The sequence below is a fragment of the Lytechinus pictus genome, chromosome 17, assembly GCF_037042905.1.
Source record: "Lytechinus pictus isolate F3 Inbred chromosome 17, Lp3.0, whole genome shotgun sequence".
Lineage (NCBI taxonomy): Eukaryota > Metazoa > Echinodermata > Echinoidea > Temnopleuroida > Toxopneustidae > Lytechinus > Lytechinus pictus.
Window position 1 is genome coordinate 7,755,357 of NC_087261.1, and position 51,929 is coordinate 7,807,285.

General features: G+C 37.4%; 2 protein-coding genes across 2 annotated transcripts; one reads left to right on the plus strand and one right to left on the minus strand.

Moving 5' to 3' along the window:
- Positions 1–2,108: 2,108 nt before the first annotated feature.
- LOC129280390 (N-acetyltransferase ESCO1-like) lies at positions 2,109–25,950 on the plus strand. Its single transcript, XM_064112689.1, has 11 exons — positions 2,109–2,433; positions 9,806–9,971; positions 11,091–11,239; positions 11,583–12,067; positions 12,748–12,932; positions 13,158–13,354; positions 15,425–15,556; positions 16,297–16,467; positions 19,278–19,343; positions 21,756–21,922; positions 23,118–25,950. The coding sequence occupies exons 3-11, from the start codon at positions 11,114–11,116 to the stop codon at positions 23,245–23,247; spliced, it is 1,659 nt and encodes a 552-aa protein (XP_063968759.1). The 5' UTR covers positions 2,109–2,433; positions 9,806–9,971; positions 11,091–11,113; the 3' UTR covers positions 23,248–25,950.
- A 7,042-nt stretch (positions 25,951–32,992) lies between these two features.
- Positions 32,993–39,397, minus strand: LOC129280388 (adenosine receptor A3-like). Its single transcript, XM_064112483.1, has 2 exons — positions 39,041–39,397; positions 32,993–36,179 (listed from the first exon to the last, which is right to left on the minus strand). Exon 2 carries the CDS (start codon positions 35,595–35,597, stop codon positions 34,653–34,655), a length of 945 nt encoding a protein of 314 aa, XP_063968553.1. The 5' UTR covers positions 35,598–36,179; positions 39,041–39,397; the 3' UTR covers positions 32,993–34,652.
- Between the last annotated feature and the right edge of the window lie 12,532 nt (positions 39,398–51,929).

The window sequence follows — 51,929 nt, forward strand, 5'->3', positions numbered from 1 at the left end:
TATTCAAATTCGCCTTTTACAGTTTTACACTGAATGTTAAAAAACCAATATAGAACTACAAAAAAATACAATTCGGACAAAATCGCATCTAATATGAGTTGCTCCCAATAATATAGGGCAAACCAAAGGTGCTTAGTTTTGAAAATATTAATACGAATTACCTGTACGAATAATGAGAGAAACCTTGATCCCAAAATTCATTTTCAGCATCAGTATTATTCAAATCAAATTGAAAATGTGCTTTTTATACATTTCTTTCTGCAATTCGTTACAGTCACAATCCCTGCTCATGGCCCTGGGAAGCGGGGGTGCGGGGTGCTGCGTGCATTATTCTCCATATAGCACCTCCTGGATTTCTGGTAGGTGTGACAAAACGGAGAAATGTAACCAAACTTACTTATAGGCCTACATTATTTTGTAAAGAAACTTTGTTTGTTTGTTTTTGCTTGTCAAATTTCTCAGGACCGAAATGATCTTCATTTTTTTGTAGTGAAACTTTTTTTTTTGCTTCTCAAATTTACATCAGCACCCTCTTCGTTTCCAGGGCCCTAGCTGACCCAGCTGGGGGGGGGGGGGGGGGCTGTCACACAGTGCAAATATCCACGCTGTATTTTGTGTGTAGTGCAGGGGCCGCGGAACCGGGGGGCTGGGGGGGGGGGGGGGCTTCAGCCCCCCCCCCACTTTTTTCCAAAACCGTGTACAAAAACGTAAAAATGCTCATATGATCATTGTGATTTATAGCATGGTCAGCCCGTTCCGCGGCCCCTGTAGTGGACTGTGTGCCTATATACAGTTTACAAAAAAATTATGATAATGCCAAAATTTGGCAACAAACTGAAATATGTTTAAACTGACCTAAACGAGTATTGTTTAAAGGAATTAAGACTTTCAATGCATACCACACAAAACTAATAATGTGAGCGCGAAGCGCGATCTGGTTTTCAATAGACTATAAAAATATATAGATAAAGGAATATTTTTTAGGACGAGGACTACTTGCAGACATTGAACATGATACTTACCACACTGATCATAATTTTTTGGACAATAATTGAACATCAATATTACAAGGAAATGAAATCTTACTGAAGAAATGCTATCATCAAGGCAATGCATAATAATGAAATAAATAAAACAGTTTATATATATATTTTTTCATATACGGTATAAAATAAATCTTATTTATGTATTGTTGAAAACCCAATAAGTAGGGGGCGCTATACGGTACAGATTTCCAGAACCATTTAATAGAGAGTTCGGCCAATTAAATGTTTTACCAATGTGGCGCTGTTTCTTTTTAATTGGGCTGGGTCTTGCCTAACAAAGCAATATGTGCAATATTCATGGTAACCCATTGAAATCGGGTTGGTTAAACTCTCTTTATTGATGGCTCTGCTCAGTGGCGTACCTAGGATTTTCCAGGGGGGGGGGGGCAAATTCGTCCGCCAAAAAATTTGACAAGCAAAAAAAAAAAAGGTCTTCAAGTTCATGAGTTGTGACTCAAATGTGATTTTACATAAAATCATAAATGTTTCATTATTTCATACTTGTGTGAATTATATGTCTCCCTTATAATGAAATAAGTTGCACTAAATCAGTTGTCAATCCAATTTTTCTAGTTCTTGGAGGAAAACATTTGAATAAACCTAATTTCATATAATAAAATACAAAAGAACAAGTGGAGATGTGACATCATCAGCCCACCTAATGAATATTCATGACGACTATTTTCACAAAATATTGCTAAACTTTAAAATTCAATAACTTTGTTATTTGTTATCCGATTTGATGAAATTTTTGGCATTTTGCTCAGTGAATTCTACTCTATTTATTGAGCTATAAATATTTTCAGCCCGGACCATCCCTTTAATACGCAGGGGCCACGGAAACCGTGGGGGGGGGGCGGCTGGGGCACTTTGGCCCCCCACTTTTGTCCAAGACCGTGTACAAAAATATATTAATGACCATTTGATTGTAAGTTTTTTTGCATGGATACCCCCCCCCCCCCCCACTTTAAAAACCATTAATTCTGCGGCCCCTGTTATTCCGTAGTCGTAGACCAAGAGTGGGGTCGTAACCCGAAAGATTCCACTGAGTCTTGAATCAACACTAACCTATTGAGTTCGCGCGCTATCGATGTTCGCGCCACGAATTTGTTTTGAAAAAGTAGCACGATTGCGAGCTACACGTCAGCTACAGCAATCCGCCGCCAGAGATACGGGCGGCCGGGCTGACTGGTCTACGCATGCAAGGTCTGTTATGCCAAAGCGTAGTCACCGGCTGGAGCATGGAGTTGGATATGGAAGTGACAACTCTCTTCATTTTTATCTAGGCCCTAACATTAACCGTTCAAAGCATTAATTTGTTATTAATCGCACTCAGCACTACAGCGGGGAAGTCTGCAGTTGACAAGAAAAGAGTGAATGCATGCTGGTGAGTTGAAATAAGAATGCATGTGGATAGCCAAGATTTGTGGTGGAATTTTGAATTTGAGCTGAGACTGAGACCTGAGGCTGAGTCGAGAGTTGAAAATTATTTGAATGAATTTTTACGTTAATTATGAATTTATGTTGACCACTGTGTTTGAATCACTCAGTCTCTGAGTCTGAGTGTGACTACCGTACTACTACTAGCATGACTAGGTAGGCATTAGACAGGAATAACCGTCGTTTCTGGGGATTTCCTTAACAATTTCTGACATTTCACTATTAAAATAATAAAATCCCCATTCACCGACGGTAGTTCGTTAGTGTGAGCTCGCATGTGTTATCACTTCCGCCAATTCGCCGATTAACTGTCCAGACTTTAACCCTTTGTGTGCGACGGGCTTCCACAGAAGCCCAGCGAGTCGTTCACTTAGCTACGACGGGCTTCTACCACTACCAGTGCAGTACCACTTTTTTGTACCAGCAGTACTCAGTACTCAGTAGTGTACTACTAGGCCTACAGTAGAGGCGCACGGCCAATATGGGAGACTCTCCGATAGGGGAGACAATCTCCCACATTGGAGATGTGCTTTGCAAAAGGACAAAAGAAACAACACCAACAAAAGCATGATTTTTTCCACCCAAAATTTTGTCTCACTAAGGTCAGAAGCCCATTTGTTTTGTGTGTTATTGACAACAAAAATCCTTATCAAAACAAAAGTAGACGGTGAATTAATAAAGTAGACGGAGAAAAGGGGTAATTTTTCATGAGGAATCTGCTTATCACATTTTCATTTGCCGCCAAGGTAATCCTTTTGCAGCAAATGTAAACAAAGGAAATTGGTCTCCAAAACTGGAGACTGTCTCTGAAATTGGATACCCAAATTCTTTACAAAAGTCTCTGATATTGGAGATAATCTCCCACATTGGAGACAGTCTCCAATATTGGCCGTGCGCCTCTACTGTCTACAGAAGCCGAGATTTGTTTGGTTTAATTCGATGAAGTTTTCCAGCTTTTTCGTAATTGTTATGTAATAAAACCTCTGCCACTATTTCCTTTATAAACCTATTTCGATAACCAAATGAAAAAAATATACAGCTACGTGGGGAAAAATCCCCCAAATAGGAAATCATTTCAACTTTACCCGAATTTTTCGTTGGAGTCAGACGGGGAGAATAAATTTTGTGACGTGCACGTACGCGTGCGCACTAGGCCTGATCACGTGATTTGATTCATATCGTTGTTCTGAAAGATAAGCTAAAAATCTTATCTGCAAGATCGTCACGTAATAAGCTACGCGTTTATTCACCATTTTCGTCTTATTTGTTTCATCAAGGAGATATCACTCTAGATAGAATGATATCTCCTTGGTTTCATTGATCGATTGTATTTTCAGAAAAACAAAAAGCTTGTAATGTCTTAGTACTTTGAGCTGATCTCGGTGCACTTTTGAACTTTTTCCCTCCCCATCATCCCTCTTTTCATTATTTTTGTCTACTATTCTGAAAAAAAGAGAAAAGAAAGCAGTTTAGCACACCATTCATCTTATGCTCTTTTCAATAGGGAAACGTCCATGTAGTTCATGATATCGGCACTACCCAAACAAAAGAATGTCTGGGCGGCCACTCAAACAAATTTCTTCCGAAAAGAGCAGGATACAGATGGTCAATTAACGCCCCGAACAAAAGGAAGAATAGTGTTTATCGGTAGGATTACCTATTGAATGCTTTTCGTACTTAGCAATACAAAAAGTTTTTATGAATACTTTTTTTTTCAACCAACATACCGTATCTAAAGAAAAAAAAATTGTCTCAATTACCGACAACACAGGTGCTTATGACATCAGTCAGTGATTCATATTGCATAAAAGCGCTTCCCCTGGGTGATGATGCATATAAGGATGAAAGAAGAATCATTTAGGGAAATGATAGAAAAAAAATGTTCAGATGTCACGGAGAACGAGAGACAATGAGAGACAGAGATAAAAGGGGAAATAGACAAGTGCACTTTTGCTAAAATTCTGTGAATATCTACTTAAACGAATAACAACATGACTTTATTTTTTTGTTAGATTAATAAAAAAAAAAATCTTTGTCGCAACTTGGTCCTCAGACCCTTGTCAAACTGATGACTTGTTATTATTATTCTTGTTTGACCCAGCCCCCCCCCCATGGAAATGTTCTGACCTACACTCTAATATTGCTTGTTTGTCTCCTCTCTCCTATTTTCTGTTTTTAATTGCGAGTAACGCGGTAGAAAAGATAAGAATAAAGACCGTCCTGGCCAGTTTTTTCCCCCGTTACGACAAAAAAAAAAAAAAAAAATCGCATTTGGGGCGCCTACCATGGTTAGCATCCAAACCAAATATTTGGAAAAAGATTTATGGTAAACCGGGACAGCAATGTTTTTTTTTTATGGTGCAGGGTTTGAGCTGTGGGACGGGGGTGAATCAGCTAAAAACATCTAAATTTTTTAATTCATGTCATTTTACAGAATAAATTTATAATAGAAGCTCTTTATCTTATTCTCCTTTTTTCTCCCAGATGAGAATTTTTGCATTGGAAAGTTGACGGAAACATAATCACTTCAAATTATAAAAGCAATAATGAACTAAAAGTTTCCTCGCCTGAAATGGAGGAAATACATATATATGATGAGAAATTACGTTAAGGCACCCACTATAAAGAAAACACGTTGTCTGGCGTGTCACCCGACATAACCCTCTCAATCCTACAAACTTTTATTCATGTTTGACCTACACCCCCCCCCCAAAAAAAAGGGTTGATACCGACCCAAATTTTATTGATTTTCCTACTTTTTCGCGAATTTCTTCTTTATTTTACCGGCGAATAGCGTGGTAGAAAAGATTCATATAGAAAACAAAATTGTTTCCGTTACTGCAAACATTTGGGGCGCTTACCCTGGTTAGCATAAAAACCAAAATATCTGATTTTATAAATAAAAACAGGGGCCGCTGAGCATTTCGATAATGGAGAAGTTGAGCTGAATGTGGGAGGGAGTGGACTGGCCAAAAAAAAATCACAAATTTATATAGACTTCAGATTTTTTTTACATGTTTGCTGAAAGGGGTGAGGACTGAAACTTCCTACCAACTCCGCAGCCTCTGTACTATTAGATAGAACAATTAAAACGAAAGAGACAAAAATGAATTCTAACTATTAGGAATGTTTTTTATAATTTATTTATTACTTTGTTTTCGGTTGTGAAATCAAGGAAACAAATTAAAAATAGAACAAAACGAAAGAACAAATAAAAAAAAACACTTTTGATTGCGGATGCTATAATTTATTCTAGAAAAAAATACTTTCTCTTACTTTCAGTAATTGCTAGCATGGCTCTTTTTTTAGGGAAAAGTAAGATAAAGAAAGAAATGTAGAAAGTGACAAGAAGAGAGTTTGGAGGTATGATTTCAGACTTACAATTTTAGTCACTTTTACTCGTTTATCTCTTTGAAATAATTTCAGGATATTACAAATTCAATAATGGTGCGCAAACTTCAGGAACAAAATTATTTTATTATCATAGCTGCGTGGAAAATCAAATTAAATGAGACATAATTTATGAAAAAATCTCAAAAATGCATGTCTTTTAGTGAAAGATTGAGGCCTCTGTTTTGCCATAACCTTAAGCCCCAAGTTCACAAAAAATAGTTTAGTCGTGCATTTTTATACGATGATCCTCATCATCATTTTGTCTTTTGCGAAAGAAATCTACCTACGTTATCAATATAGAAAATGGAAGATGATATAAAATTTATTGTGAAGTGACAGTTACAATAGTGATTTTAAAAGGTTTTTCGGGATATTCACTTGAGAAACGGGGGGGGGGGGGGGGGGACCCCTAAATTTTTGACATGATGACCACGATGCAATTGGACGAGAGGCCCACAAATGCAACCATCTCCGATCAATACAAGTTGGCAAAATCGAGGCATACTCTCGGAACCGTTTCCGATGAAGAGAGAGAGGAGGAGACGTAAGATGTAATGTAAATGACAGGTACTGAGGAGAAAAAAATAGAGAGAAAGGATTGAGGGGGATGGGGGCGGTATATACCTCGTAATCCAAATCGGGGAGAAAGAAGACGATACAGATATAATTTAAATGAGAAGAACTCAGAGAAAAAGGGTGTAGAAGGGAGGGGATATAGAAAGACGATAGATATAAGAAAGGGAATGAAAGCGGTAGAAAATACATTTAGTTACAGGTTAGAAACCAGAGAAAGGGAAAACGAGGAAATCCCTAATTGGTACCGTTTTATAATTCCATGTACATTTTATATTGACAAACGCGCAATAATTTAAACAAATTTACCATCCGCCAGTCAAATAGAAGGATTTCAGTAGCTTTTTAAAATGGGCCCCTGGTACACGTTTAAACCCCCCCCCCCCGCTTTCTCTCGATCTCTCATCTTATTGCTCTCATTGTTTTCTTCTATTTCAAAGGAAATAAACAGAATATAAAGCAATTTAGAACACCGTTTATCCTCTGCTCTTTTGAAAGTGAAAACGTCATGGCGGACGCTCAAACAAATTCCTTATAAAAAGAGCAGGAGACAAATAGCCAACGCCCTGAATAAATGGAAGATTAGTGTATTTCGTCAGGATGACCTGAATGCTTTTTGTATTTAGCAGTATAAAAATCTCTTAGGAATACTGCTTGTCATATTACGACAGTAAAATTAAAAAAAGTAAATGTTTATTCACTTATTGACAAAACATGCAGGCGCTTAAGACATGGCAAGAACATTTTCTTCTTGAGTATGACAGTGATTTCTTCTTAAAAAATACAATTTCCCCTGGGTGATGATACACATAGGGATGGAAGAAGATGCAAGTGAGATTAAAAAAAAGAATAGAAAATGCAAATCGAGATACATGTATAGGAGAATGATGAAACGACAGAAGGATGAGAGGGGGAAAAGAGGAAATAGACCAAACAGGTATAATGTAAACCATAATGTGCGCTGTTGCTATTGCATGAATATTTACTTATAAAGAATTATAGATTAGAGCTCTGGACTTTGCGTTTTTGTATACTTTTGCTGAATGGAGAGGGGGGATGGACTGACGCCTCCTACAGACTCCAACGCCTCTGTACTAATTAATTGAACAATTAAAAAGATAGAGACAAAACGAGATATAAATCTTTTATGATTTATTTATTACTTTTGTTTTTGGTTGTGAAAAAACCCAGAACGGTTAAAAAATGAATAAAATGAAAGAAGAAAATAAAACACTTTTAATTTAGATGCTACAATTTCAATAGATAAAAATAATTCACTTTCTCTCATTGTGACGAACAGTAATCGGTAGCATGGTTATTTTGGAGGGAAAATGGAGATAGAAAAATGAAACGTAGAACGAGACGAGGAGAGCGTTGGGAGGTATGTTTTCAGATCCACTATTCGAGTCACATTAATTTTATCCCCTTCACTCTTTGAAATTGCAACAGGAAAACAGATCGAATACTGGTATGCAATCTTCAGGAACAAAAGTATTTTTATTACAAACAATAATTCATGAAAAGAAGAAACCAAAGGTGATTTTTAGTGAAACATAGAGGCCACCGTCTTGAAGCCCAGAAGCCTAAAATCACAAATTAGTCTCGGACTTTCGTTGCGCAGCATCATCATCATTGTACTTGCAAGGGAATATTTACCCTTTTTTATTCATTCTGGAAAATAAAGGTATTTGGTACGCTGTGATTTCACCCAAAAAGGATTATCGTCGTAATTATACACTTTGCAAATGATCTCTATACAAGGGGCAAAAGAAACCATTTATGAGTAGCGTGACAATAGGCAAGAAAAAAGCACTAGAGCAGACAACAAAGCGGTATCGATCGAACCCGACCCGTCCGTGCGTGCTGAATGCCCTTACGCATTTTTGTACACAGTGCCTATTGACTTGGGAAAAAGCGAAGATTTGACAAAATAACACGACTATTTCCTAGTAAATTTCTTAACTATTCTGTTGATTTGAGAAGCAAAACCTTCATTTCTAGAAAGAAAAATGTCTGATCTTTCATCTTTACATTTACTAAAAATCCTGAAAATACTTCAGTTTGGCGCAATTAGCAATTGTTTAGGAAAACACCACCACAGATCCAAATACCAGCAATGTACTAAAACGGCTCCGCCGCAGGGAGAGGTATCCGGTTTCGCGGGCCTGCACGCAAAGGGTTAATATTCTTTTTTTAAACGAATTTACACTAAGGATTTAGAAACTACCTTAACTACTATCTTGAATATATAACATATAACGACATAGGCCTATTCAAAAATCAATCAAAAGGTAAGAAAATGGTACTTTACCGATGTTTACTTGTCTTGGTCCGGTCTTGGTCACCCCCAAAATGGCAGCCAAAATATGAAATATTTACCAACGAACAGAGAGGGCGTCAACAATTTATGAATGTGATATCGATATTGCTTTCGATATACGATCTGCTCCATATGCGAGCTAAACTGCAACAATCACAGTAGCAGACGACATTCGATATATTGAGACACTGAAAAGTTAATAAGGATAATGACGTCATTCAAGATGGCAACTTACAAGAAAAACCGTCAGCTCAGGTGAAAATGTCTTAGATGAAAGATTTCTCAATCATCCAGAGGATTTTTTTTTAATAACTCCGGTCCAAGGTACGCAATTACTTAAGTTATTTATATTTCCCTGATAATGGAAACCATGAACTGTAAATTTCGCTTAAAAACAGTTTTAAATCGCGACCTACAAAACGTTAGTTCTTAAAACGTTGTCTGTAGCCACGGGCCAACAACTCTTCAGTCTATGTATTGGTGAGTGGAGCCAACGTAGTTCAGCGGAACAACCAAAATACAGAGACTGAAGCTTTTGGTCTAGGTGTGCATGTGATTATGGTGATCATGACTGCGCCACTGTCTTGGATGGTAAAGAATAGATCAAAGACAAAAGTAGCATTCTTCATTCGTTTATCCTTGGCCAGGTGTTGGCCTTCTTAAATTATTACACTTTACAGACCATGCAGACTCATTCTACAACCGTACGTATCTGTCAAGCATTTTTTTTTGCTGAATCAGTCTAAGGCACCGTTTTTAATGTGTACTTGTAATTCCTGAGGCAGGGTTTGCATATTAACCCAAGGCCAGAGCCTTAGATACCCTTTTGACATGCCTTTATGCCCCTCTTATTGACTTTGGATGGTTCTTGTGCCCTTTTTCATTTTTCCCATTTGTGTTTGAATTTTAAAAAGTGTCATATAGAAAAGTGACCTTGCAATTAAAATGATGCAAGGTAAGGCCTACTGGGTACAATATACATTTACATGAATATTTTGAAAACTGTTTTAAAATGTTTTGCTTAACTTTCTAGATACCTATCACCTCTAAAGAGCAATGATCGGGATGGCCAAGTCTACTCCCAAAACAGCCAGCAAAGTCTCTTCGAGCAAAACCAAGGACCTGTCACCATCCAAAGTTTTAGCCATTGTTGCTAATTGGAATAACGCAGAATCACCAGAAAAATCCCCTTTAAAACGGTAAGTTGATGCATGGTTTCTATCAAAGTGGTCTTAATAATGATTCTCAAATTGGAAATTTTGTTTCTCAATTGCTTCAAACTGCCCAGCAGGCAAAAATCCTTTTTTTTTTTCTTCTTTTAGGGGCTACATTTCATAACCCACTGCCTAAATCTGCAACTTTGGAAGCTTTAACATTGCAAAGAGTAGGGATTTTCCAGGGCTCTTTCGAGCATATTTTGCCCCGAGCCTTGGTGTAATTTTTTCTTGCTGCCCAGAATGTCTTGATAAGGAATTTCCAGAAACTCCCACTTTTTATTGGTCCAAGATGACCTTTTTTCTCTCCTACATACATGTACAGTATGTGGGAAATAATGTGTCTTCATAGTGAATGCACAGATAAAACCCAAAACATTTAATATGGAAATTCAGAAAAAGTGGCATTTAGAGGAATTTATATCACACAGCACACACAACCTTTATTGAATTGTGGAAATGAATGAAATTGAATCAAAATGAAAGATTGAATGTACTGGATGATAAGGTCAAAATATCATATTGCATAATTTATGGATCGCGATTTCATGTGAGACCCGTGGTTCATGAACCACCTTGTATTGAAATCAACTTTACGTTAGGCCTAGGGTGTGCATCCCCTTTAAAGTAGATATGAGAGTAAGATGAATAGAAAGAGCCCCCTTACCAAATGTCCAAACTTAGTAAGATTCTATTCTTCAGGGTTCCCACAGTCATGGAAAATCTTGGAAAAATTTGTGGTCAGTGAAAAGTCAGGGAACATGGAAAATTTGTGAAAAGTCATGGAATTGCATTTACCTCTTGGCTATGGCAGCTTTCCAGTTTGTCTTGTCTCGCAACTCTCATACCGTACTCTGTGATCATACTCTGCTAGTATAATTGATGTTCATGATTTCCATTTTTCTCAGTTTTGTGACATCCCAAATTCTACATAACTCCCAGGACGTCACGGGAAGTCTGGAAAGCAGCAATTTGGTCATGAAAAGTCATGGAAAAGTCAGGGAAATCTCTTTTCAAATATCTGTGGGAACCTAATTCTTAGAAAACCCCTCTTGCCAAAAACAAGCAGATAATTAGGCAGACATAATTGTCATATTCTTACAGGTCTGGTCGGAAACGTCCCCGAGATGAACAGCTCTCGGCGTCTGTTCCTCGCAGCCGGCGTCAACGGAAGACTTTTCGCAAAGACTACCTATCCCAGTCTTCGGAAGATGATGAACTACCAAGCTTCAAGGCAACATCGTTTTACCACGGTAACCATCCATCAAAGTATCTCTCCCCTTTCGATCGCAAGGAAGAAAGAGATCGGCTCATTGATGCAGGAGTGGACCCAGCGGTCCTTAATAAGTCCTTCGAGGAGCTACAGTCAAAGAACATCAGGAAGCCTTCTCTTTCTGAGAAAAAGCTTCCAGCCGGAAAAAACAGTTTAGAGAAGAAGGGTGGTGTTAAAAGTTCAAAGACTATCTTGTCCATATCAAAGAAACCCACGAGTTGGATATTAAAAGGACAAAGAAAATATGTCCCAATTGCTTTTGACTGATTGCATCAGCGATAATTAAATTGAGTTCTGGCTTGTTTTGTTTCTATCTCATCTAGTCCAAAGAGCCGTCAATGAAAACCAAAAAGACTGCACCGCCTACCAAATCATCAGCCACCAAGCCCCATCAAAATCAAAAGGCGACGACCATCAAGGAGAAGCTTGATCCGTCTGCTAATGAGAAAACTGCCCGTGGGTTGGACTTTGGGACTGGCGTGGTCAATAGGCAGGATGTAGCTCCATTGCGTAAAGACCCTGATGAGCGAAAGGAAGCTGATGGGTGCAACAAGAAGAGCCACCTTAAGGATAACCTAATGGACTTCCTGGTATTTAACGATGAGGATTTTAAAGATGACAATAGGGACACAGAGGACTTTGTCCAAAACCTTCTATTGGAAATTGACAATGACCTTGATGAAGCTGAGAACATCTTGAAAAGGTCGCCCCGGAAACGCAAGATGAAGACGGATAAAGAGTGTTTGGTTTCTTCCCCATCCCCTGGAAAATCTCCAAGAAGACAAACTCCAAACAGACGGAGAATGAGGTTGGTATTAAACTTTAATTTATCTGTGTTTAAACATGAATAGTTCTGTATATTTTATTTTCGTGCATGTTATAATTTTGGAGCTGGTGTGCCAATTCTTCCCTCAACTTTTACCACACTCATGTTCAAGCTGAATAAGCTTCAGAGCGATACTTCAAATAATATGCCTAGCTGTCAATAGCAGTGTTATAGCTACAGTGGACGGCAGTGGTCGGGGCCCATCCTGCACAGAAGATTTCTGACTTGTGAAAAACACTTCTTCTGTCCACCACTAATTTCAAATGAAAAGTGTTTCAATACTAACTCCTTGCAAGGAGGAATTGCACTTGCGTTCACTTCCATCTTTAATCTTGTTTTAGTTGTATAATTTACATTAAAACATTCTTATTTTTGATAAATATTAGTTTATTTAAATAGATTTGCTAAATGTTACTACATTGATGTTCCTTCACTTTTGGCTTTAAGACAACTAACTCAGCCTGAAAAAAACTCTGTAATGCTGTGAAATAGCAACCACCACTAAAATGGGTCTTGCTAGAACACTGGTCAATGAAGGTATGTTAAGTTCCAAACACAATTTTTAAAAATGAGACTATAAGGGATTAAGGGTGTTTCTGTCTATTTGTTTTTCTATTTTTTTGAAGAATTAATGTTTCATGTTTGAATTGTTGCCATGATAGCTCAACGCCAATATCCTCAAAGAAATCCTCGCAGCCTCGTCTTGATGGTTGGCTGAGCAAGATAGATGCCCCGCTCACAAGCACTCGTAGCCCGAGGAAGAAATCTGTGCTGCAGAGGTCAGATGTCAAAGGTCAAGTCATGGACATCCTGACTCCAGATTCTACCAATGTGTCTCCTCCAAAAGGTTTGTATAAAATATTCAATCAAAATTAGTTTTAAAGACAGTATTTTCAACAAACCATTTTGAATTGAATTGAATCATACAAAATGACCCGAAACAATTTAATCAATAAATATACCTATATAGTGGAAAGTACTTTATCAATTTTTTGGGGGGCAATACTCAATAGCAGAGCAATATTGGTTAACATAATATTGTAATTTGTTTGATTTTCATTTACATCCACAGTATCGCCTAACAAGCCTACCAAACTCTACCCGGTCTTCACCCCTCCTACCAGCCCTCATCTAAACACGACACCCACTTCAAGAAAGAAGCAGAGCAATGTAGGAAAGCTGAAATCGCCAAAGGTACATGTACAAGAAAGATCACCTTTGACTAAATCGCTGAAAAGCAAGACAGATAACCTGGAACAAACCACTCTGGTGAGTTTAATTAACTCTTTGTGCGCTGGACCATGAACCCATCTGTACTGAATTATTTTCAGGGAGGGAAACAATGCATTGTTTGTTGAGTGTGAAATGCGAAGTTCGCACAGCACCGAGTGTGCATTGGTGCGAAGTATGCGTGGAAAGGGTTGATAGCTGAATGCCCTGTCACATCGTTCTGTGCAAGCCTTTGCCGACATTGACAGTATCTCACACGCAGTTGCCCGCAGGAGCGCACGCAAGTCTGATTTGCTCAAAACTTTGTTACGGGTGACTTGCAGGCAATCACCCTGCAACTCACCTGCAAGCATTGGCGGCGGAAGCCAAAAAAAAAAAAATTAGGGGGGGGGGGTCCACCTAAAATATTTGGATGGACACAGGTAAAAAATTGGACAAGCAAAAAAAAAGAAAAAAAAGAAGGTCATCAACAAAGATTTAAGGGGGACCACACCTCAAATTTAGGGGGGGACCGGACCCCTCCGCCCCCCCCCCCCCTTCCGCCGCCAATGCCTGCAAGGCTTACATGATTGATGAGACAGGGCCTTAAAACTTAATTCGGTAAAATCTCAAAATCTAAGCTGAAAAGCAGCCACACTGAAGATCTACAATACAGCACACGTGGGATAGTGTATTATCATTGCTTGGAACCCCCCCCCCCCAACATCTGGCTGGGATGCCATGCTTGTTTTGTAGAGCAGCAATTATTTTCTAACAGAATCATTTGGCAATTTTTATTCATGCATATATACACTGTGGTGGTAATTTTCTTAGATTCTGTTCGAATTCATTTTTAGATTGGTACCACAACTGGCATTTTTGTTGTATCAGCTTTGTTGGAAGTAGATGTAGAAGAATATCTGAAGGAATGAGTGGTATTCCTGAATTCTTTGTAGTGTATTATTTGCTGAACTTTTTAGACAAAATAGTCATTAATTTTCTTCAAATTGGTAAGAGGCCGAAAACGGTCTAGGCTCCCCATACACTGCCTGAGAGCAGCTGATGCCATGTTGCACAGGGATGGGACGAATACAATTTTTGCCATTTGATTATTTGCCAAAAAGTTGGGAATGCAGGGTTCCCAGTCATGGAAAATCTTGGAAAATCCTTGAAAAATTTGTGGTCATAGAAAGTCGGGGAATTGGGAAAATTTGTGGAAAGTCATGGGATTGCATTTACCTCTTGGCTATGGCAGCTTTCCAGTTTGTTGTGTCTTGCAACTCTCAGGTGGAGGCCATCATAACATGTCTGATTTTGAAAACCGTGCTAGAAAGGAAGTCATGGAAAGCAGCAATTTAGTCATGGAAAAGTCATGGAATTCTGTTCTCAAATTTCTGTGGGAACCCTGTAATGGTAAAATAATCCAAGCAGTTCAAACAGTCAATATTCTCGGATCATCATAAATCACAGAAAAGTTGACCTAACATGACCACCTTGGTCACACACGAGTGAGCTGACTCAATTAAGTTTCCCAGTACAGTGCCTTTGACATGCATATCAACACAGCTGAAAGATGCACAGTCGCCGATGTGGCCGTCATTGTCGTGTCTTGAAAGAGGTTATGTTTGCTATTCATTACATTTTAGCATAAATTTCATTAGTTATCTTCAACTTTGTTGTCAAATATCAGAGATCATAGCCATATACAGTATGTCTAAAAATCTAATGTCTCAAATCAGTAATCAACATCTGGTGAACATTCCAGTAATAGAGTAAAAGAAGTACTTGGTGTTGATTTTTGGTAACTGATCAAGTGCGGCAATGATTTTATTATTTCCCCCCAGGCCTAATAGATTATATGCTCATCTGTCTTGAGTTCTTTCTCCATGCTGTGATGGTGAAGACAATTATTTGAGCTATTATCCTCACGCAGTTATGTATGATTCAGTGCCAAATATCAAAGGTGATGAATTAAAACTTGACACTTAATCGAGACCTGTGTCACATTTGGCTACGGAATCTAATGTATAGTCAAACCCGCAACTTCAGACTAAAGAGTCTACTTAAAAGACGGATTTCAAAATGTTGGCATATATCTTATGAAAACTCTCCATTCTCTCTCCTCCTCAGGATCTTGGTCAGAAGCGTTACGGCGCAGTGACCTGCGCGACCTGTGGGACTGTTTACACAGCTGCACACCCCGAAGATGAAACGGATCATGCCAGGTTTCACAAAAAATACCTCAGCAGTATCAAGTTTCCAGTAAGTACCTTTTGAGAACCAGGGACCTGTAACACAAGGTTACATGGGTTTGAGAGTTCAGATTTTTAGCTGATTTCAGATTTTTTGTTATGATTTTCAGCTTAATTGCAGCTTATTTTTGGCATTCCTCTGTACAAAAAGTATGGAATCTCTTTCTATTTCAGACTTTTTCAACACTTCAGCTTTTTTCAGATATTTTTATTTGTGACCACTCACACCCCTGAGGTTAGGAATTAAAAACTAAATTAAATTTAATTATGATGGTCGTCGTTGCTTGCAAGATTTGCTCAGTAGACTGACTTGGAACCAATCAGAATTGTTCTTTCACATTAGCTATGAATAGCTAACCTTTGTGTTACTCTCCCAGGTGGTTCCATCTAGTTTGAACTGGTTGGTGCTAGTAGGCGTAGCCCTGCCAGTAATTGCCTTTACAAGTTTGCCTGCACAGGGACCGGTTGGTTCCAGTAGATACAGCATGACAGCCTTTATTCTTCAAGCCTGCCCTCCATCCCCATTAAAAAAAATAGAAAAAAGAAAACTAATCTGGAAAGGAAAGTTAAAAAAATAAAACTAGTGTATTTTCAAGAGACCTATTTTCACTCAGAAACAATAGTTGATGTTAGTACGTTTGATCATCTTAGCCCCCCCCCCCCCCTTTCCCCAATATTCAGAATAAGTCTGGCATCAATTTTCATAATTATATATTTTACACCGTATATTGATCTTGTTATTCTTAATAGGGTTGGAAACAAGAGGAAGTGCTGGAATCCTTTCATGACGGCCGAATCCTCGTCGTTACCCATGAATCTCCATACTATGCTGAGAAGAAGGTAGATGAGATACGGGAGTTGGTCGACAGGGAGCTAGGATTTATGCAAGCTAATAATATCGTCAGCAAGGATTTGTGCAAGGTATGTATTCTGGCATATATACTCTTGGTATACAACTGGTTGATCTGCTTCTCAGATAGTCTAATACCACGGGGGCTATGCCCCCTTTGTCTGCTATTAACTTGGTCTAACTGCAGTTTGAGTTTGATCTAGACTAAATTTGGTCTAACTCACTCAAATTCTCATTTTGTCTAATGCTCACTTCATAGCCTTATATTTTCCTTTGACCAAGTAGATATTAGACAAAATGGGTAACTGGAAATAAGACACCGTTCTCACTGCTTTCCTATAACTAGTTTACTGGAAACTAGTTTAGTGGAAACTAGTACAACGTGTAATGAGAACGGTCGAAGCGATCTTCCAAACCGGTTCATAAAACCACCTCGCGATGTCGTTTTGAAGATAGCTTTGCCTTGCTAAACTGGTTTTAGCATAAGTGAGGACACAACCGTTCTTTGCACATTTTGAGCATGCTTCTCCGCACACTGTGTGTAGAATGCCTACGCTGCGGTGTCAACAAGATCGCTTTACGTGATGTGATTTCAAACGCTATTAAAGTGATCTTTTAAACTGGTTTCCTGAACCGGTTTCCAGTAAACTAGTTTTAGAAAGTGTAATGAGGAAGGGGTCTAAGACAAAATGATAAATGGGCTAAATGGCTAATAGACCACATGGTTAGTAGACTAACTGGTTGGAAGTTTAGACCATGTGGGATGAGAGTAAAGAGAAAGTAAACAAAGCATATGTAGACCAATCATCAATTTACTGATACTCTTGAACCCTATCAGGACACGGATGTTTTAGCCCTCCTCTACATTATCAGCGATAAATTTGTAAAGCAAAAAGATCCCACCCTAATGTTTCAAGACCAAATTCGCAACGCGGGGTATGCGGTTACAAAGTTACGCTATATTTTGTAAGTGCATGCTCAAAAACTAAAAGCCTAAATTAAAAAGAATATTTGATTTTTATTCACTTTTACTGATTAAAATCAATTGATTTTATGTTTTTTATGACTGAAAAAGTGTTGCCAACGATTAAAGAAAAAAACATTCAAAACATAAAGGGAAAAAAACCAAAAGGAAATTAAAAAAAACGAAATAAATAAGTATCCTTAAAGGAGTGTCCAGACCAAAATTTTGCTGTTATAGAGCTATATTTAAAGAATTATTAAAAAAATTATGATTTATGCACTAATTAGCATAATTAATTATAAATAAATTTGAATATATTTGATAAATAACAATCCAATTTTAGAGCTTACATCATGGATTACGTGCATGCCGCTATTGCACGATCAGTGACCTAGATTTGAGGGGTATGCAATTGCAAAATTGCTCGGGCTATTATTGTTAAGTTGATGTTTAACAATTAGAGACACTTCAGGCAAGCATACCACTGAGATATCAAAATTGGATGTAAACTTAGAAAGTTTAAACATTTCAAAGTTTCACAGATCAAACTATAACTATGCACAGCCTGATCAGAATGCAAATGAGAGAGTCGAGGATGTCATATACTCGCTATTATTATTTTTTTTCATTAAACTCTTAGAGAGTTAAAGATTAACCATGAATGGATCTCCATCAAATAATGATTCTAATGTCAAACACTCGTCAAATTACGAAGAACATCTGGAGTAATTTGTTACAACTGACACAACAGTTACCTCCTAGATTCAAGGGCCAGTATTCTGAAGTCGGGTTTAAATTAAACTCAGGTTTAAAGTTGTGGTTTAAGTATGGATAGCCAATTGTTACATAAAACACTAACAGTAGAGATATCAAATTTCAGCTCATTTGGCTCTTAAATCATTCATAATTGTCTAGGAATTATAAATAGATTATTGTCTTCACCGTCGATGAATCAGGAAAGAGCACAGTAAACATAAGAAACATACAACTTAATAAAAATTATGATACTTTTGGCTTCCCATACTTAAACCACAACTTTAAACCTGAGTTTAAGTTAAACCTGACTTCAGAATACGGCCATTAAGTTTAAACATTTCAAAGTTTCACAGATCAGACTAAAACTATGCACGGCCTGATCAGAATGCAAATGAGATAGTTGAGGATGTCATATACTCGCTATTATTATTATTATTATTATTATTCTTAGATAGTTAAAGATTTAACCATAAATGGATCTCAATCAAATAATGATTCTAATGTCAAACACTCGTCAAATGACAAAGAACACCTGGTGGGTGTTTCATAAAGCTGTTCGTAAGTTAAGAGCGACTTTAAGAACGACTGGTGATCCTTTCTAGTGGCAAATGGTATATTCATTGGTATGGTTTAGCGCGTATGAAAGGTTCACCAGTCGTTCTTAAAGTCGCTCTTAACTTACGAACAGCTTTATGAAACGGCCCCCTGGAGTATTTTGTCACAACTGACACAACAGTTACCTCCTAGATACAGGGGGTGTGTCACAAAGATTGAAGTATGACTTAGAGTCGCACTTAAATGCCGACGCGTACATGATATGCAACGCGCGATCTTATTGATTGATACACAGTAGTGCGCGTCCTCATGGCACTGATGAATGCGGTCAAGCCTCTTATACCACATGCAACTAGGCATGAAAGTGTGTTTCTAAGCCATGCTTATCTTTGTGAAACACCCCCTAGGTCTGAGGATACATTTGCAAGTTTTTTTAAATAGCTCTAAAGTCTACAAAAGTGCAGATTCACCAATTTTGAGAAAGACCTCTTCAGTGTTCTTTGTCATTTCACTGGCAGTAGACACTAGACAATACATTACTCTAACAATGTGAGTGAAAGAGCCTGTTTAGAATATGCAGTGCATTATTTTTTTATTTTTTTTTAGACCTATCTGTTTATTACATTGGATAAGAAAGTTGGAGGCTGTCTCATAGCTGAACAGATATCAAAGGTGAGTTGAAGTTTGGATATATCAATTTTTGGGGGGTTACATCATTTTTTTTTACTGTCTCAAGAAATCATTTTGTACAATTGTCATGGTGTGGTTAAAAACAGGGCCATTTCAGGGTTGGGTCATAGACTGCTTTTTGATGTGTTCAGAATTTTCTATGAAGGAAAAAAAGAAAGGATTCAATACTAGAAGGGTGGAAATATCAAGACACACCTCATTGCAGCCCGAGGCGAAGACTTGGTAAAACCAATAGTATGCCATGGAATATAATACTAGGAGAAAAATATGCTTTTTAAATGACTTTTATCATCATATCTGTTAGCCAACCACAGGAATAAAATAATTACATGGAGTAAAATGATTACATGTTGTAAAGCAATTATGAATGCATATTTAGCTTAAGTTTATAAATGTAAGACATTTGGAATTTTTTTTGTTATACGCCCGTCTCGACGGGATGTATTATGGTATCACGCTCAGTGTCCGTCCGTCCGTTAACTTTTCCTTGTAAACGCGATAATTTCAGTTTAACTTAACCTAGGCTCATATAATTTGGTTTGTATGATACTAGCATGGATCCCAGAAAGCCTATTGATTTTGAGGTCCAAAGGTCAAGGTCACAGTGACCTATTTTCATCGTACCCTTCTGCAGTCCTTGTAAATGCGATAACTTAAGTTGAAATTAACCTAGGCTCATATAATTTGATGTGTATGATACTAGCATGGATCCCAGGAAGCCTATCAATTTTGAGGTCAAAAGGTCAAAGGTCAAGGTCAATTTTCATCGTACCCTTCTGCAGTCTTGTAAACGCGATAACTTCAGTTGAACTTAGCCTAGGCTTATATATTTTGGTGTATATGATACTAGCATGGATCCCAGGAAGCCTATTGATTTTGAGGTCAAAAGGTCAAAGGTCAAGGTCAATTTTCATTGTACCCTTCTGCAGTCTTGTAAATGCGATAACTTCAGTTGAACTTAACCTAGGCTTATATATTTTGGTGTGTATGATACTAGCATGGATCCCAGGAAGCCTATTGATTTTGAGGTCAAAAGGTCAAGGTCACTGTGACATGTTTTCACCTTACCCTGCTGCAGTCCTTGTAAACGCGATAACTTCAGTTTAACTTTATAACCTTTAGGCTCATATAATTTGGTTTGTATGATACTAGCATAGGTCTCAGGAATTCTATTGATATTGAGGTCAGACAGTCAAAGGTGAAGTCGCCACCTTCCACTTTTCTTGCTTATGGATATCTCAATTTGCCGCTTTACAGGCGGGGTTATTACATGTATGTGCTCGCCTTAGCGACACTTGTTGCAGTTATTTTGTGTAAACTCAGCTTTGTGGTAGTTACATTTATCCTTATGATGGTGATGTACATGTATGATGGATAGATTGTGATGATGATTGCATTACAGATGATGGTTATGATAATGGTGATGGTTATGATGATTATGGTAGTGATGGTGATGATATTGATGGTGATGATGATAATGTTCATGGTGATTGTGGTGATTATGATTATGATGGTGATGATAATGATGGTCATTGGTGATGATGATGAGGATTATGATGGTGATGATATTGATGGTGATGACGACGATGATATGGATGATGATGATCATGATGACAATTTTTATGATAATTGGGATGATGAGGAGGAGGATGATGGTGATGACAACAATTTTCATGATATAATCGTGATGATGAGGACATTGATGATTGTAATGATGAGGAGGATGATGATGATTATGATGATTATGATGATGATGAGGATGTTGATGATGATGATGATGATGATGATGACAATTGGGATGAGGACGATGATGATGATGGTGATGATGAAAATTTTCATGATAATCGTGATGATGAGGATGTTGATGATTATGATTATGATGAGGATGTTGATGACAGTGATGAGGGTGGTGGTGGTGATGATGATGATGATGAATGGGATGGTGGAGATGGTGATGATGATGATGAATGAGATGGTGATTTGTGATGAAGATTGCATTACTACATGTGATGATTATGATGGTGTATGGTAATAATTACTATGGTGATGGTGGTGGTGGTGGTGGTAATGATGATGATGATAGTGATGGTGGTGATGGTGATGGTGATGATGATGATGATGATGGTGATGGTGGTGATGATGATGATGATGGTGATGGTGGTGATGATGCTTATGATGATGCTGTTGATGATGATGGATGGGACGATGAGTTTAATGATTTTTATGATAATTATGAATTGAATGATGAAAATGATGAGTTTGATGATTTTCGATCATGATAATTATGATATTGTGATCATGGTGATAATGAAGAAGAAGATATAGGGTGTGTATAACAAAAACCAATCATGATATTTGTCTTCAAGAACACAAATTTCTTTGTTTTCCAACCAGGGCTATCGAGTGATAGTTGATGATCATAAACCTGACGGAAATGATTCTCAGAAAGCTTGGTGCTGTGAGATTGAGTCGGAGCCCGCCCTCTGTGGTATTAGCCGTATATGGGTCCCTATGCAATGCAGGAGGAAAAGAATCGCTTCTAGAATGGTAGACTGTATGAGGTAAGAACATTGGTTTCCATGGTGATGGAAAGGCCTAAAGACAATTAAAATTCATAACTGGTCGTTATGAAGCCATCGACCCCTAGTATACCCATTATGATCATCAGTAATGGGCAATTAGTGATACACCAGACATCTGATTTTTATTTTAATTGATGAATGCATGTACGACGATATATGTAGTTCTGCAGCAAAAAGTTAAGCATAAATGTACATGTAGCTAAATTTCACTAAACCTATATACATGTATTTTATGTTAATAAATTATGCTACTTTAGTCATGAAATCATACTTTCACTAGATAAAGCTCCTAGAATGCCAATTATTGGTGTAAATATTCTTAATAGCGTTTCTAACAATTATGCTTGAAATTTTTTTTTCTTATGTATTTGTTTTTTTACGTTTTATTTGTTGGCGACATTATTTTGGTCATAAATACATGTACCGGTACATGTAGCATCAAATTAAATGACTTGATACTAAAAGAAAAAATAATCATTTATGTGTGAATTTCAGCTGAAAACACATTTTGTTTATATCGACTTTTAATGTGAAATCACGTTTTTGAGCATACATGTACATAAAGTTGCATGCCCCGGGCGTCGCAAATTTGTTCTCAAGAGTTGCACGAGACTTGAAAGGAAATAGTCATAAGACGATGCAGCCCGATCACCAAACGTTACAGATTTATCATAAAAATTGTAGAGGGGGGGCATCATCCCCACCAGTATCAGGGTTAATCCACCCGTGAAAGTGACTTTAATGAGATAAAGGTAATTTTAAATTCACATGTTGTTATTCTCAGATTTATTGATTGATGCTTGTGATATTATCACAAAGGTCATACATGTAATAACCTGGCCAGTATCTTTTCAGCTGCGTGCTCTGAATTTGGGAAATTGTGAACATAGGCAGACTGCTATTGTAAGGATCAGGGGGGGGGGAGGGGGGGGGTGGGAGTGGATAAGGTCCGATAGGTTATGATCGAAGCAGCTTTGAATGTAAATTCCTCAAGTATGAATTGTAAGTCGAACCCAATTTTTTTTTTTACCTTTTTATTTTATTTTTTTTTTTTTTTGGGGGGGGGGGGGGGGTAAGGTCAGTAAGCTGTGACTGAAGCAGCTTTGAACAAAACTTCATCAAATTTGAACTTCAAGGTCATCATAGTTCTTTCAAACCCTGTTGTATTTTTCAGGAAAAACTTCATGTTTGGAACAGTGCTGTCCCCTGATGATATCGCCTTCTCAGATCCTACCCCTGATGGCAAGGTCTTCGCTACCACGTACACCGGAACACCAAGATTCCTGGTTTATAAGTATCACTGATCCTTCAAGGACTGCTCTGCAAACCAGTGGTCAAAGATGTTTGTTACCACGTACACCAGATCACCAAGATTCCTGGTTTATAAGTATCACTGATTCTTCAAGGACTGTTCTTCAAACCAGTGGTCAAAGATGTTTGTTACCACGTACACCGGGTGAGCATTTCATGAAAGAACTTGTCAGACCGTTTATCCGACAAGTCCCATTTTATCCGACAGTCACCATAGTAACAGTGCTTCTCAGCCAATCAAAATCCAGAAAATTTGTCGGATCTGACAACTTGTCGGACAAAAACGTTGATGAAACGCTCCCCGGATCACCAAGATTCTTGGTCTATAAGTGTCAACGATTTTCAAAGACTGTTCTTCAAGCTAGTATCCAAACCTCTTTGCTACTTGTAGTAATGTCCAAGTGTACTGGAATATCAAGAGTCCCAGTCTATAAGTATAAAAAAATTTCAAAGACTGTTTTTCAAACCAGTAGCCAGACATCTGTGCTACATGCACCAAGGTCCAAGTACACAGGAACACCAAGATTCCTGGTTTATAAGTATCACTGATCCTTCAAGGACTGTTCTGCAAGCCAGTGGCAAAAGATCTTTGCTACATGTACCAAGAACACCGGAACACCAAGATTCCTGGTCTATGTCGGAAGTACCAGTGATTCATCTTTAAGAACTGCTATTCGAGCCAGTGGCCAAAGATTTCATTCCGTCATCAAGAAATTGTTATCAGGTGCGCAGTAAACTTTGATTCGTCTCATTCTTACCTTGGCACCGAGAAATTGGCTAAGTTAATCTGTAATGTCCTGAATAAAGAGGATATTTCACAATGTTTGACAAAATATCACTCTTAAATTCATGGGATTACTGTTTTTTCATCCTTATGACCTGTTTTATCAGTATTATTGGCATATAAATTTTGTTCATACTGTACGTACAAACACTGGATTTTATTTGAACTCAATTTGAGATCGTTACCACAATTAGTATCTATAACAGACACTCCTAGGCAAAGTATCACAGAGGGATGAACTTGATCTTTAATTCCTTGCTAAAGACTAAAATTTATTTTCACAGTACTTTTTCCAAGCAGTAGTGAATCATGTTCCCACATGGTGGCAATATTCAGTTTGATTGCTTTTCAGCTTTAATAGATTTATGTGTTTCACAAAGTTAGATCCTGTACGATATGGGAAAAGTTCAACCTTGGATTTTAAAATGACTTTCTTGTAAAATTGTTGTTTGCTACAAAAACTGAAGTTGAGCTTTAAATGGTTGACAGTGAATGATAGTAACATTCAATCTTGTTTGCCCTTTCTAACCTTCATGTACATTGTGTTCAATAATATACATTTTGCACAGTATTGTTGATAATGATTTCTTCAACAAAATTCATTTCTATAATAAGAATAGTTACATGTCTAAATAATAGTATACAAGTTGTTAGCTAGTCTACTGGGCAAACCCTTTACTCGAGTTAACCCTAAAGATGGCCCCCCCCCCCCTTGACGCTTCGCGCGATATTTCATAAACGCAAAAAGATGGCACCGCAAAATTTTATGACTTTTTTTAAAGCCTCGCATAACTTTTGAGACCAAATTCGTGACATATGGGTATGGCCTCGCGTCGCCACAACATCATGCCGAAAATGGCTAATTTTTATACTTCGTGTACAAAGTCTATGGTAGATGAAATTCATAAAAGGGTGATTATTTTTTATTCTAATTGGTCTGCTTAATTATCTAGGGTTTAATTTAGTTGTTAAATGGTTTGTAATAATTTCTATGGAAAAAAGATAATGAAAAACAAAGAAGTACATAAGAAATTCCAAAAACAAAGAAATACATAAGGAAAAATTGGCTTTTGCAATTTTTCTTTGTGGAAACCTTTAAATTAGATTACAAAGATGACATCTGGAACAAAAAGAAGAAAATTTGAAGTGAAATTGGGTGTTAGATTTGCAAATAATTATTTTCAGAATTTTGTTTTATACTGGCTTGTAGTTTATGTGGTAGAGAATGTGCGTGCCAAATTTCGGCGTGATCGTGCAAACTACGGCGGAGATCAAAATGGGGGGGGGGGGCAGGATGCCCCCCAGTCTTCAATACATCTCAAATACATGTAGCTCAGTCCTTATAGGGTTAATGGGTTTGACTGCTCCACCTAAAACGGCTTGTGTCCAGCAAGTTTTATAGTCTAAGACCCACTTGTTGATCAAAGTTCAATCAGGGTATATGCCTGCAGACTAGTTATTTGCAGTAAAAATAATAGTTCTTATTAAATCTATTCATCTAGGTTCCCCACATCACAGTTATTAGTTTGCAACAAAGGGGATGATCCCTGTCTCTTAAGTATTATGCAAGATTTGTTATACTAGTTGCCCGTCCAGTTCTTGCAATAACTTGTATACAGCTCGACCAATACAAATATAAGTTATGAATCTAATTCGAATAATATCCAGCAACTTTTCGATGAAAATCATCCGTCTTCATTAAGTACATGTAGTAGAAGAAGTCTCCCCAGGGATTTCAGAAGCCTCCCGGTTGTCATGTGATCCACTCTAATCCAGGCGTTTGTATGTAATTTCGCGCAAATTGCAGCTTCATTGCGTTGTCACTCATTTACATTAATCCTGAGAAATTTAAATCAACCTCATTGTTCTTAATGCCATGCATCAATCATAATTACATGTATGTTTGTCTTTCAAAATAATACAAAACTCATTTAAATATAAGACTTCTCCTGGAAACTCACCAGTGTAGGTGCGATAACTCAGTCGGTAGAAGAGGGGTTTCTGATTACAGTGACCCTGGTTCGATTCCCACTCTGCACTAGTGCCCTTTGGTAAGGTGTTAATCCTCATTACCAGGTCCCTCGGAGAGGACCTTGAGCCGTTGGTCATCTGGTTGGTTGCTTGCTTTAATTCAAAACAAGCATTCACGCTTTTAATAGTAATCAGGTAAAAACTGATAAATCCTTTATTTTTCCGTTCACTTTGGACTCAGCATTTGGTGAAATATTTCTTTAATTTTCTAATACTTGCGGCCCGTGCTTTATCTGTTTAATACGTTTTAGGATAAAATGTTTGACCCATAAGCCTCTACTGAATATGAAAGTTTGGAGCGAATGTATGATGAAATGCATTAGTTGGACTGTAATATACTTGGTTCATGTAGCTTTGAAAATGATTTGGTATAGGCGTGGTAGTCATTTCAATACAGGTGAATCCGCCTTCTAGTCAGAATTCTTCCAACCAGAGAAATCTGTACTGACCGCACAGAAACATTGTTAGCACTAACGATGCGCCAACAGAGGCCTTTTTGCAACCGGTAATGTGGCAGCGATGCCTAATGTTACAACAATGCATTACTTGCAAATGTTTTAATTCTACAATGCGAAAGATGTGACTGGGCTAACAACGTTTCTGTGCGGCCGGCACTGGTTGGTTTCAGCTGGGGTTGTAAGAACTGCATGCTACATACATGTATGCATGGTCTTGGCTTCATGACACATAGCTAGTCAGTTGATTGTAAAACAAATATTTACAATTGATTGCATTGACCGCAATCATCTTCATCGTTGTACGGAAGAAGTACATGTAAGTGATCCTGTAGTGCTTCCGATCATTCCTTCGAGATTACTTTTACTGGTCTTTAAAAACAACTGACTAATGTGTGTGGAGGGCGGACATTTATGGAAGAATTGGTGCATGGAGGACCAGTGTTTGTCCAGTCTAGTTTTGAAAAGCGACTAATCATATGATTAGTCGCTAAGTTTTGTGTTATGGGACCAAGGGGGTGTTTCACAAATAAGTATGACTTAGGGGGTGTTGCAAGAAAATATTTGCAATCAATCGCAAATATTCCGTTGCAATTTTACAATTGATCGATCACTTTAAACTAAAGCAAATCAGATTACACTCCTTGTTTCATGGAGGAGATTAGCAATCAATCACAAATTTGCAATTACTTGCACGGCATATGCTTGATTTCGGGAAGGAAAATTGACTTGCAATTGATCGCAAGTTTCTTGCAACGCCCCATTAGAGTCACACCTACATGTAAATGTCTAGATACTTGTGTTGTAAAAGGCATGACCGCATTGGTCAGATCATGCAAAGAGGACGCACACTTCTGCGTATTGATCAGTAAGATTGTGTGTTGTCAATCATGTACACGTTGGTATTTAGTGCGACTCTGAATCATACTGAAATCGTTATGGAACACCCCGCAGGTCTCAAAACTGGGTTCCATTAAACTGATGATGTGATTTTATGTGGTGTTGCAAGAAACTTGCAATCAATTACAAGTCAATGTCAGGTCCGTAAATCAATCATAAGTCTTGTAATTAATTGCAAATATGCCCTTGATCCCTGGCTGTTTCATGCATCAACGACAATAAATTGATTTGCTTTAGTTGAAATTGATATCTAATTTGTAAATTTGCAACTGCAATTTGCAATTCGTTGCAAGTCTAGGAGCAGTGAGCACCCCGTTAGGCAGAATTATACTCTGCCTTAAAACGACTTGTAATGATGCAGAATGCATGTTTGTTATAAAAATATATGTGCCTTTATTATGTAATTTATCTTATATACATTGTATCCTTGGACAAATTTTTTATACATACATGTACATTTATTATGCCGTTCAAAAGCGTTTTAAAATATATTCTACATTTATTTACATTTTTATGATATTCCTGATATTAAGGTCATAAACTGTACATTAAAAGGTAAGTCCTCCCACAAAAAGTGGACTGTAATGAAAAGTGAAAAAGCAATAAAAAATAACGCTGAAAATTTCGATAAAAATTGCATGTAAAGTAAGAAAGTTTTGACATTTCAGATTTTGAATTAATTTCACCAAACAGTTATATTTACATTCTGGTCGGTATGCAAATGAGGGAACCGTAATACCTCACACACTCACTATTGAGTTTTTAGTGTATTATATGAAATATGTAATATCTTTTTTTTTCATCATTAGAATGTGATCAAGATATGATTGTCATTGTTTCAAGCTTCATGTACATTCAATGAAGACCTTTCACACTGTCGTATCTGTGAAACTTGAAATATGATATAAGATATCAATAGTGAATGAGTGACTTCATTGACTCTGATTTGCATATCGCTATGTTTTGTGAAAATAGCAAAACATTATACGTACCCCAGTTACTGTATCTTTCTGATTTTACAGCAGATTCTAATGAAATTTTCAGTGTTACACTTGTTTTTTTCCCATTAAATCCAATCCATTTTGCTTTACTGGACTTACCCCTTTAACCCATGTATTTTATTTTATCTAACTGGAGCCATGTATTTTATTTTATCTAACTGGAGTTAGTACCCCAATGCAAATTTATACATATACAGCCCTGCATAAGTCTCCTCTTTTCTTTTGACCCTTTAATTTAATTTAATTTTTTGTATAGGGGTGTAGTCAATTAGATGCACCCTCAGCCCCTCCCCCTTTTAGATCGCAGCAGAAAAAAGGCCCAATTAATGCAAAATTTTGAAGACAAAATGATGTTGATATGTACTTTTCAATCATTTTTTGTAATTCATGAAAGTATTATATTAAAATTGACTATATATGTTTTGCTATTTCTATAATTACTCCCTTCAAAGTACATTGTAGTTGTATTAATGCCATTGTGGCTAAATATTTTGTTAAAAGCATTTCCACCATTGCAATTCATTATGACCAAATTGAATTAATGAAAATTGATTTTTTAATCATCTTTTCAAATACCCCATCCTTATTCTCATATACTTCTCTCATAGGCATCTCGGTGATAATTAACCAATGTACTTGTTTATTAAGTATTCCTTCCTACTAAAGAGGAAAAACTGGAGAATTGAAGATTTAATGAATCTATCCTTGTAACGTATGTGTCCATTGACACTATATCGTGGAAATCAATGGATAAAGAGCTGATTATAATGAACACCAGGGAGTTTTGGCTTCCGGGACACACAGCAGATTCAAGAACACGGTTAATGTGTTGAAAATGCCCGTCAAATGACTATGAACAGCTGGGAGGTCTTTGTTGAAAATTGATGAACTGGTGAAGCAGCAGTTTCGTCCTAAGTTTTGGAGCTGACAAAAAGTTGCACTTATGTTCTCAGTCCAGCATCCAGGACGAAACATCCGTTTTGATTCACCAATGTTCAACAGACTTCTTGGTTCATTTTCATGAAGGGCATTTGAGTATACGTTGTCTATGTTCTTTAATCTGTCTTGCGTCATGGAGCAAAAACTCTGATATGTTGTCATAATGAAATACGCCTGTTGATTTTTAACCCTGATTGGATGAAGTTTCATTAATTAAAGTAACATTTCCTGTCTGGTTGACTCTAATGATATTCCACTGCGTGTAGTTGTGAAGGTTTGTGCACTGCACAGAATATATAATGTGTATACAGAATGCAGTTTGTGATTTAACTAATTGGAATCTGTACATTCCTGTTTCTATGGATACAGAGGTTAAGAATATTTGGCATAATAAAGTTTTAGATTTGCATCTTTTACCACATAGGAAGTTCTGTTTGTCATTTCTTTATCCAAAGTGCATCTCTTCAATAATTCTTTTAACTAGGGCATGTTTTCCAAGTATATATTTTTTACATTTCTTATTCAATATCTTTGTAAGTTTTCAGATTTTGATGAAATTTTCAGCTTGGAGTTCTTTAATAATATTGCATCTCTTCAATAATTCTATTATAAACTAGGGCATGTTTTCCAAGTATATTTTTTTTACATTTCTTATTCAATATCTTTGTAAGTTTTCAGATTTTGATGAAATTTTCAGATTGGAGTTCTTTAATAATATATCTGTAAAGCGCTTAGGCACGTCGTTCCGATGTATTAAGCGCTATATAAAATTGGATTATTATTGATATTTTTATCATTCTTTAGTAAGAACAAGATTATGTGACATGTAATAAACCTGGCAAACAAGTATTTTGTCATGGTGTTTTTATATGTCTAGGTTTGCTATTTAAAGATTATCTTAGAAAATGCAAAGCAGGGTAATAAAAAAGGTAGGGGAAGGAAGTAATTAGTATAGAAATGTAATCTATTATTTTAGTTGCTAACGTTGGAAAGTCATAATCTGTTAGACAATAAGGCTATCCATTAAGCAGCGGGATAATAACTTTGAAAAATGAAGAACAGAAGAAAAGGTGATAATCAAAGAAACTTTATGAAAAGAAAAAAAAGATATCAAATAGTTTCCTCATGCAACCATATGATACGCCCATACTTTTACGACGAAAACATTACAATTAAGCTTTTTTTTTATAGATCAACAGCCCTCTGCCAAAACAAAGTGAGTTTTAAAACGCTCTTGCATTAATTTGAATATATTTTGTTACTACTATGACTACTCCTACTACTACTACTACTACTACGACTAATACTACTACTACTTCTTCTACTACTACTATACTACTGTTACAACAAACACATAAGATTAATTTTAGGTCAACAGCCCTCTACCAAAACAAAATGAATTTTGAAACTATTTTGTTACTACTACTACTACTACTACTACTACTACTACTACTATTTCCACTACTGCTGCTGCTACTACTACTACTACTACTGCTGCTGCTACTACTAGTACTACTGCTAATACTACTACTAATACTCCTACCACTCTTTCTCTCGGTACTACCACCACCAATACTATACTGCGACTACTAGTATTACAATGGCGACTACTGCTGCTACTACTACATGTTCATATACTACTACTACTGATGTTGCTGCCATACTACTGCTGCTGCTACATGTATCACCACCAGTACCACCACCTCTACTCTCTCTCTCTCGATCACACACACACACACACGCCCTCACCCATATACATTCTCACCATCTCAAAATACCCATAATTTCTCCACCCACTCTCTCTGCTGCTTTCTCTATGCCAAAACGTTCCCAATCCCTCATTTTCCTGGCCTCTCCCTCTGTTCTTCCTATCTCAATGTACTCCTACTCTTTCCATCCTGCTCTGATTGATTGATTGATTGATTGATTTTATTTGTCAGGCAACTATGAACAAGTACAAGAAAATATGAACAGAAGTGTATACCTTGACAGGATAACCCATGAAAGCCGAGATGGCTTATTTCCAATGGGGTCCTTACATCAGTAATTGAAGACAATGTACATCTATGAAAAAACACCTATAGAAATCTACAAACTACATAAATTAAGTCTAGACCACTAAATTAACACGATAAATTGTAAAACTTAATATATAAAAAGACAAAAGCAAATAAGTTTGCCATGAAAAACACGCAGTCAACAAAATATGATTAAAATAATTGTAAAACAGGTTGAGTAAACGATCATTACTTCTAAGTTACATATGAGAATTATACTAATAATCAATTCTTAGGTAGCGGTAAATGCATCGTAACTCTCTTTTTCATCCCCTCCCCCTCTCTCTTCACCTCTCCCCCTCTCTCTCCCTCATCATCTCCCCTCCCCCTCTACTCCATATACCAAAGTTCTCCCTATCTCCCATATCCTAATCTGCTCCTCATAATTCTCTCAGTTCGATTTCCTCTGCTCCCGAAAATCAACGACACACCGAGAATGTCCTTTTATCATTGCTCCAGAGAATGAGACAGGCTGTCCTGTAGAGGCATTTGTATACAGTGCCATTTTTATCTCGAAATAATCTATTCCGAGGCACATTGTTATTATTATTACCCCGGTTTTAGTTCGAGCTGCCTTTCAGCGCCAATTGCGTTCAAGGAACTAATCCTGCCGGGTACCCATTCACCTCACGTGGGTTGAGTGTAGCACAATATGGGTAAATATCTTGCTGAAGGAAAACACGCCATGGCAGCTAGGGATTTGAACCCACGTCCCTCTTGAATGAAAGACGAGAGTCGTAACCACTAGACCACGGCGCCCCGCAACTGATAACTGATCTAAATGTGTGTAAATCGTAGATGATTGTCGTTCATCAATAGTAATACTGATTCACCTCCAGTAGTACTGCACTTCTTTCAAGTAACGATTCCGTTTAGACATAAATTTAGTTTGAATTTTTTTTATATTTCATATATTTGGAGCTGTTCGTGGAAGTCAATGGCTGACTTGCAATGCATGTTCATTACAGAATAAAATAAGAAACATTTATGACCAGCAATTGTGAACTTATAACCTGTCTACCGTGCACATCGATTAATATACATAACATTTAACATAACCATGAAAGTATCATTTCCACTTCTTATCTCACATGTTGAACGGGTATAGGAATGCTCGGTTAAGGTGCTACAATAATTGCATCTTGACAAATAGAGTAATATTCACTTAGCAAAATGCTGAAAATTTCATCAAAATATGATAAATAAAATAGGAAGTTATTGAATTTGAAAGTTTAGCAATATTTTGTTATAAAGAAATAATGCACGTCAATATCAATATTCAATAGGTGGGCTGATGACGTCCCCATTTTCTTATGCCTGTTATTGCATGAAATCATAAATATTTCATAATTTTATACATGTGTTTATAATTATGTTTCTCTTGTTACAAAATACGTTTCAACATTTATAATCTTATCATCCCATTTTTGTGTTTATTCTTGGTGGACATAGTTTAAACTACATGTACCAAAGAATAAGTGGAGATGTGACATCATCAACTTGCTCATTACATATTCATGGAGACATAATATAGAACCGCTACACCGAAATAATTCCACAATTTCTTTAAAAAAAAAAAATCAGAACTTTGTTATTCCTTGTCCGATTTTGATGAAATTGTCAGTTATTTGTTTGTCTAAGTTTACTTTATCTGTTCGATTTATTTCAGCCCGGGGTACCCATTTAAGCTTAAGAATGGCTGTCATAATATTGGTATTTATGGTATTTATTCATCGAAATCTCAAACAAGCAGATACTAATTACAAGTCATGATTTACAGAGTTCAACATAAAATGCTTAAAATACATTACGATAGCAGAAATTCTGAATTGTAGTAATAATACACAGAAGGTGACCTACAACAAATTCACAATACATATTACTTTTATCAAATATTTAGAAGTATCAACGGAATTTGCACTTTACAAAAGAAAAATGAGGAGAAAGAGAAAAAAATAAAGGATGGAAATACAGAGAGAGAGAGTCGGGAGAAAATTGATATAAGAGAAGGAGATAGGAGGGAGAGAGAGAGAGAGAGAGGACGGGGGAGTCAGGAGAGAGAGGGGAGTCTGAGGAGAGTGTGTGAGAGAGCAGGGGGGGGGGCGCGGGGGGGGACAAAGAATTGGAAGAAAACCGGTTGTAGGTAGCAAGCGGTATAGAAAGATAAACACGAGACAATAGAGAACATATTTCTTACAACAGGTAATACATACAATTATAAAATAAGCCAAATAAATAAACTGGATAAATAAATGTTTTTTAATACACCAGGGGGCTGTTTCATGAAGCTCTTCGTAAGTTAAGAGCGACTTTGAGAACGACCGATGAACCTTTCCTACGCGCTAGATAATTGTCAATGAACATTAATGGTGAATATCATTTACCACAAGAAAGGATCACCAGTCGTTCTTAAAGTCGCTGGCATGATATTTTATAATTGTAACTTACAAACAACTTTATGAAACACTCACCCGGGTTCAAGTTTCTTGTATGGAATGATCGTCTTCACATTCTTCATCCAATATAAACAAACAACAGTTGGCAAAAAAAAATCATTGAAAATTATTTCATACGCAGATTTCTTTTATTCTACTTTATTTAAAAAACATTTCTTTTAAATTAAATTTTGTTTATTTCAGGATATGAATATTTCTCATCCATTCTATTCAACAGGCAATCCCGAATTAAACGCGACAGTTTTCCCGTCAATAAGTGATTATAATTATGTGGGATTTGACACTATTTTTTTTTTACACAGAAGTGATTCATGATTTTGCTAAAGATGCTTTTAATAACTGAGAAAAGGTGATTTTATTTACATATTATAGGGGATTATATATTATGCTCACATTTTGCTATTTAAGTGTACATGTCATAAGCCATTATGAGTAATACAAGTGTTTGATATAATTTCAGATCGGTTGTTAATAGTGACCCGCCGATAATTTAATCTATTTCTATAATCCTAATGATTAACTTCTAAATCATATCAATCTCAATCTTTTAGCATCAAAGTCATATCCACAAGGTTTCAGTCTATTAAAAGTCCAATGTTTGTCTAGTCTCAACCGATGTATGTATGTTTATATGATATATATATATATATATATATATATATATGATATATATATATATAATATATATATCGCCTGTCACCGAGGCGCGAAACCATTGGTAGACCAGAGGTGAGGACAATTCCTATATATATGTATAAATATATATTTATGCAGCCTAGCTGTCCATTCTGTAACCACATGACAGTATATTCACAATGGCTTTGCGGATGTTCTTCAGTCTATAGATATAGATGTACGGATTCAGAACAGAACTGCTCCAGAGAATGAGACAGGCTGTCCTGTAGAGAAGATAGTGCGGGTTAAAGTCAGATCGGTAGAGCAATTCAACAATCAGGAGAGGTATGAAAAACACGATGTAGAACAAAAATGTGATGAAGACAGTTTGCACCAGCTTAAAGAGATAGCGATTCCTTGCGTTGAGTTGGTACATCTGCGGAACTGGTTCGATGCTTGTTACGGCTGCGACTCGAAGATGGGCAGAGATGCGCACTATGTTGACAATCTTCAAGTAGCAAATTAAGGAGATGATCCAGGATATGGCTGTCACGGAGAAGACTGCTATGGCGAAGGGGAGCGTTTTGTCGCCATCGTTGATGTAACAGACACCAAGACGGGGTTGGAAGGTGACCTCATGGAGAAAGTAAAGTGGGGCTAACACAAACGTGATGAACACCACCCAACCCAGAACAGTCATTGCAACGACGAGAACTTGGTTCCAAGTATAAACCAAGCCATTCTTCGACGTCAGGATTCCGTGGAGGCAATTGATTGAGATGAGCGCATTGAAGAGACAGGAGGTCAACGACGAAGCCAGGCCGTAGGTTAGCATTCCACGGCATACAGTGAAACTCGGCCAGGGGGTGTTCTTGAAGAAGGTTATGATGGAATAAGGGCCATTAAGGGCGCAAGTTAAGAAGTCTAGGAGGGCCAGACTAAAAAGAAGAGCATTGGCTCGCTTGTGGAGGAGTTTCTGTGTTGCAATGACGCATAGGATTATCCAGTTGGCAGCAACACCGAAGACGGTTAGAAGACCAGTCGTGGTTACTATGATGAGATCCACTTCAGGGATGACAGTCTGGTTTATACCAATCATATGCATTATGATTTTTTAAACTCTTTTCGAGCCACGGATATTGAGGCCCTCGGGGAAATACGTATCGTAATTTACTTACGATGCCAATCACGTCCACTGCTTCAGTAAGGGCACAGCTTCTCTGGTAGATCTTAAGTTCCTGAATCCGAATAGATTTCGATGAACACATCAGTCATCAGATGCGTACTAAGGCCTTTGAACTGAATATCTGTATGGGGCTATAGTCATATCATAACGGTAGCTCTGCTTCAATGCCAATTTCAAAACGATATTGATGTTAGCGACTGGTGAGAATAAAAGGATCGAGTTCTGCACTTTTATATTGAAATAGAATAACACGGAATAATAACGCACCGCGCAGCTTGACTTTTAATTAGTCAGTCATTTTTTATTCGCTGATCACTCCTCGGAAGGCAAGGATACAGAGGGATGATGAAGTATGACGAAGTTTGACGGGGTAGATGGCAAAGACTGACGAAAGATGCCAATAAAGGCTGAAAGATGATATAAGAACTCCAAGAGAGACCAGGCCGGACTGGCGGAGGACGATGGGTACAATTCGATGCCATCAATCAGCACGATTGCAACCTGTAGAAGAAAGGGATGCAAAGAATAACCGAGCATGAATAAGAGACGTTGACATCGATCCCCCCCCCCCCGCTTCGTCCAGCTGGAGCGTTTTATGAAAGGACTTATCGGACGTGTTATCTGACAAGTCCTGTTTTATCCGACAGTTACCATAGTAACTGCATCTATTCCAATCATAATCAAGAAAAGTTTTAAGATCTGACAACTTGTCGGATGTCAATATCCGACGGGTCGTGTGGTCCACAGTGGCGTAACAGGCGGGGGGGGGGGGCAAGCTGCCCCCCTGGCGGATTTCACCGGGAAAATAAAAAAACGGGGAAAAGAGAAAAGGGAGGGAGAAGGAAAGGGGAAAAGGAAAGGGAAAAGTGAAAAGAAAACGAATAATTTTTTTAAACGGGAAAGGAATTAAGGAAGGAAAGCGGGAAAAGGAACGAAAGAAGAACATTTGAGAAAGAATAAATCATTCCGAAATAGGCCTATGTAATGCAATAACATGATGGGAAATAAATCAAAAGATGACAAAATGGCAAACAATAGCGGGAAATGAAGGTAGAATGGAATTAGTCAAAAGCTAAGTTGGAAAACGGAGAAAAGGGACAAGAAAAAAAATAATAACACGACCGGGCTGCCGAGGATTTAAAATAAAGAGCGGGAAGAAAGATAACATTGTGCTATAAGCTTGCTAAATTTTATGCAAATAAGCTACCGGGGCTTTGTCCCAGACCCCACGCAGTAGGGGCTCTGAAAATACTCTCATATTACATGTAAAAACATACAAATATCATACATTTGAACATAAATATACAAATATAACATCTTGATATACCTTCAAAATTATATGTAACTATTTATGTATTGGTTTTCCCACCAAATTTAATGCATATGCTTTTATCGTTTAGATTACAATACTCGGGTGTAATACATGATCCTTGGGGGTGCTGCGAGTATTATTCTCCAAAGGCAGAACCCCAGGTATTCTGGAAGATGTGTAAAAATGGAGAAATGTAACCGAAATGACCTTAATGTTGGTGGTGATTGGGCCAGCCAGTGTGCAAACATTCCATGGCTTGTTTTTAAGATTGCGTTTATCATGTTTATAGATTGCAAATATTGTTAAAAAAAAGTGCTAAGTTAAAGGTCAAGTCACCCCAGAAAAATGTTGATTTGAATAAAAAGAGAAAAATCAAACTAGCATAACGCTGAAAATTTCATCAAAATCGGATGTAAAATAAGAAAGTTATGACATTTCAAATTTTCGCTTAGTTTTCACAAAACAAACATAAAATTATGCACAATTCAGTGACATTGTAAATGAGACAGGCAATAATGTCCTTCACTCACTATTTCTTGTGTTTTTTATTGTTTGAATTATGCCCTAAACAATATTTCATTTTTTTTACATATTATATTTGAAAAGAAGGACCAAATTGACTGAACCATATAGTATTAAACAATGCTTATTACACATATTCAGGGAGGAATTAATCATTGTTTCACTTGACAATGAGGAGAAAATTATAATATTTCATAATGAAATACAAAATAAATAGTGAGTGGATGACATCATCAGTCTCCTCATTTGCATACCAACCAGAATGTGCATAGAACTGTTTTGTGAAATCAAGCGAAACTTTAAAACTTTCTTATTTTACATCCGATTTTGATTAAATTTTCAGTGTTATGCTTGTTAGATTTGTCTCTTTTTATTCAAATTAACCTTTTGGGGTGGACTTGTCCTTTAAGATACTACTTCAGTTCTCTTCTATGCAAGCGATCTTTACTAAAATGTGGAAAATCTGCAGTGGTCGAGCTCTGTCTACTATGGCGAAAATTGTGGCACTATATTCGCCACTGCAGGAGCGGTTCTAGACTATTTATTTAAAATAATTGTGTTTTTTCGGAGGGGGGGGGGGTTCTGGGGGCTTGAGAAATGTTGTCGTTGCCCCGGATAAACTTTGACACCGTGAAAACTGTAACATATGCGATGTAAAAATATGTTTTGAAAAGCATCGGAAATTACTATAAAATCATGTTAAACTCGACATAAAAATGCAAAATAATAAGCGCGCTTCACTCTCTGAACGCTGAAATTTCTGACATTTTTTTCACCCCCCTAAATCCGGCGATACATTGATCGACAGTACAGCACCCCTGTCTCTAAACTATATGTTTTAAGTCGAAATTGAAAACATCTCCTAAAGTAATGAAGTAATGGCGTGTATATAGGCCTACACATTATAGAATATTATAGAATATATTATAGAATATAAGTAATAGGAGCTCGAACAAGCGCGGCGAATATCATATTCATATAAAAGCTGTATCGACCGAGCCATGATTTTTGTTTAAGAAAATGCATTTCCTTAGAAAAAAAATCATATCCTAAAGAAGGACACTTTTGGCAAAAACAGATAAATTCAGTGTTAAAAGTTGTATTTTACGTGGTGCATGGGTAAAATATATAGGGAGGTTAATTTGGAAAAGTAAATGCAAGGCAGTCTAGGCCTGCGTTGCAGGGGACCATTGACTTGCCATATTCATACTTTAAGAGACCATTACTATATTTTCCCTTTAGACGCTATTATTTTGTAAAATTTTCGAATTCGAATAGTGAATGCTTTAATTGTATAACACTTGAAGACATCAGTGGAACATATACGCATGTATAGGACCGACATTATAGGCTATATATTTTTTTTCTTAGTGGTCGATTTTTTTGGGGGGGTGGAGGGCTTGAGCGATTTTGGGGGCGGTTTGAGTCCTGCGCGACTGCCTAATGACATAAGTGCATAATACATGTAAGTGTCTGGACACACCGTAATCACAATATTCTGTAAAAACAAAGGTATTTTTTAACTTACCATTTTCTCAGCTCGTAAACTTTGTCCATATTAATGGCAGGTATCATGTTGACAAAATCTGTATAGGCCTAGTATATATTCACCCTTCTTCAAGGAGTTTTCTCCTTTTGATATACTTATAGGCCTTGTAGTCTAGATGTAATATACCATGATGTCTTTTTGCTTCGTATTAATTCAAAGTCGAGGAATTGCAAAATGAATGCGCTCCATGCATGATTAAAGCAAGCATAATGCTATTTATCCTCAAATTTGATAAGCTATAACCTATCGTGCAAAATGAATACAGCCAGTATAAGCCATATAATCTAAATCGTGGAAGCCGCGTTCTTGACACTGCACGCAGCGCATTCAGTTCCTTTATCTATAGCCAATGAAGCAAAAATCCATGAACAATTTTTACGCAGAAAGCAAAGTCATTTCTTTTGGGGCCGTCTTAACAGGATGCGGCAGAAAATAATTGCATCTCAATCGGATTTTGAAATGCAGAGTTTTCACTTACGGCATAATAACATTACGGCATAAAACTACCCACCCCATACTTCCAGACCATACGTTATATGTGGTATAATAAATGAGTTGTATAACATAACTAAGATTCTCTTTGTTACATAATTCCTCAATCTATAAAGTATTCCAATTTTTTTGCTTAGCACATTGCAGACAATGTCAACCTGTTTCTTCCATGTAAGGTTTTTGTCAAGAAATAATGTTGATTCAACACACTCTAATAATAAGTACAGATCTAGCTAGGGGGGGGGGGGGTTATAGAGGTTTTGGAGGCATGCCTTGCTTTCTTTTTTTTTGTATTAAGTAGTTTTTATTGACAAATTCAATTCATATACAAAATAAAATAATTTAACAAATAGAAGTTTGATGTCTTTACAAATTGATAAATACCTTGGCAACTTATAAATTTAACACTATTTTTTACCTCAAGTGTTACAATAAAACACAATGTCAGACATCTTCCAATAAATACACTGAAATTATAAATAAATTTATGATAATAATACGCATTAAGAATAAACTTCTACAATAAATTAAACATATTCATTTTTCCCCAGAGTCAAATATTAACATAAATTTTTTTTCCAAATACATGAAAATAAATCATTAATAAAACCTAAACGAATTGAAGCCATCAACATTTTTTTTAAACCCATCACCTCGGCCTCTCCACTCAGAATTCAATCTCAACAACAAACTCAGCCCTGGGCCCTACCCCCTCCGACCCTCCCTAAAACACCCCCATCCCCTATCCGGTGGAGAACTGGCTCTGGGCTCCTATTAATTGTCTTGCTTGCGCTTATAGATTTTTTATTTGGGGGGGGGGGGCAATGATGCTATGGGAATCAAAACTCTAGGCCCCAATTGGCCCATAATATTATATCACCCCTCACATGGTCCCCTTGTGGGTTCATTAAAAAAATAATTGGTGTCATTAAGGTGATCGAAGCACATTTTTTCAACTCCATTAGCCAATATTATCTTATCCTATCCTAAAATCAAACGCGAGTTTTCTACACTTGAAAAAAGTATGGTTCACAATTTTCCAAATTTAACCCTAAAAAATTCTTCTAGAATTAAATGTCATGATTATGAATAATATGATGTGTAAATTACATATTTTTTAAAAAACTTTTCGTGGTGAAATCATTGCATAAACATGAGCACATTATTATAGCTATATGAGCTAAAATTTTGGTAATTCATAATTGTAGTAAATAAATGTATATTCATGAGTGGAGTCATCGATGAACTTAAATATGGAACTCAAATCTGATCCCATGCAGAAGGATCATCTTGGGACAATCTGGGACCCAGATGACTTTTCTAATGCGAAATCAACGAAGTCCCTCATGGTTTGAATGCATGTGGTCTCAATGGCGGCGGAGCGTGCATTCCTTTTTTTTCGGGGGGGGGGGGGGGGAGGGCAACGCCAAAAAGGCGCTTTCGTGTCAAAATGGGCATCTTTGTGCAAACAATTATTTTCAACATTAGATTGCGTTTCTGCCTGAAGTAGGTGTGTGTTTCGTGGTAATTAAGTTGAGGAAAATCGTTTTGAAGATATAACGAAGTCACTGGCGTAGTCGAGAAACACAATGGACCCCTGAAGATCGGGGAGCAAAAAAGAATCAAGGAAGAAAAAAAGGAAAGGGAATAAAACATTATAATCGAGTCTTCTTCACAGATAGTAAACATAGGGTTGCTTCACCATTGCACTACACTCTTAAAAATGTTGGGCAACATACTGCCCACTGCCCACACAACAATCGGTTAAACTTTATCCAATTCTGGGTAGTACGTTGTAAACCAATAATGTGTACTTTGGGTGAAAAGCTATTCGAGAAAGGGTACTTACAAGAAGACAAGGGCACACTTGCTAACACATAAAATTGGTCCTTCTCGGGTGAAAGGGACACAGATCACCGTTCGAGAGGGGACATTTTTTGGCACTTTTACGAGAAAGGGCACTTTTTCTTGCGTAAAAAATGGCACTTTTACAGTGCTTCAAAAATTTGGGGGCACTTTGCCCCCGGCCCCCCAGGATCGCCGCCCCTGCCCCAACCTTTTCATCTGATTTAACCTTTCAGTTTTTAGAGTGTACACATTTTATACGACTTCCTCGTTGCGTCATAACCTTATGCCAATGATGACATACAATTTCTCTTTGTGGCAAAACAATCCTTTATTACTTTCGGATCAAATGATATATAAAACATGAAGCTAATCATATATAAAACGAAAGCTAATGAAATGAAATGAAATGAAATATGGTTTTGAATTCAGAATCTTGAAACGATTCGTAAACAAATTTAAGTCTAACTCTGAATGATAATAAACGCATGATGATCCCACAAAAAAAAAGTAGCTTAAAAACAATCAACATACATTTAGGCAAATGATTTGATATTTCGTTTAATGCAATTCATTTTTTTTCTTTTTTGATCCCCAAATACCCAGAGTTACTCTCTCTGTAAAGGTCCTAATAAGGCTCTTATTAAGTGGGATTTTTATATTTTGAGAGTGGATTTTACCTCTTTTTGGAGTGAGAGTCAAAAAACATTTTAAAGGGATAGTCCGGGCTGAAAATATTTATATCTAAATAAACAGAGTAAAATTCACAAAGCAAAATGCTGAAAATTTCATCAAAATCCGATAACAAATAACGAAGTTATTGAATTTTAAAGTTTATCAATATTTTGTGAAAACAGTCATATGCACATCGTCATGAATATTCATTAGGTGGGCTAATGATGTCACATCCCCACTTTCCTTTTTCTTATGTTATTACATAAAATCATAAATGTATAATTTTTTCATGCATGTGTAAATGATGTGTCTCCACTATGATGAAATAAGTTGCGGCAATAGTACCTAATGCACTAGATCAGTTGTCAATCCTATCGTTTTAGTTCTTGGTAGAAAATTTTTGAATAAACCTAATTTCATATAATAAAATACAAAAGAACAAGTTGGGATATGACATCATCAGCCCACCTAATGAATATTCATAAAGACATGCCTAGACCTGTTTCACCGGAATAATGCAAATCTTTAAAATTCAATAAATTCGTTATTTTTTTATCCGATTTTGATGAAACTTTTTGCATTTTGCTTTGTGAATTTTACTCTATTTATTGAGATATAAATATCTTCAGCCTGGACCATCCCTTTAATGGAAGATATCGCCCTCAGGCTCTGTCATCCCAGGGTCGAGGCCTCTGTCTGTACTTGCCACTGGACTCCCCCTCATTAATGACATATATGACACCGTAATTTGGTATTTTTTTCTAGTTCTTAATTTGCGATAGTTGGAGATATTCTGCCCTGCTAGTAGTCATCAGTAAAAACAAAACTCATGACGTTCAAATTCCAAGAATAAACATTATTTCGAGCATTGAGAGTCATTTCGGGTTTAAGTCAAGAGTAGACAACACAGTATAATTGTTATCATCTCTGTTACTACACGAATGATAAAATCTTACCATTCCATTTATTTCCTTATCATATCTTTATTTGTTGCTATCCAGTCATTTCCTGTTACTTTTATATCTCCCCTTTCTACTTTCATCTCAACCCTCTTTCTTCTGTCCTTTACTCTCCCCTCTCGCGCCTCGTTTTCCTTGTCTCACCAGTTTATCCGCCCTCCACTCTCATTTCACCCAACTCCTCTCTCCTTTCCTCCATCTTCCCTTCCTCTTTCTTCCACCAGCCTCTCTTTATTCCCCTCTCCCCGTCACCCTCGTCCTCTCTCTTCCACCAACCCCTCTTTCTCCCCCTCTCTCCGTCACCCTCTTCCACCAACCCCTCTTTCTCCCCCCCTCTCCGCCACCCTCTTCCTCTCTCTTCCACCCAGGCGCGGATCCAAGATTTCGTGGGGAGGGGGGCCCAAATTTGACCTGATTTTTGGCGCCCATGTGTACTTTTCGAAAAATGGCGCCCCCTCCCTCCCGGCCAGGCTAACTTAAATGTAACTTAAATGCCTTAAATGTATTTTGAATTATCTTATTACATAATCACATAAAAAAAAAAGGCAATTAAAGACCACTTTTTTAATGTGTTCTTGAAAAAAAAAAATCCATGAATATATAATGTAATATCAATGGGAGCGCGAAACGCGAGCGATTTTTTGGGGTCTCAATTTGGTTAGAATATTGTGTGAACGGGATCTGTAGTTTCTTTACTAGTTGTTTAGAATAGCCTTCAATAATATCAATGATAACCTCTTGGGAATAATGCAATCTCGAAGCAATCGACTCAATCTCCTCATCAGTGGCGAAGCTGTGATTTATTTAGCAGGGTTGCACGGGGGGGGGGGGGGCTTGTTGAACTTTTGTAGAGGGCACCAAGATAAAAATAATAATAAAATGGAGGGGGGGGGGTAGAAGTTAAAGAAATTCCGAAATTTTATTCTTAAAAACACATTGAGGTATCTCACAATGCCTAAATAAATAATGATAACGCAAAGCGCGATATATTTGACATAATATTTGGAAAATAATATTATATTTCACCATAATCCCTTTCCTTTTCTCTCTTTTTTTTCTTGGTCGTGATTTTTTTTTTTTTTTTTTTTTTTTTTTTGGGGGGGGGGGGGCGGGGGCAAAACGTCCATGTCCTAACAGTCATTTTTGTAGCTTTACTTTATAAACAACATTAATGTGCAATAATCTCATAAGCCCTATGCGAGATAAAAAATAATCAAATTTCATGTATTTTTACCTGAAAATTGAACATTCTGGGCAATGTTTGCAAACCTGAACAAGATGCGTATGTGACTAGATAATTACTACGAGCGCGAAGCGCGAGCAGAAATTGTTTATGTGCGTTCTGGCCTGGTCGAAAAGGGACCTGTTAAGGAAGTTTTGCAGTTAGCCATTAAGACGATACATATTTCAACGATTAAATAATGCGAGCGCGAAGCGCGAGCTGAACATTTTTGATATTCCAACCTAAAAAAATTTGATTTCAAACCCCCAACGGGACACTCGATTCATGTTTTGTCACTCATGAAAAATGATGGGTAGTTTTTGGTATCTTCCTATATTAATAATGCGAGCGCAAAGCGCGAGCAGAAATTTTTTATATTCTGATCTGAAACTGGATAATTTTAGCACGTTTTGAATAAGATCAAGATGCGTATCTCAATAAACATGCGTGCACGTGTTTTAGAGCTATACAGAATCTGGGCATTCTGAATACATTTCATTTTTCATCATGAAAATCAATAATGCGAGCGCGGATCGCGAGCTGGAAATAATATTTGAAATTCCGATATGAAATGGGTCAATTTAAGCAATATTTAAAGCACTGTGTATATAGGGGAATTGTGAAGTGGATGTGGAAAGCACTTAATAAATGATGCGAGCACGAAATATTTCGAGAAATATTGGTATCATAAACAAAGTAAAATGTTTCTTTCCCACTCATATACTATTTAATTTGTATTCAACTTTGATCCTGCCTCATTTAAACTACGGTATAACAGCATGGGGGAATTGTGCTGACTGCCTCCTGAACAGAATTTTACTTTTGCAGAAAAAGGCTATTCGTATTATTTGTCATGCAGATTTTCGTTCACACACTAACGAACTTTTCTATAAATATAATATTTTGAAGATTGGTGACTTGTATCGATACAATCTCGGAAAACTCATGTATAGTTTAGATAGAAATGAACTTCCAAATATTTTTTATTCCATGTTTACTAAAAATGTCGATGTTCATCATTATCCTACTAGGTCCGCCGGGCTCTTTCATCCACCAAGAGCTAGAACCATCCTTTTAAATAAAACATTTATTTTTACAGGTATCAAACTTTGGAACTCCCTTATAGAATCATTACGTAACAAACCAACACATTTAAGTTTCAGTCGAGGGTTAAAGAAAATTCTTATCCTTGGGTATAAACCCCAGAACTCAAACATTTCTGTATAAGCAGCTACCACCTCTTGTTCTTCTTCCCTTCTTATTTTCTTCCTTCTTTTCTTTCCCCCTCCCTCTCACATTTTTTTTCTCTCTCTCTTCATATCATCTTAATGTCTATTTCTATTGCTTTTTATTTTCCTGTTTGTCTATGTTTTGTAGTGTGTTTTGTTTTGTTTCTTTTCCTTTTTTTTTTGCTGTCTTGTCCTGTTCTGTCCTGTTTTGTTTGTGTTTGTGTGCCTTTTTGTTTTTGTCTTTGTTTTGCTTTTAGTATTCGTCCTGTCTTGTCCAAGTGATTGTCTGTTCACACACTCCTGAACTCATGTTTTTTTGTATACAGCAGGGGTATGATATAATATGTTTTTGTTAATTGTAACATAGTAGGCATAAAAAGCTTGACCCCACTAGTATTTTTTTTCATTGTACAAACCTTTTTAATTTACGATTTGAATTTCATTGATCAAAGATATACTTTAATTGACTATTTATTGCAGGGAACCCATACTAACAAGCTTTGCTTTCCAGTGGGTTCCCTTTTTTCGTTTCTGTATATTATTTTTTGTGTTTTGCTATACATTGTAACTTTTGTTAAATTTTGGAATGAAAAAGAATGCAATCAATCAATCAATCAAGCGCGAGCTGATATTTTATTATTATTTTAAACTAGGATTGAGACATTTCAGGCCTAAGGACATTTTGTCATTATATAAAAATGATGCCTATCTTCTATTCCTCTTCCTAAAACTTGTCGATATTTTTTTCTGAAAAAGGGACAATTTAGTTATGAATTCATAATTGTTTTTATTTCATATTTATTAATCTAATAAGCCTAATGAGTGCGTGAAATTTGTTGACAGTGCATGAGGCCTGAAAAGCTGGATATTTTACATTTTTTGTAATCATGAACAGGATTCATGGGTTGATACATTTATAGCAAATAATGCGAGCGCAAATCGCGATTCGAAATTTTTAAATGAGGGGAATTCAAGTAGTTTGTTATAGAATATATAGGTACAGTGGCGTACCGTACGTGGGTCTCGGCATTGGGGGGGGGGGCACCACCACAAATTTGGTGTCACTTAGGGAGCGCGCTCAGTTGCCAGGTATACTGACCTAATAGATACATTTTTAGGACATGCAATGCCATTAAACGGATAAGTATCTCACTGATTAAATAATGCGAGCGCGAAGCGCGAGCTGAACATTTTTGATATTCAGACCTTAAAGGGACATTATAAGCAAATTTTGTCTGTAATCGTGATACGTACCTGTCTCGCTAAACAAACAATGCGAGCGCGAAGCGCGAGCTGAAATTGTTGTATATATTGACCCCAAACAGGTACATTTTAAGGACTATATTTTAGGTATCCATTAAGAGTATAAATATCTCAGCATAGTCATCTAATGATAGTGCCATCCTTTGCTGATTTTGTTAGAATTACATCTAAACATATGAAGCACTTTTTGTAGTCATTGTAATCATGATTATCATACGCATCTCACTAATCAAATACTGCGAGCGCGAAGCGCGAGCTGAAAATTTATGAAATTCAGACCTGAAGAGGGGCATTCTAAGGCTTGTTTGTAGGAATTCACTAAGTCCTTACGTATTTCACTAACCAAATGATGCGAGCGCGAAGCGCGAGCTGAAAATTTTTGATATTCAGATCAGAAAAATTGACATTTTAAGGACTGATTTTAGGAATTCATGAAGAGCAGACATCTCACCAATCAACTAATGCAAACGTTAGCACGGACAGGAAATGTTTTATATTAAGACCTTAAAATTGGGCAATCACTTTAAGTAGTCATGAAAAAGAAGCAAATGTCACTACATTAAACAATAATAACTCGAATTGCGAGGAAATATATTTGGTGTATATTGATTTGAAAACGGGATGTTTTAGTACAACAGGATTATACATCTCGTTAAACAGTCTATGCGAGCACCAGGAACAATGAAGACATAGGCCCTGAGCAAACTGTTTCATAAAGTCATGAAAAAAATGCTTCTTATGTAACATAATTATGATATAATATAACATTATAATAAACAATAATTATTTTCTTCTTTCCCCATTACGTTTCTCTTCTTTTCTCCCTCTTTTTCTCCTTTTCCCCGTTTTTTTTTTTTTTTTTTTTTTTTTTTTTTTTTTTTGGGGGGGGGGAGGGGGGCAGCCAATGGGGGGGGGGGGGGACACGTGCAATCGAGGCACCTGAAAGGGAATATTTTGAGAATCCTATATGAAATACACAAAGATAATAGGTAGGCCTACAACATTTTAAAGTTTCGCTTAATTTCACAAACCAGTTATATTCACATCCTTGTCGGTATGCAAATGAGGAGACTGATGACATCACTCACTCACTACTTCTTTTTGTATTTTAGTATATGAAATATGAAATATTCCATTTTTCTCCGTTGTCGTGTGAAACAACGATTAATTCCTCCCTGAACATGAGCAATTAGCATTGTTTAATACTAAATGGTTCAATCAAGTTGGTCCATATTGTAAAATCTGTAAAAAATGAAATATTATATAATTCTAACAATAAAAAACAAAGGAATTAGTGAGTGAGGGACTTCATCGACTGTTTCATTTGCATGTCACTGAGTTGTGCATATCACTCTTTTGTGAAAAATAAGCAAAATTTTAAAATGTCATAATTTTCTTATCTTACATCCAATTTTGATGAAATTTTCAGCATAATGCTTGTTTGATTTTTCTCTATTTATTCAAATCAACATTTTTGGGGGTGGACTTTTCCTTTAAGAAATGAATGCGAGCGCGAAGCGCTAGCTGAAAACTTTTTAATGATAAAATGAAAAGGACATTTTCATTCGCTAGATTAGAATATAAAATATTTTCAGCTTGTGCTTCTCGTTCGCATGAAAAAAAACTGTGAGGTCGGGATGCGTATATAACTAAACAGTGATGCGAGCGCGAAGCGCGAGCTCAATTTTTTTCTATACTGACTTAAGAAGGACTCTTTTAAGCTATAATTCCTATTCTAAAAGTTTTTCCTTTTTCTCTTCGTCTTTTTTTTTCTTTCCTTTTTTTGCGCCACCACGGGGGGGGGGGGGGGGGAGGCAAAAACTTTGCCCCCTGGATCGGCCTATGTATATTGACTTGAAAAACACTAACATTTTAAGGACTTATGTACGTGTGATCGATGGAGAGGATACACACCTCACTAATCAAATATTGCGAGCGCGTAGCGCCAGCTGAATTTGATATTAACCCCTTTCCTGATCCTAAACAGGATACCTATCTCGCCAAACAAACTTCACACTCGAGCACATTGATTTTTGTCTATTATCGTAAAAACGGGATATTTTAATTCAGCCGCATTAATTTAACCTTTTTGGGCAGGAAATAAATTTCACTATAAACAGGCAATACGAGCAATGTTGCGCCCCCGGTCGAACATGAAATTGCATGGAGCCCCCTAAGTTCAAGGTCAATTTGGCGCCCTCGGTTAAACATGAATTTGGCGCCATGTGAAATATCACTTTGCCCTCCCCCTTCTGAAATATGTATTTGTCACCTTATGGTCAAACATCAAATTAGCGCTCCCCTAGTTCGAACATCAATTTGGCGCCCCGCTAGTTTGAACATCAATTCGGCGCTCCCCTAGTTCGAACATCAATTTGGCGCCCCTCCCAGTTCAAACATCAATTTGGCGCCCCCATCTAGTTCGAAAATTAATTCGCCCCCTCCCCCTTGTACAAACATCAATTCGGCGCCCCATAGTTCGAACGTCATTTTGGCGCCGCCTAGTTCTAACATCAATTTGGCGCCCCCCTCGTTCGAACATCAATTTGGCGCCCCAAGTTCGAATAGCAATTCGGCGCCCCCTAGTTCGAACATCAAATTGGTGCCCCTAGTTCGAACATTCAATCGGCGCCCCCCCGATGTCGAACATCTATTTGGCCTCCCTAGGTCGAACATCAATTTGGCGCCCCCAGTTGGAACATTAAATTGGTGCCCCTAGTTCGAATATCAATTCGGCGCCCCCTAGTTCAAACATCAATGTGGTGCCCCTAGTTCGAACATCAATTCGGCGCCCCCCCCCTCCTAGTTCGAGTATCAATTTGGCGCCCCCTGTTCGAACATCATTTTAACATCCCTTCGAACTCAACTTGGATTACCTAGTTCGAATATCATTTCGCCCCCCCCCTAGCTCGAGTATCAATTTGGCGCCCCCTAGTTCGAACATCAATTCGGCGCCCCCCTAGTTTGAGAATCAGTTTGGCGCCCCCTAGCTCGAACATAGATTCGCCCCCCTAGTTTGAGTATCAATTTGGCGCCCCCTGTTCGAACATCTTTTTAACATTCCTTTGAACATCATTTCGGCGCCCTCCTAGATCGAATATCAATTCGGCGCCCCTACATGTAGGTCCAACATCAATTTGGCGCCCCATAGTTCGAGTATCAATTTTCCCCTCTTCCTTTCTTCTTTTTCTTTTTTTCTTTCCCCTCTTCCCCTCTTTATTCTCTTTCTTTCCCTCTCTTCTTTTTTTTTGGCCGAGGGGGGGGGGGGGGGGCAAGGCCCCTTCGCCCCCCCCCCATGGATCCGCGCCTGCTTCCACCAACCCCTCTTTCTCCCCCTCTCTCCGTCACCCTCTTCCTCTCTCTTCCACCAACCCCCCTTTCTCCCCCTCTCTCCGTCACCTCTTCCACCAACCCCTCTTTATCCCCCTCTCTCCGCCACCCTCGTCCTCTCTCTTCTACCAACCCCTCTTTCTCCCCCTCTCTCCGTCACCCTCTTCCTTCTTCTCTCTTCCACCAACCCTCTTTCTCCCCCTCTCTCCGTCACCCTCTTCCTCTCTCTTCTACCAACCCCTCTTTCTCCCCCTCTCTCCTTCACCCTCTTCCTCTCTCTTCTACCAACCCTCTTTCTCCTCCTCTCTCCGTCACCCTCTTTTACCAACCCCTCTCTCCGTCACCTACTTCCTCTCTCTTCTACCAACCCCTCTCTCCGTCACCCTCTTCCACCAACCCCCCTTTCTCCCCCTCTCTCCGCCACCCTCTTCCTCTCTCCCCCACCAACCCCTCTTTCTCCCCCTCTCTCCGTCACCCTCTTCCTCTCTCTTCCAACCCCCATCTCCTTCACCTACTTCCACCAACCCCTCTCTCCGCCACCCTCTTCCTCTCTCTTCTACTAACCCCTCTTTCCGTCACCCTCTTCCACCAACCCCTCTTTCTCCGTCACCCTCTTCCACCAACCCCTCTTTCTCACCACCCTTACCACTCTCCAGTGTTTCCTCAGATCCAAAACACTTTTCCCGAAACTGAATAAAAAATTTCCCGAAATTCATAGACATTTCCTGACATTTTCAAGTTTGATTTTTAACAAAAATCGGGCAATAATACAGCGAGCCTAAATTTGGTCCAAATGACCAAAATCAAGGAATTTGACATTCTTTTGTTAAAGCCCTCTTTAAAAATAGGAACAAAATTATGAAATGCGAGCGCGTAGCGCAAACAGAAAATGTTGAGCTACGTTTCGAGGTAAACAATTTTTTAAATATAACATGAATATTAAAAGTTGCAACGTTTAATTGTTGTTTAATTGTAATTTTTGAAATACCCAGAATTACCTGTAATTTTCTCATTACCCAACAATTACTTGAAAATGATCCGGATTACCCGAAAGTCGGGTAATTTATTTCAAAGTGGAAACTCTACCATTCTCTTCCCGTCCTTTTACCAGTCTCTCTACCAGCGCTTAATTTGATTTGAAAAGCCTAAGCATGAAACACACAACAAAAATCTGTGACATCATTATTTTGCAATTTTACAGCTTTTATTCATATTTATAGACAGTCGGTATTTAATTAGTACCAGGTGAATTTGATCATTTCTAAAAATATATATATAATATATAATCAGCTACAAAATATTGATATTTATTATATACCATCATTTACAGATTAGAGAATAATAGAGCATGATATGATGCAATAATACAGTAGACTTATTTTCGTTTCTTTTTCTGTTTAAAAGGCACAAATTTGCATGGTTAGGGAAGGATTGTTTTCTAAAAATATTCCATACCTTCCCTGCATTTATACATGAGGCTGAAAGAAAAATTCTATTCATTGTCTAGAAGAAAGAAAATGAATTTCACGCTTAATATTTTTCAGAATCTTCATCAGGAACTATTTCCAGAGAGCCACCATACCACCAGTAGGCCTGTTGTTTTAAGATGAAATAATTATACACATTTAAATTCAGTGTTAGAATTAGCCAGTGATAAAATACGTACTATATGAGCTTCAAAACGTTGGAATGAGTCGCCACTTACACTTTAACTATCTTCATCAGTAACATAGCCACTAAAGCCCCAACTTGTAACACAGTTTGCAGATTTGAAATTACATAAAAGCGAACATAATTCAATTCATACTCTTTGAACCTAATAGAAAAAAAAACGCAGTGTAGGTGGATATCAT

What these genes read in the sequence shown, in the direction of transcription:
- LOC129280390 (XM_064112689.1), top strand. Translation starts at nt 11,114, where the DNA reads ATGAACAGCTCTCGGCGTCTGTTCCTCGCAGCCGGCGTCAACGGAAGA. An exon ending in GGCAACATCGTTTTACCACG is followed by an intron (nt 11,240 to 11,582) that starts GTAACCATCCAT and finishes TATCTCATCTAG; the next exon opens with TCCAAAGAGCCGTCAATGAA. An exon ending in ACCTGGAACAAACCACTCTG is followed by an intron (nt 13,355 to 15,424) that starts GTGAGTTTAATT and finishes TCTCCTCCTCAG; the next exon opens with GATCTTGGTCAGAAGCGTTA.
- LOC129280388 (XM_064112483.1), bottom strand. Translation starts at nt 35,597, where the DNA reads ATGCATATGATTGGTATAAACCAGACTGTCATCCCTGAAGTGGATCTC.